The sequence below is a fragment of the Dasypus novemcinctus genome, chromosome X, assembly GCF_030445035.2.
Source record: "Dasypus novemcinctus isolate mDasNov1 chromosome X, mDasNov1.1.hap2, whole genome shotgun sequence".
Taxonomy (NCBI): Eukaryota; Metazoa; Chordata; class Mammalia; order Cingulata; family Dasypodidae; genus Dasypus; species Dasypus novemcinctus.
This window is the reverse complement of record NC_080704.1, coordinates 9,148,618-9,220,706: the sequence shown is the minus strand read 5'-3', so window position 1 is coordinate 9,220,706 and position 72,089 is coordinate 9,148,618.

Here is a 72,089-nt window from a genome sequence, read left to right as displayed (position 1 = left end):
CCTCTTTTTTTTTTTTTTTTTAAATATGTCTTCAAAGAAAATTTATGTCCCAGTAAAGTCACATATAGAATATAGGGAACTCCCATATACCCAATATCAAACCCTTTTTACCCTTTCCCAGCAATGGTCTTTTTACATGTGGATGTTATATTTGCTGCAACTGATGTACAGATACTGAAACATAGCTACTAACCATAGTTCCATTATGGTTTACATTTTAGACTGTACACTTTTATAAAGTTTTGGTTACATTGTGATTTACATTTGGTTTACATTTTAGACTGTATACCTTTATAAATTTTGGTGATATTTAAAATGGCTTGTATCCATCATTATAAGATCATGCAGAACACTTCCATTGCCCCCAGCTACCCCCTCTTCCAACTATTCTATTCCTCTCTTCCCCTCCTCTCAGGGCCCACAGTGACAACCAAGCTTCATTGCTTCAAGTACAGAATTCATAGATACTTGGAACAATACTGAGGCTTGAAACAGTAGACTATCCTCCCTCATTGGGAGCCATCCTTGCTCTTGAGAGACACCCACCCTTCTGTTTGAGAACATCAGGCCTCCCGAGGATGAGGGCATAATACCTTCCTGCTCATTGTATGGGTCTCTGCCCACTGATACAACACACTATGATATGATGAGCACACACAGATTGTACAAGGCATGGGACTGTATAACATAGTGAACCATGTGGTGGAAGATAGACTGTGGTTAACAGTGCAATTATAAGAGTGTTCTGTCATGAAGTATAACAAATGTACAATACTAATACATAGTGTTAATAATAGAGGGTGTAAAGAAAAAGTATACCAAGTTTATGCTATGAACCGTAGTTAGTGGTAACAGTTGGATCATGTACTTTCATACTCTATAACAAATGTTCCACAACAATGTAAGGTGTTCGTGGAGGGGTGATTATGGAAATTCTGCACATTATGCAGGATTGTTTTGAAGCTTACAACCCCTCTAATAATATATATACGCAATATATATGTAAAGAATATAATAATACACATATATATAATGAATAGTCCCGTACCTTAAGTGAAAAGCTTTTTTTCTATGTGACATTTTTACCTCTCTTTTTCCACATAAACAATTCTGGTTCTCAAGCACATTGGGCAGAATGGAACCAGAATATTCCATAATTAACTGTTTTATCCCACAGTATACACACAGCAGTCTCAAAATGCTAATACTAATGGCTGCTAATAATACAGTGACTGAAAATAATGATTTTGCTAGTCTTTATAAGGCATTATATGTTTAGTGCTCAGCAGCAGCTTTACTTGATGTCTCTTCAGTCATTTTACTTGTTTGGTGTTCATTCTCCTCAGGAAAGGCTCAAAGGAATAACATTCCCTCACTTCTCACTTGAGTTTGTACCCTTTGTACTGGAAGGTCAATTTTTCTGAATATAAAGGCCTTGGGTAATGTTTTTACTCCTTGACTATCTTAATAATATTACTCAATTTGCTACTGGAATAAAGCCTTGCTGTCCAAGTTGGATGATGGTCTAATTTTTTTTGCATTGTGTCATTTTATTTTTGCCTCTAAGCCCATGGGATACTTTTCTTTGTCTTTAAAGTTAAGTAATTTTGCTAAAAATGTCTTCATGTTGATTGTTCTGGATCAGTGTTCTCAGTGATGTAGGCTGTTCTTTCAATATATAATTTCAAATCTTTACTTTGGAAACTTTTGTGGGATTAGAGTTTTTAGTATTTCCCTGGTTTCAGTTTTCTCTAGAGCTTCCTGTTGTCAATAAGTTGGATCTTCTTTGCTTACTTAAATATTTGTCACTTTTTCTCAAATCTTTTTTCATCTCTTCAATTTTTTTTAAATTAAAATTTTTCCTTCTTTTCACCTTCAGTTTCCCTTAAGTCATCATATGTCAAATTTATTCTCTTTGAGATTTTTCTAGTTTATTTATCATTCCTGAAACTTTTATTTCTAATTTTCTTGTTCTGTCACCTTCACCTGACTTGTGAGTTTTTATTTCTGGTTTAGGTTCACTTTTACATTATATGCCATTTTTTTTAATGAGTGTCTTAGTTCTTTTGAAATAAGAAATTATAGTTTGCAAGGTATTTATGGGAATCTATTTTCTGCCATGCTCTCCTTGCCTGTAGGAATGTGATATATATATATGTACATTTTTTTTTTACAAGAACTTGTTTTTTAAAAGATTTATTCCCCCCCCCCCCCATTGTCTGCTCTCTTCTGTCCATTTGTTGTCTGTTCTTCTGTGTCCTCTTGCATTCTCAGCAGCACCAGGAATCTGTGTCTCTTTGTTGCATCATCTTGCTGCATCAGCTCTCTATGTGTGTGGCACCACTCCTGGGTGGGCTGCGGTTTTTCGTACGGCGTGGCTCAACTCAGGGCGTGCTCCTTGCACGGAGGCTCCATTATATGGGGGACACCCCTGCATGGCACCGCACTCCTTGCATGGAACAGTGCTGTGCGTGGGCCAGCTCACCACACAGGCCAGAAGGCCCTGGGTTCAAACTCTGGACCTCCTGTATGGTAGACGGATGCTCTATCTGTTGATAGAGCGGTTGATAACGTCTGCTTCTGTTATAAGAACTTTTAAACAGATTCAATTATGATGCTTTTTATTGCTTATTTTCATGTGAAATTAGTTTTCCTAAACTTTTAGAAGTAGCTATGTTCAGAAGAGCTTAACTTCACAGATCTCCCTATTCTGTTGTTTTCATGTAAATTTAAAAAATTTGTGTTTGTTGGACTTTTCTTTTCTTTGTCTCTCTTGTCCCTGTCCTCCATTTGAATTCCTATCCTGGGTAGGGCCCTGTCAGTTCCATGAGTGTGTGGGGTCCCGACTACCCCAGCCCCCTCAGACTCACACAGATGTTTTGGAGTGACATGTTAGTGAGAATCTTTCTCAGTGCCAGCTGCTTTTCTCAATCTCTTGTGCTCTGCTTGCTGATACAAATCTGTTGGCTCTTCTGTAGTGCTGTTTTACAGGTCTCCTAGGATCCCTGAAGCTTCCTCCCACACAGATAACTGCAGCTGCAAGCCTTGCATTTTGGGGTTTGTGGAACATACTTTGTCACCTGGTTTTGCCATGAATGTGCTTGCATTTCCTTTTAATTTGTCTCTTTGGTTGTAGTGTCCATTTTCATGTACGGATTTGGGGAGTTTGAGGAATTATGCCACTACTCATCAGAATCTGCTTGGGACATTATTATATGTTGCCAGTGCATGAATTTGATTAGCTCAGCTAGAGTTACCTCACAGTATGAGGTCACACCTTATTCCTTGACAGGTCTTGCCATCCATTTTTTACCTAGTAAAATTAGGCCCTGGATGTGGGCCGTTGTTAGGACGCAGGTAATAGCAGCCAGAACAGGGCGATGAGCTCAGCGTTTTAGAAATGAGTATGAAAGGAGGCAGTAGGGCCTATGATCCCTTAGGCATCAGAAAACCTTGCACCTGAAAAAACCAGCATTGAGCACTCTGCGTTGCACTGTCCTAGGAGCTTGCAATAAAAAAGATGCACACCTCAGGCCTTGTGCCCTCCTTGTGCTCTGAGTCTGAAGAGAACATAATTTGGAGTCACAGGATTCATTGATTTCAGCAAAGGGAGGAACACATTATTCATTCCTTTTCCAGATTGAAACTGGAAAATATCCCAGGGCCCTCAGCTAGGAACTTAATTAAATCCTTACTGGAGTTGCACTGAAAATGCTTCTTCATGTCATGAAAAAATGCAAGCTTTAAAGAGTTTATGACATGGAAATAACTTCCCGGTTTTTCATTTCCAGCAATCCCAAAGAGAAGTAAAGGTAAGGAAATGAACACTGTTGTCTACATCACAGCTACTTAAAACACCTTTAGCTCACCATTAGTTTAGACTATTGTTTTAGAAAATTAAATATACTTATGTGTGTGTATGTGTATGTACTGGGTGGGGGTCTTGGACTGCAGTCAGTGATTATCCTTAAGAAAATCTGGGAGAATAAGTAGCCACCTTCATAGGGATGTCTTTTTATGTAGATAGGAGATGAATTGAGCCTAATTTTGAATTTCAGCCCAGTGGATCTGCGTGCCTTCCTTTCCGAGACGACACAGTGGCTCCTATGTCTCCAGTTGTGCCAAACGGATGGTTGGGAGATGGGGGGCTTCAGTCAAGGTCTAGAAAGATATTTGGCATGGCCATCCAGAGCCCCTGCCCTTAGCTGCATAAGACTACACTGTTTAGAACAGATCTCTAGATCTGTTTAGAACAGATTTCATTGCCTTGTTTGGCAATGAAAAATGTTAATTTGGAGATTTTATAATTTTCAGGTGTTCTTGGTTAGGTAAGAGCTATTGCCTAACTTCTGGTGTTCTTCCATCTTTGTTCATATTTATCAAAGTAGATTAAAATGGGAACAAACAGCTGGAGGGCAGAAGAGGGATAAGGGAAGGAAACAAATTAAATTATTGGTGATATAGAAGCATAAAACCTTGGCAGGATCATTATTTTGGCTGGTTTAAGTGATATGTAGAAGGCTTAATCAAGAGACAGGTTTGTTTGAGGAATGACATTCTATCTGGATTATCCAATTAGCCAGGTCATATACCATCTGTTTTTGTGAAACTGGTTGCATTAAAAATCAGCTAGTCATTAAAAAAAAAATTCTTTAACCTTTTTTTAGGGGAACAAACATCAGGATCAAATATTTGAGAAGACAGCTTCTCTATAAAGTTATTCCTTTAGGCCTGGCAAACTGGGATGTGCTTTATAGAAATACCTTCAGTGCAGTAGTAATAAATAAAATAAGGAATACACAATGGAAATGCATACAGCCTTATTAATTAGAGATTTGCAGATTGTTCCCATAATCTTTTCAAATGAAACAAAAGACAAATGTAAGTGACATTTAGGTATGGAAAAAGTGGAAAGGGCTGATATGATTGACCAAATTCAATAAATTAACAAGCACAAACACTTTATAAGATTGTTCTGGAAATTTTGTACCTATTGAAATTAATGTGGTTTGTTTTCCTTTTATTTAGTTTTTAAATTTGCCCTGGATTTGTGAATTCCACAGGAATCTAGAAGTAGGAAATGAATGGATTCGTATTTCAAAGACTCATTACTTTAGGTGGCATGTTCTGGAACTAGGTTTTTGTTTGATGTTTTCTATTGAGGTGGAAACTGCATTCAGGTATCTTGAGCTATTTTTAAGGAAATGCAATTATAAAATCTAAGGCTGTGGGAAACATTACAGGAAAAGTCAAGATAGGGAGATGGTGAGATTAGAAATTAGTGTCTTCCACTCTTTCTGAAAGAACAATGTCAGCAAACTTTTTAAATTAATAACTTTTAAAAGGACGTTTTATTGGACACCTATCATGTACCAGGAGCTGTAATATGTTCCTGACATCTATTGATTTGTTCCCTCACTACCACTCTCAAATGAGGTACTCGAGAAAGTATTCTGGAAAGGGCAATGTCAAGGACATTGCCTGAGTTCAGAGTGTTTACGATGTTTTCAAAGCATAAAAGGTGGAATTAGGTGATGGTTTGTGCAATTATTGAGAATAACATACCACTGCTCTTAGAATTTTCTTTTGAATGAGGCCCAGCAACTCTTATCTTTAACTGCATTATTGCTTAGTTATGTTCAACCACTAATGGGTAATCCATTCCACTACCACACTTGAATATTACAGAATTCCTCTGCAATTACTCAGCACAAAGACTCTGGAGAACATGAGTTAAATGGAGAAATATTTTATAATGGCAGCAGAGTGAAGGAGGGGCAGTTTCTGAACAGTTATACTGAAATAAGCCTTTGAATTCTATGAATTAAGATACATGTGGCTCATATGCCTTCTTCTTTCTAGCACTGGGGAAGGTTGTAGAAACATCACATTTTCAAATACCACCAGGATAAATATATAGTTTTAAATTATTTCACTGTGATCTCACTGAGAATATTACTGGTCTCTGGGCAGTCTGCTAAAATACAGTTTAAAGTATGAGTGGTACAGTAAGACACTTTTGAAGCAGTAGGACAACATGTGACCTGGAAGTTTTCTGCCAGTTTGATTACAGAGTTTCATTACAATGCTTTTGCTAAAACGCCTCATTTTTGTTTCTGTTGAAGGGCTCCCATAAAGCTTTCTGTGAGAAGCCTAAAGCTGACTTGAAAAGTCGAAGTTAACTCATTGGCGATAATGATTATTTAAATGGAGCTTCATATTGGCACGTAGGAGCCTCCTCCCTGCTGTCTCAATCTGCCTGTTCTTTTCTCTCTGCCTTTGATCTGCTTAGAAAGCTTTGAAGCTGCAGTCATCTTTTGATTTTGATGCGCTGCTCTCAAGCCATTGTTTGGTTCCTTGGAAAAGGCAAAAAGGCTTATGTGCTTTCTGTGCCTGCTTTTCTTTTTGGAAAGTTTACATGAGTTGTTTTAATGCTGATCTCCTCTACAAATCTCACTTTGAAGGCATGGGGGCCCCCTGTGAAGCAGGGATTAATGGCTGTGTGAAAGAAATTGTGCCCCTTAGGGGTTTCGGCTCCATAGGTTTCCTCTCTCTCTCTCTTTCTCACTCTTCCAGCTTCCCTTCCTTTCTTTTTTTTTTTTTAAACCTCAGTAGAAAAAAAATGCACATCAACTTTTTTATTTCAAGATTTATTTTATTTATTCCACCCCCTGTCTGCTCTCTTGTATCCATTTGCTGTGTGTTCTCTGTCCTTTGCATTCTCAGCAGCACTGGGAATCTGTCTCTTTTTGTTGCGTCATCTTGCTGCGTCAGCTCTCTGTGTGTATGGCACCACTCTTAGGCAGGCTGTGCTTTTTTGCGCAGGGCGGCTCTCCTTGTGGGATGCACTCCTTCTATGTGGGGCTCCCTTATGTGGGGGGGGGCGCCCCTGCGTGGCATGGCACTCCTTGCATGTGGCAACATTGCGTGTGGGCCAGTTCACCACACAGGCCAGGAGGCCTTGGGTTTGAACCCTGGACCTCCAATATGGTAGGTGGATGCTCTATCAGTTGAGCCACGTCTGCTTCCCCAGATCAACTTTAAATCAATTATCATGATATCTTAGTATATTGAAGAGTGTCCCACTGAGGTAGAAAACAGCCCTGACCGAGGCTGGATTAAAACCAATTTTGAGGGGAAACGGACTTTGGCCCAGTGGTTAGGGCGTCCGTCTACCATATGGGAGGTCCGCGGTTCAAACCCCGGGCCTCCTTGACCCGTGTGGAGCTGGCCATGTGCAGTGCTGATGCGCGCAAGGAGTGCCGTGCCACGCAAGGGTGTCTCGCGCGTGGGGGAAGCCGCCCAGCGTGAAAAGAAAGTGCAGCCTGGAATGGCGCCGCCCACACTTCCCCTGCCGCTGACGACAACAGAAGCGGACAAAGAAACAAGAAGCAGCAAATAGACACCAAGAACAGACAACCAGGGGAGGGGGGGAAATTAAATAAATAATTAAATCTTTAAAAAAATAAAATAAAATAAAACCAATTTTGATAAAAGTGACAGAAATGGGGCTGCTGAAACCATTGGGTGCCTCGGCTCTTGAGAGGTAGGCAGTGTGAAGGAACACGTTACATTTTAGAGCAGTAGTTGTTATAACGTGTGTTGTTATCAAATAGTCACAGTGTTGTGCATCAAATCATCTCCTCCAACAATATGATTTTTCCTAACATCTAAAGCCCATAATGAGATAGTTCCATGGGGAGAATAAAGCCTGATAACACTGTTAGGCTTCAAGGAAGCTAATCTGTATACTCTAGCGCCTACATACTTTTTAAAAAATCATTCCATTCATTAGTCAATTGGTTGAGCATTAATGGAGAATCTTGTATGCCTAAGTAAGAACCAGCCTGTCCTCATGCTCTGGCCAGTTTAATGGTGGATATATGAGGAAGGAGCGTCTGGTTGATACCCACGATGGCGTAATTGGACTCTTGCTAATTAAAGCCATCTATTTCCTCTTTCCTGCAAGAAAGCTGTAAGAACTCCTCTATCTGTGAGAGAGGGCATCCCCAGTGTTAAGCCTCCAGGAGAGAAGTCACTTCTCTTCACATTAAGAAGGAGCTGAGGTAGTTTATATATGGGATTGTGGCTGAAAAGGGTAGTTGAGGGATGGAAATGTCATTTGAAAGCAAGCTAGAGAATAATCTAGGGACTGAATAACACAGTCAATCCAGAGGTGTATGAGAATTATGGTTAATAATACAATTGCAAGAATGTCCTGTGAATTAATATGGATGTATGTCATTATTGCAGGGTGGTGGGAATGTGAGGAAACATGGGAAAATACAATTACTGTAATCTATGGGCTATAGTTAACAGCAATGCTATAATATTCTTGCACCAGTGCCAAAGATGTACTATGTTAATAATTGAGGGTATGGGAAAAATATGCCAAATATTTGCTATGAATCATAGTTAGTGGTAATAGTCTGAGGATGATATCTCATAATCTGTAATAAATGTTTTCACAATGGTGTGGTGTGTTGGTGAAGGGGTGTTGTATGGGAATTGCACACATGTGCATTATTGTTTTATAAGTCCACAACTTCTGTAATAAAAATATGTTTTAAAAAAATTAAAAAGGAGCTAAGGTCAACTCTAGAGTGGGATTCTTTCCTCCTCTATGTGAGCAGATGAGTGGCAGGGTGTCTAGGAGATGGCTCTGTAGTGGGAGGTGGTCTTCTTGGGCCTTGCTCAAGCTGCAAACAGGGACCTTAGGGCATATAGATTCATGACTGTGAGCGTGCCTTTGCATTCCTCAGTTATAAGATGAGTGACTTTTGCAGACAAAGTCGCTGTTTGGGTTTGGACCTGCATCATGTACCTCTTTAACACGAACCCCAATCTCTCACCACTAGCTCCTTGGGTAAAGTGTTTTATGCAAATGCAAGCTTTGGCTAAGATGATTCAAACTATGTTGCCCCAAAAGCTTTTTGGACATATTTTTGGAAATTTGTCGTCTTTTTGTTTGCATAATTTTTCATAATTACAGTTAGAATAAATATAATGCAGTATTCCAAGACTATTAGTATTTAAGAACTAATTTAATAAAACAATGATAGCAACCACTTTCTAAAAAAAGCTGGATGTGACATAGGAGGAAAATTTTTCCGCCAAGAGGAAAATTGGTGGTCAGAAGGACTGAGCTGTGGCTGTAGCTCTGCCTCTAATGTTGAATTATTCTGGGAGAGGTGTATTTTTGCCTCTGCTTGCTTGTCTCCACGGGGTTACCAGCCTCTTCTGTTTCTTTCCTTACACAGCTGTTGGATGGAACAGGAAACAGTGTGTATGGATGCACTTTGGAAATAGTGTGACTGTAGAGAAGTGTGCTATGAAATAAAATTGGAGTTGAATTATTAATAGAGAAAATAGCAATTGCATGTTAGTTGCTAGAAATTGGAGATAGATTTTGGTGTTTCAGAAATGGAAAAAAACGTGGAGTCTATCCAGTCAAGTTCTTTCATTTCTCTAATGAGGAAGTATGACTTACGGTCCCTCTACTGGGCAGGGGCAGCACTGGAGCTAGAGGAGAGCTTGAGTGATGATCAGCACTCTTACCACATGTGGCCTTCTTCAGCCTTGTGGCTCCTGGAATTTCCATCCATAAAAGAACGTGTTTCTTGGTGGTGCCAATAAAGCTCAGAATAGCAAACATCTAAGTAGCCACCATTTTTCTCCCCTGAATTGACCTTTGTTTTGTATTTTTCTTTTTCTTTGACATAATTTCTAACTGTACTGCATGGGAGGCTAGGAAATTCAGTTTATCTGTGTCCTCAGAAAGGAGAGGAAATGGCCTTAGGGAACTGTCAGTCTTGACCACAGCAAAGCATGTGAATGGAGTGGTCAAGCAGTCATCTAGGAGCTCTTCTGTACTCCAGAGTCAGATAGTAATTAGTCAGCTCTTGTTTTAGAGTAAAGGAGGAAAAAATGGGGGTAGATTTGTGGCGAAGACATGATGGCAGTTGTTGATGTCACCCCGGGCAGGAGGGAGAGCCGCAAAGTCGTTCTTCCTGGCACCCCTGGAGAGGTAGATGGCTTGGCAGGGGCTGGGGAGGTCCACCTGCTTTTCTCCATTGCCCAGTCCACACACTCACACCTAAGGACGGAAGGACCAGGGTAGGGATATCTGATAGAGGCCCAAGGCTGAGATGAGGACTTCAAAGAAACCCTGACAGGCAGTTCTATCTCTGGGGGATGATGCTGAGAGCAGAGAATGTTTTCTTTTCAGATGGGGGCACGCATCCAGGTCAGAGACTCCTGCCTTGGGATTGTAGGAGATTTTTTTCCCTTAATTGAGCTCAGATATGAGACTCAAGCTGAGATTTAATTACCCTTTACCTTTCAAATTCCTTAAAATAGTAACTATTTGTAGAGTACAGGCACATTCTGGTAAGCACTAATAATTTTCTCCAAGTTAATACCCAGCGCAGACTTTCTTTGTAACTTTCCCATGTGCTATGCTTTTTCACTCTTGCAGCTATCTCTGCTGCATTTGTGACACTTCAGAAAAAAAATCTGTGTCCTGGACCAATATTTATAGTATAAGGGATTTTCGTCCCCTGCACTGTGGATTCTGATTCATGGATCACACTTTAATATACCTATTTTTAAATTTCAAATTCCTTGCTGCAATAGCATTTTAGGTACTTTGTTCATTTATATTTCTGCTGCTTTCTGTCTTCCTAGACCCCCTAACATGATGTTACTTGATTTTCACAGGTGAACTTGAAAAAGGTTATTACTTCTATAGCAAGAAAACCATTAGAGGTGTCTTCTCTTGGATAAAGGGAGTGTGTGCGTGTGCGCGTGCGCACGCACGTGTTGTAGTTCTACACGTGTGCCTGCATTTTGCCGATGTGACTAAGGGGCATAGGAGACATCAGAAAATCAATTCCTAGATGCCATGTCATAGCTTGTATTTGGAGAAGGAGGGTAGGCTGCATCCTTTCTAGAATGCAGTAACTCTAGAGTTCAGTGGATATCTCTAGGGTCTTGGCAAGGAAGTCTTTCGCTTTCCTGTTACTTTAGTTTCACCCCAGAAACTAATTATAATAAGAGTGTCTTTAGTGTGCTGCATAAGAGAACAAGGGCAAACAGGTGGCTTTCTTGTCAAGACCCTGTTCCCCAGCTGTTCCAGGGCAGGTCACATGGCCAAGTGACATGGACTCCTGCTAGTACCCAGGCAGTGTCAAGCAAAGATTGTTCACTTATGTTCCAAGCCTCCTCTATGAATGGATTCCATGTTGTATTCATGATGGACACAGCCATGCACACTTATGCCGGTCCAGGCATGAAGGGAAACAAAGACAGGACTGTGCCCAGAGTCATGGCAGGGATTTTTGTTGCCTCCTTATCATTACTACAAGGATGAATGACAGTCCAGAGCTTGGCCTGAGGAGCCCAGTCATCCATAGACTTCAACCTTGGAGCACACAAATTCAACTCCTTATGCCATAATCAAAGGTGTGGGAAGAGGAAGAAGAGTTTCCCATTCTCAGTTGCCGTCCATCACAATCTCAGGCTGTGTGTAGGAACATCTGGGGAGTAAGAGAAGTTCCTGGGAAAGAAGTGAGAGACCAAGTGTCCTGGGCCACATCACATGCCGCCCACTTGTAATTCATCCTTATTGTGAACACACTTGGCAGTATTTCAGATGTACTCTGGGGCCAAATGCATATCCTCAGCTACAGATATTTTTGCTCTTTTCACATATATATTGATTTGGTTCCAAACAGCATTCCAGTGATATTGTTATGGTAGTATTATGGTTGTTTTATTCATTAAAAACGTTAGGATGACTTTCAAATATTTATGAGGTCATTGGAATTGATGCCTCACAACTGAGGTGATTTGGACTGAAAACTGTATTTGAATGAGCATGTAATAGTTTCAAGGTGTAACCCATGAGTCATCATTGACTGAGCTCCTACTTCTGTTCCCCAGGAAAAGACCTGGAGACTAAGCTTTAAGTGGGAAGGTGGTCTCAGAAAACAGTGGGAGGTGGGTGGGAAAGTGAGAAGAGAAGGTAAGGCAGTCACAGAAGTGTATGTGATTAAGCCAGGTCCCACTCGGAAAAACTGGAGCTTACTGCACCATGGAAATTATAGGAGGGGAGGCCATATAAAATATGCTCCGCCATGGCACTCCACCTAGGGAGCTCTAGGATATTTCTACATCAACTTCCATCAGTCATGGAGACCTCTCTAGTCACTAGAGAGATGCCTCAGGTAATTAGAAGTCAGGCTCTTGGCATCTCATAGCAAGTCCAAGGGGATATAGATGAGGCACCAACAGCTTCCACTACCATTCACTGTAGTATGTCCCTGAATTTAGAGTTTAAAAGAAAAATAAAAACACCATAGAATAAGTACTAAATTCGGGAAGCAATTCTCTATGGTCTATTGTATTTCCACATGTCTTGTGTAAAATACAGAGAATGTCATTTTATTTCAGACTTTTCAGGAATGCTTATGCAGAGAACAAACTTGGATGGTAGAGGTCATATTTACCTCTGGATTAGAGGGTGGATTTGCTTTTTCCAGGATAATAAAAATGATGTCTCTCATCAGGGCAAAGTCCCGACAGGCTTACTAGCCATTAGGAAAGATTCCAGTTCCATAAGCTCTCATTTCCTCTCCTGTAGTGCAGCACACTGCAGATGCAGCTGACCTTGTCTAGTGGGAATTGAGGCTTGGGAACTGGGCACAAACGGTGATCCTCTGGCTGTTGTTCTGAGTGATAAAGTCCTTTTCCTCTGACCCAGGGGTCTCGTCTTTTCTGCCAGCCTCCACAGACCTGTGGCTGCCTAACATATTAGCTTGCAAGTTATGTAAAATCTCAGACCCTTTACAGTTCCTGACACTTGCATGCACCGTGCTCGAATGATCTCATTCAAGCCTCACAATATTATTAGTATCATCCACATTTTACACCTAAGGAAATGAGACTGAGGGAGATTAAACAATGTGCCCAAGGTCACTGAGCTGGTAAGTAAGGACGCCAACATCCACACGCGGAGTGCTAAGACTTCAACACTGTGTTCTCAGCCCAGCAGCCACTGAATATTACCTTTGTGAGGTAGGGCAGTGTGCAGGGAGGGAGCTGGGTGTTGTAGAGAAGTGAGGGCCATCCAGGATGTTGGGGAGGCCTTGGGAGGTCTTGGAGAAAGACCTCAACCTAGGGTAGAAGGTTCTTGACACAGTAGTGAGAAAGAATTCAAGGACTAGTCAGATAATAGCAAGGGTATTTAATGCAAAGTGAAAGTACACACTCAGCTTGTATGGGTTGTATCTGCTGGAGCTAAGGTGCTACTTAATGAGGCTGGGCTCCTTCCTTTCCCCACCATGTAAATGAGGACTTGTAATTTCTCAGTGGTTCTGCCTTACGCAAAAGAGGGAGTGAAGCTCCCAGTTTAGTGGGGACTGTCCAGGGGAAGGGTTGGCGAAGCGTGCAGTGGTTGGGTGATGGGTGGGTCTCCCCTCATCTGGTATCTTGTGGCACCAGGCCTTGGGCCGGTGCTTCTTCACAGTGGCTAGGGTCTAACTCATGGTGATTTTCCATTGGTCCTCCTCTGCCACTGAGTTGTCTCTTTCCTACTTCATCTATGGCTTGAAGGATTGTCTTAGGGAGGGAAGGATGAAGTGGGCCAGGGCACAGAGGGCTTCGAATGACAGTGCTTGACTTAGTAGGCACAGAGCAGTGGCAGGAATTATTTAGTGATGTTATATAACTTAAGAAATGCTGAAACTTAATCTTTTTTCCAAGTTGGCACAGCACAGAGTTCATTATCACTGCTTCTCAAACCAGGTCTTGAATGATGAATAAGCTCTGAGCAGACAGGAAGGTTGAAGGGAGGGCATTTCAGGTGAGGTAAACATTAGGAAGAACAAAATGGTTTGGTTCTTTCAGAGTTTGTAAATCTCTCTCTTCTCTCTCTTCATTCATCTCTCTCTCTTTGTAAAATCTTTAAAAAAACTGTAGTCTTATACTAAGAATTAAAACCAGTTTGAGTCCAACTGCTGGAAGGTCCACTCTTTTCCCTCTACAGGCTTATTTTTGCTGCATGTAGACGAAACAAGTATATATTTATCAGATGTTTACCAATGTTTTCCGTGGTGCTTTTTAAAACTTTAAATTTTTGAGCAGGCACAGAAGCTACATATTGAAGTTTTGGCAAGGAGGAACAGATACAAGTGTCAGGGTTGGGGATTGGGCCCTCGAATTCCAACCCTGTATCTGTGATCCCACCTTGCTTCCATCAGAAGAGAGCCCACTCAGACAGGGGATTGAGCGTTGGCCCAGTTTTTTTGAGCCAGTTGCCTGGGAAAGCGGAAACCTCGAGCAACTTTTGTTAGTCATACATTGGGTCTCACTTGGTCTCAGAACAAAGGAAGCAAGAGTGTTTGGGCATGGGTGGGGCGCATCCCTGCCCAAGGCCAGAGTGGAACTGTACCTGCGGCATGAGTTGTGTGGGAAGGAGGTGCTGTCAAAACATCCCTCCCTTACAATTTCTGGTGTTTCTTCAGTGCTAGCTCTCTTTGGGCAAGGGAAATGCCTCTGAGAGGAGAAGGGACTTTACACCTGGTGTACTTCCACTTCATTAGCTTCCTTTCCTCCTCATTCCTCAGTCAGCCCATGTGCTGAAGGGAGGGAAGTTTAACGGAGGCCTGAGACCCTGTGACCAGGGTGCAGGACAGGGTTCAGTTTGGCACTGGAGCATCTGGGATGGTGTTCACACTTCTTGGGACCATGCACTTTGGTGGGCTCTTTGTAGAGGTGAGCATGCTGGATTTTCTCAACAGACCCTCCAAAGACAGTGATCTTTCTCCCAGTGTGCAGATGACCAGTTGAGCTTGGAAAAGTTGTGACTTTCTCAAGGCACTCTGGACCCGCTTTTTCCCTGGAGTGGTGACTTTCCTAATATGGTAAGAGGAGCAGGAACACCTGAAAGGTGGGCAGTAAAAGCAGTGTCTGGCCTGGCCCTCGTCCTCTGTGAGGAAGGACACTTATTAAGCTTTATTCTAGGCGCCACGTGGGACTCTCTTACATCTCTACTCGTTTAATCCTCGTGACAAATCTCTGATGTGTTATTTCTATTTTCCTATGAGAAAACACAACTTCTGAGAGGGTAAATAATTTCTTTAAGGTCACAAAGCCAAAATGTGCTAGAAACTTGGATGAGAATGTAGATTTATGTGACTCAGGAAAAAACAATGTTGGCCAACTGAAGTGCCTAGAGCTGGGAACAGAAGGAGGAGGTTGGCAACAGAGGGATGGATGAAAAATTCAGTGATCAAAAAAATCAAAACAAAATTCAATGATCAGCTTAAAGAGCCATTAAAAAATGACAGAAGATGTGGCTATAAATAGAACTCTCAAATATAGCACATTGATTTTTGTGGTAAAGGGCAAACAGGCAAGCATTCTATTTATTTGTGTTGGAAGTTGTATAAAATACTAGAAACACATGCTGGAGCTATTTTCTCTCACTTGCTCTCTTGGAGGGCACATGTGGTAATGACATCATCAAGGTTTCAATGAATGTGACCCAAATATGCATGAAGCATCAGGGCTTCCAGGGACTGCCTGGAAGAGCTGCAACCTGGCCACAAGGCAGGGTGGTGCAGCAGGCAATGGAAAATTCCAGGCCACATGGAAAGTTGCGTATCTGGCACAAAGCATAGCACAACTGAAGAGCTTGGGCAACAGGCACTGTTGATTTGAGGAGGTGGGCAAGAATGGGGGCATAGAAAAACCACTGGTTAAGGTCTGAATCACCTTGTCTTTAAGGCTCTCGTTTCTTGGAGAACGAAACTACCAGAAGGAACAGGAATCTGCAATTTAACAAGCCCCATGAGCAATTCTTTGACACATGAAATTTTGAGAAACCTTGATGAGGCGAAATACACTGGTCATCTGGAAAGAGGTTTCAGTCTAATGTAGGTATGCCCAGCAAGGAACATAAAAGTACCACTTATTAAATAGTAAGGTTAGGTACTGAACTAGGCATTTGAGTTTTGTGTAATTTTCTAAACAAAACTGATGTGGTAAGAATAGCCATCTATATTCCACACACAAGGAGTCTGATGTCAAGCGGGTAAGTAGTAGGTCGCAAGATTACCCAGGTCTCCTGGAGGCAGGAAGGGAGAGAGAGTTGGCTGGCCAGAAACACCCAGTGTGGTGGGGGTGGGACAGGTTGAGGAGCCCTGGGTACTGGCCTGGGGCGGGGCACTGGCCTGGGACTCAACACTGGCAGCCCCTAGGAAGAAAGGGAAGAACACATCTTAGAGGAAATGGACTAGAGTCCAGCTGTTAAGATAATGTCTGAGAACAAAGGACTCAGCTACGACATTGGAATTTGTAATTTGTTTTAATCAAGCAGTGAGGCAGAATCCAGGTTGTAGAAAATACAGGTTCTGAGCAATAAAACTGATTTGTTGCTTTTCCCAAGCTACTAAATTAGTATTTGTGAAATTCCCCATTACTTTGGAGGTAGAAGAATAATTGCGAACCCATCGTGGCAAGTTTGAAAGCTTTAGCGGAGAAATAGGTGGAGAAGGTGTAGGAATTGGAAATGTGGGGACAATTAGCCAAGCCCCACTTCTTAAAGTGCTGTTACTGGGACTCTAAAAAGTAAGGAATTCTTCGGCTTTAGCTCTTCTTAATCACTTTTTAAAAATCAAGGGACCCCAAGGATATTCCTGTAGTGTTGATATGTAGGTGAAATGAAACTGACCTGTACAGGCCCACAGAATTTTAGCCTGAGTTACAATTCCCTTGGGTTAGCTTTCCCCAGAGATGGAGATTCACTCTCCTGAGAGTCTGGACATTCTTGGATCTAGAAATGATGATGTCTTTCAACTCCTGGATAAAGGGGCTAGACAGCTCCAACCCAAACTTAGCCCATCTGATGGGATTCAAGAACTCAATTCAAGTACAGTCATAGAAAGCCAAGGGCCCAAACAGAGAGAAGCCACAATCCTATGCGGACAATTTATTAGAGGCTGATAGTGATCTGGGAATAAGTCAGTCGCTGGGCATGGATAAGGAAATTCCATCTTTAATTCTTCAGTTGGCTAGAGAATTGTGCATAATTTTGCCTGTTTGTATATAATTATCAGTTGTCTCAAGGCTGGAGTCATTTTTCTCTTTTCTCCACAATTCCAGCCTTTTCCTTTGTTGTGTCAACATGTCACTGGATGGGTTGGAAAAAGAACCAATTTTCAGGTAGTTGTGTTTTCTCTGTGGCACTTTTTGATTGGTTGTTGGACATTGTGTGGATACTTGGTGGGGAATTATGAATTTAGCCATGATAAATTTAGATTGAAATGTAAGCTCCTATAAATCAAATGCCTCAAATACCTTATACCACTTGAGAATTCAGTACAGAATAGATAACTTTCTACAAAAGATGAAAACTGTTGGGTATATTTGTGATTAACACAAAGGCTTCAAGGCTCATGTTAAGAGGTACTTTTCTCTTTTATAAATGAAAATTAAAAGAGAAATATAATCAAGTATATTCAGTATTAATACTTAAAAGTGGTGATTCAAATAAATTGAAACGTAAATAAGGAAAATTCTCTGACATTTTCTGTAAAATTTATATTATAGATACACATGGGAAATGTATATAAGGGTCTTTTCTAGAATTTATCTGAATGTCGTGAATGGACATTTTTAGACTGTTTATTCACATTTATGACTGTATCATGGTATCTTAACCATGTCTCATGTTAAGTCATTTAATAATATTTTTTCAAGTATCTGTTGATTAATTGCTGTTGAGTGATCTCAAGCCACTGATTTCTTTATTTTATTTTAATTTATTTTTAACTTTTTAAAATTAAAGTTAATAGATCACAAAGAACGTTACATTATAAAACATAAGAGGTTTCCATATAATCCACTCCTCAACCCCCCATCGTTTTTGTAAATTGTATTTATTTGAAGATATATACATCACAAAAAATGTTACATTGAAAAACCTAAGAGGTTCCCATATACCTCCCATACCCCACCCCACTCCTCCCACACCAACAACCTCTCCCATCATTGTGGCACTCACATGGCACTCGGTGAACATATTTTGGAGCCCTGCTGCACCACAGGGATAATAGTTTACTCTGTAGTTCACACTCTCCCCCAGTACATTCAGTGCATTATGGCAGGATATATAAAGTCTAGCATCTGACCTTGCAATATCATTTAGGACAACTCAAGGGTCCCAAAAAATGCCCCCACATCACATCTCTTCTACCCTCTTCCTGCCCTCAGCAACTACTGTGGCCACTTTCTCCACCTCAATGCTACAATTTCTTCTCTTACTAGTCCTAGTAGTTTTATAGTAGAATATCAATAAGTCTACTCTAATCCATATTTTAGTCCTCCATTCTGTGGATCCTGGGATGGTGATGTCCATTTCACCTCTATATCAAGAGGGGACTTAGATTTCACACGGATGATGGATGCAATTCTCCTGCTTGTAGTTGTAGGCACTCTTGATTCCCTGGTGTGGTGGTTGACCATCTTTACCTCCCTGTTAGCTGACCTGGGTAAAGCCAATGAACCAGAGAGTAGGAGTCACCACTCTGCTGAAGCTCAGGGTCCCGCTAGCACATGGGCAGTCCAGAGATTTCAAGTACCCTGAGTATACACCATCCCTAGCGCCAACCACAGATTCAGTAAAAGTGACAGAAGAGGCATGTGTAGAAAGGTCAGATCTGAGTCCACCTCCATCATACTCAGGAGCACAAATTCCAAGTAGGGCCCTCTGACGTGGCACAGAACTCCCAAGTCCATCTGCCATGACCATATATATACCCTGTGGGTTTCTGTAGCCTTCAAGAGAACCAGTACCTGGGGTTGTATCTACTTTGTTTTTTTCTGGGGTCCTTCTGAGGTGTGTGTAAGTGAAACCCCTCTGATAACCTCCTGACTCTTTTTTGAAGACTCTTTTAGCCATATAAACTCATTTGTCTTTGCCATTTCCTCCTTTTAGTCAAGGTCAGAAAGCAGTTTTTAACACGTGATCCTACATGTAGGCTGAGATAGTCTGCTGATCTGAGCTGACCCTTTTGTTGAAGGTCTCTTTCTAGTTGCGTCACCAGTTAGTGATGGGTAGTAATTAAAGCCACTGATTTCTCATCCACCAGTTTGTCTTCCTTACAAAAAAAGACAAAATTTGATTCAAATCTAAAACCCAGCCAAATAATTCATGGAGTTTCTCAAATGGATTAAATATAGTTTGTTTTATCAATGAACATTTTTGGAATTAATTGGATTATAAAATTATTAAAAATTGGGAGTTTAAACCAACTACCAGTACTGTTGAAACTGATCAAAAATACATTCTTTCCTCCCGGTGCATCTTTAAAGCCAATTCTTGAGTTCACTGGAGTTTCAGAGTTTTATTGGTTTTGTAAGCATTGGAGCACAGTGGCCTCAGGGCCCCAAACTGCCTCCTGGATCTGCATAAATTCTAGTATTTTATAAGATCAGGATGCTAATGATTAGTTGGGGTAGAGTTTGCACAAGTTCTTGCATTAATAAACATTAAGAGGTTGAACCAGGATGGGGTGGGGGTGGGGGTGAGTTATAAGGGTGCAACCATGATCAGAGTTCAAGACATCAGGAGAGGGGGCTACCTAAAAGAGAGGTCAGCTACAAGGTTTTTCTTATGGGTATCAATCAGAGGAAGATGGAGTGGTCATTCCATCAATAGAAATGTTCATATATAAAGGTGAGAACTGGCGTCGTCATTGCAATGGCAGGTTTTAGTTGGAAATGGCCACATACAAAGGGGGAAGTCAGTCTGGCCACTTTCAGTAATTTCAGATATTAACCATTTGGCTAATTTAAAAGCATCTATATAATATTTCAGTAATCATAATTATGCTAATTCTTAATCTTTGGTTACTGTCAGTTAACAGATTTAATTTTTATCAAAGCAAACACTAATTTGAGTTTTCCCACACCCTACCCCCAGCTGCTGAGTTGTCTTAGTCAAAGGATGCACACTAATCATTTTGACCAAATTTGCTGACACCATTGAATTGAAATTTTCCCTTTGCTCACGTTACATAAATTTTTTTCAGCTCCTGCTCTGTGTCCCACGATGAACTAGGTAAGATGAGTAGTAAAATTATTCTAAATTTTTTTTAAAAATGTGGAATAATAGGACATTAATTGCCTCAGGGCTAAGCTACGTAAGGGATTGATCCTGTAGAGTTGACCTTTTTGATTAGAATATATTACCATTTAGTTGCATGGGGGTGGAGAAGCAAATGTGGTTTAAGCTGAATAGATAAGACTTGAGGGATAGAGGTGTTTCCATGAGATTTTCAAAGAGAGTATGTATCTGACTAACCCAGTGTTTTCTCAGCCAAAGGTGATTTTCCCCTCCAAGGGACACTTGGCAATGTCTGGAGACATGTTTGTTTGCCATAGTTTCATCTCATGGGTAGAGACCAGAAACACTGTTAAACACCCTCCAGTGGACAGGAAAGTACCTTCTTCTCCCAAAAGGATTATCCGGCACCAAATGTCCCCAGTGCTGAGGGTGAAAAGTCCTGGACGAGGTGGGAGGAACAGAAAAGTAAAAGTTCTAGGCATTGGAGAAAGTTGGAATCTGGAAGAAAAAGTGACGATATGGTCTGGTAGGGGGGCCCTGCATGGTTTTCTGGGAAGAATGTGGGAGAAATGGAAGGAAATCAGATCAGAGAGCAGATGGACCAATAGGAGAGGCATTTGAATTTATTATGCATGTTAATTTTGATTGTTTTTGGCAATATAATGGTCTAGAAAACTCCATAGTTAAAGAAAAACACCAAAATAGGATAAAGAATTAACAGACATCTTTTTAAAGGCGTGGCTGAGATAATAGGCAATGCCCAGTGCTCAAAACCAATAAGAATACAAACATGCAAAAGCATTGCTAGAGGAGGCAGGGGAGCTAATGAAGATAGCTGATGAGCATCTGCTGATGTGGGAATCTGGAGCTTTGCTTTAGTGAAGCCCCCTGGGGCCCTGTAATAAAGTCTGGGGTCGGCAAGGTGAGAAGCTGGAATGGGGACTCCTGTTAAGCCAGAACTGCTGAAGAGATTCTCAGTGGAAGGGTGAGCTTAAACAAATACACAAATAAATCACTTATCCCACAAAGAGACACTTTAAGAGCTAGACTTGATGCTGGGAGGAGGGAAAATAATTGTTCCTCGGAAATCATAACCATAAGCCAGCCCTTCTTTAGGGCCAGAACTTATACACTTTGTGAGCTGATAAACCAGAGCCAAGCCAAGAATTAAGTTCAAAATCATCTTGAATTGGTAGTGCCTCAGGCACCTGGCAGAAGCCAACTGCAAATTATCTTTGGAGTAATGCACTTTAAGCTCAGCTTCAGAGTCTTGTAAAGTACCAAGAAATATGAGCTCTCAATCAAGAACCACAAAACACCTATAATAAGGCACCTGGAGTGAGAGTCAGTAGAAGCCACAGATACTTCAGGTATTGGAATGATCAGACTATAAATTTAGTGAATTTAATGAATATAAAAGGGAATCAGTAAGGAGGGAGAGACCAATAGAAATGGCCAGGCAAATGTGGAAGATAACCAAATATGCTTTCTAGAAATGAAATTAAAAAAACAAAACAAAGTATTCCACACAGATTAGACACAGCTAAAGAGAGAATGAGTGAGCTAAAAGGCCTTGAAAAATCATTCAGGAAGCAGCTCAGAGAGATACATACATGGAAAAAAATGTCAGTGAGGTTAAGATACTGGAGAAAGAAATCCATTTATTTAGGGTTCCAGAAGAAGAAATGAAATGAGGGAAAGACATGTCAAACAAGGAACTGATATAACGTGGCTGATTGAATATGAGGATCAAAGAAGAGGGAAAACGGGAAATTCTGATGCTGAACGACTTTCTTTGCTGTTAACAAATGGGTATATTATGAAAGGGAGGATTTTCAATGGACCATGAAAAGTTTGATCTTGAGATGTTGAGTGTGAGATGAAGGTACTATAGAGAAATTTAGGGATAATGCTTTAGAGATAGCATATCAGAGTAGAGATTTGGGACACACAGAAGAGATTTGACTGGCTATGAAGAAGGGCCTTTTCTCTGAGGAAGTTAATATGAAGAGAAAGAGCAGGTGATCTAGGACTAAGTTTTAGAGGTCATCATTCTTGAGTTTTGGAAAGGAGAAAAAGCATCATGTAGCAGTGTGATAGAAGCTGAGAAAGGAGAGAACAAACGGTCCTGACCAAAAGGCTGAGTAGTTCTGAAGAAAAAATAACATTGAGACAGTTCCTTTGACTTGGTGACATGCTTTGGGTGAAATCAGATTGCAGAGATTCAAGGAGGAAGTGGGTAGACTGTTCAGAGAGTGGACAGCATGAAATTTTGCTCCTGGCACTAATAATTAAGACTGTGAAGACTCTGGTCTGGCCCTGTGGTTGAAAGTGTTTTCCGTCTGGTTGAGATTGCTGGACAGGCATTGAGATGTTCATATATGTGGAGTCATTTTTGCTCAGGACCCAACACCGTCTTCCAGTTAGCTGGCACACCCAAGCTTGGTTGCTGGCAGTTCAGTTCTCAGATGTCTGGATGAGGCAAGACATAGTGGAACAACTTTGCTTCAGGGACCTGTTGCCCATTTTAGCCCTGCCCTGGGTTTGACCCTTGGGTGAATCTACTGTTGTTCCAAGTTAGTTAAGTTGGATTTTAAATTTGGGCCTTTTTGGAGGTCAGGTGTGATGCAATGGGAAACTGATGCCATAATGCATGAGGAAAGATAGTCTGTTACAGGTCCCAGAGAGAGAGGAATGCCATGGGGGTTTGATGGAATGCACAGTTGGAAGGTGGGGGACACACAGGCAGAGCCAGAGGAACCTGTGGGTTTGTGCTTTTATCGTGGTCCAAGGGGTGGAGGTCAGTAGATTTTCTCGAGGTGTCAGTGATTGGTTAGTTTAAAGCAAATGCTCACAAGAAAGTGAAGGAACTGGGGTCCAAGGGTTGTGGGATGGTAAGCTTATCATTTGGGACCAGCTGTGGGTTCTAAGGAGGCCTGTGGGTGGTGTGGGCAGTGGCTACAGATGCAGCTTTGCAGCGTAGGGCTCTGGGGGAGTTGATGCCCCAGGGCTGGAAGCTGCTTATTAGCTGGCCAGAGCTCGGTATTGAGACAAGTGGCTTAGCCAAAGTAAGATGGATGCTGAGGCAGCACACAAAAAAGTTTGGTTGTTATGGTAACTGTGAGCTTCAGATTTGCTGTTCAAGCCCATGAGGAAGTCCAGCATATAGCCAAACATACAGGCTTTAGCTCCAGTTGGAATCCCAGCTCAGCAACTCACTCCAGACCTGTGCAGCCTTGGGTCAGTTATAAAACTTTCTGAACCCCATTTGCAATGGAAACAGACTGGTATGCGCACCCTCAGAATAGTGAGAGTTAGACATAAGGAAGGCGAAATACCTGGAACAGTTCCTGGCAATTAAAATTTGACTGACATGACTTCTACAACTCCACCAGTACAGCAAGCAGGGGCAGTGATTGATAAGTTATTATGCTTTCTGCATTTACAAATCTGAGCAAGTACTGTGTGGCTTCAGGAAAAAAAAAAATAGGAGTAGTTGAAAGGTGTGTATGTGTATGTATGTTTTCTCTTTTCTCTGGATTAAACTCTGTTCTTCAACCCACTTCTCAGTGTTGAACCCTGGGCCACAGGACTCCCAGAAGTGGTGAACGGCGCTTTTGTTAATTGGACAATGCATCCTTTAAACAATGACAAGAAGGCACTGGACAGACTGATGACTTCAGTGAAACCCTGAGATGACAATGAATTGTGGTCAGAAAGAGCTTGCGATTATTTCTTTCTCTCTGAAGGTTTTCATCTTACTGGATCATCAGATTGCAGCAATCAAATCACCTTTCCAAGATCAATTCATGTAATTGCTTGGAAAATTAAAAAAAAAAAAGATGCTAGTTACAAAGTGAACTAATTTATTCTTTAGAAAGGCCCTCTTTGTACTGCCTGCTAGGTGACACTGGGCATTGCTGGAGCAGGGTACATTCTGGACTGACAGCTTGGAACGTTTTCCAAGATGCTGTGGCTTACTGTGCCTTTTTAATCAGACAGTCATTTTTCTGACAAGTCATGCAAATTGGTGAAAGCAGGGCTGTGTGATGGATTCAGGAGGATTGCTTTGTCCTTCCGACAAACGGCAAACTTACTTTACAACTGGGAAATAAAAATAACCAGACAGAAAATAACCTATTCAGGGGGAAACTTTTTTTAAAAGCTGATGATAATATACATAAATGCCTTTTCTGTTTTCCCCTAGCATTTTTTAATAGCTTAACAAGGAAAAGGATGGACTCCGCCGGGTGTGGATGTAGTGCGATGACCTGACAGTGATACTTTATACTTGTTCAGCAGGCTGAGGTCCCAAGCTTCCTGAGTGATGGAGGGAGAGGTCTAAGAGTCAGGCTAATCCTGGTTCACCCACCCCAGGGCCACAGGCCTTCCTCTGTTACCAAATGTGCCTCACATTTTGCTGAGAGGATCACACAAAACCTTGTGGCTAAGAGTGCTTTCTAAATGATGGAAGATGGCGATGATGATGAAGATAGCAGTAATTGATTTTAACATGATGTGTGGCAGGGATCAGCAAACTACTGCCAGTAGGCCATTGCTGCCTGTTTTTATAAATAAAGTTTTATTGGGACACAGCCACTCCCACTCCTTTATGTATTGTATATTGCTGCTTTGAAGCAATAAGGGCAGAATTGAGTACTTGTGACAGAGTCTCTGTATCCTACAAAAGCTAAAATATTTATATGAGTTTTTTAAAAATTTGCTTTTTTATTTTTTCTTAAAAGATACTTAGATTACATAAATGTTGCATTAAAAATATAGGGATTGCCCATATGCCCCCTTTCCTACCCCTCCCACATTTCCTACATTAACAACATCTTTTATTAGTGTGGTACATTTGTTACAATTGATGAACACATTTTGGAGCATTGCCACTAAGTGTGGATTATAGTTTACATTGTATTTTACACTCCCTCCCATTTTTGTAAGTTGTTACAAGATATATAATGGCCTGTATCTGTCATTGCAGTGTCCTTCAGTACAATTCCCAAGTCCTGAAAATGCCCCCAGATTACATGTATTTTTCCCTCCCCTCAGAACCTCCAGTAGTCACTGCCGCCAAATCAATGATAGAAGTATTCCATTGCTAGAATCACAGTAAGTCTCTAATAGAATAATAGTAAGTCTGCTCTAGTCCATTGTTCATTTCCCAATCCTAAGGATTCTGGGATGGTGATTCCCATGGGGAAGATGGATGGGACTCTCTTGCTTGCAGTTGCAGACTCAGTTTGTTTCTTGAGATGGTTGTTGTCCATCAGTATCTCCTTGTTAGTTGTCCTGGGTGAGTCCAATGAATTGGAGGGTAGATGTTGCAAATCTGTTGAGATTCAGGGCCCAACTGGTATATGGACAGCCCAAAGATTTAAGTTTCTTGGACACCTCTCAACTCTAATACTAACTGTAAGTTCAAATAGAAAGGGCAGAAGAGTCATGTGTAGGGAAACCACCACTGTGAGTCCAACTCTATCATCCTGGGGCGCATTAACTCCAAAGTAGGGCCCACTGGCAGGGCGCCAAACTCCTGAGCTGTCTGCCCGGCCTCTAGTGTCTGGATGTCACCAGAGCCCTCTGGGGCCTTCCTATTTGAGGCACTATTTACTTTGACATTCAATGAGTTCCAGCTGAGACGTGCATAAGTGTAACCTCCGGAATGACCTTTTGACTCACTTTGAAGTCTCTTAGCCATATAAACTCATTTGTCTTTATCCTTTCCTGCTTTGGGCCAAGGTCTTTTTCCAGTTGCATTCCTAGTTGATGCTTGGTAGTGATCCCTCAGTGCCAGGGAGTCATGTCCCACACTGCGGGGAAGGTAATGCATTTATATGCTGTGTTCGGCTTTGAGAGAGACCACATTTGAGCAAGAAGGAGCCTCGCAGGAGGTAATTCTTAGGCACCCTATCGTATTAGGCTGTTTCAATTTCCCAAAAGTAAAGGTTCATAAGTACAGTCATTTCTATTCAGGTCCTGTCAGTGGTTCATCCTCCTTCACTGTCAGTGCCCTTGTACTCAGGGGATTCTTGCTGTCCCATTAGAGAATATGGCAGAGCTCCCCAGGATGAAAATTTGATACTCTTTTGGTTATTGTGTGAATTTCCACCTCCTGTGACAATGCCCCACGAACACTTGAACACATTCCTATGCCTTATAGGTATACCCCAGGTGAACCTACTCCCATGCATCCCACATCTATGACACCCAGTACCAGTGATGCTCCCCTGCCACAGTTGTAATCCTTCTATGATCCAAAACTTTTTCAAAATTGAAGCCAACAAAATAACTGAATGAAATTAATAGGAAAATGATATAATGATAGTTTTAAAAATAACAAAATATAATTTTTAAAAATTGAAATATAATAATGACAACATTTGCCAACCCTGATCTATAGGGGGCCAAATAATTGGATTTCACAGATAGGGAAAAAGTTCAGAGAAATTTATTTGTTCAGGGTTTTACAACTGATAAGTGGTGATAGATTTCTAACTTGGCCGTCTGGAAGTTCCTTTGTGTGTGTGTATGTGTTATTATGGTCTCCTTATGTGGGGAAAAAACACTGTTCATTCTCCGTCTACTCTTTTCTCTCTTACTGTCCAGTGGTGAACTAATTAACCAAATCCCCCACCAAATTAAGCAAACACTGGGTGCTACTGGAGAACTCTTCCTCTACAAGCACATTTTGGGGATTTCATGAATATCCACTATAGTAATCGGGATAGGGATTTTTTCCTATTTGAATCATGGCATATTCATGACTTAAAACCAAGTTATTGGAAAATTATAGATCAAAATAGCATTGATTGCATTGTTACCAATGAGTCCATCCAATAACCTTCAATAAACAAAATTGATAATGAAGCCAACTGTAATTTATATAAACATAAGATTAATAATGATGGAAACCATCCCCAACTCAATGTGATGCTCCTGACGCAGCAATAATGAACATCCTTACTATGGAAAAATGCCAACACTGCGGTGTTGCCAAGGGTTGTTTGGCAACCAGTATCTGAGTAGAAAACTGAATTATAGTTTCCTGTAAAATTAGGGAATATGCTAATTACAGCTTGGTAACTTAATAACTCATATAGTCAATTATCAGTCATAGCCCTTAGCCATATATTAAAAAATGAAAGTCTATGAATTTTTTAAAGTTTTTTTTATTTCTCTCCCCTTCCCCCTAGTTGTCTGCTCTCTTTGTTCATTTGTTTTGTGTTTTTCTGTGTCCACTTGGATTCTTGTCAGCGGCACTGGGAATCTGTGTCTCTTTTTGTTGCATCAGCTCTCCGTGTGTGCAGCGCCACTCCTGAGCAGGCTGCACTTTTTTTCACATAGGGCAGCTCTCCTTGCAGGGTGTATTCCTTGTGCACAGGGCTCCTCTGTGTGGGGAACACCCCTGCATGGCACGGCACTCCTTGCGTGTGTCAGCTCTGCATGTGGGCCAGCTCACTGCCCATCAGGAGGCCTTGGGTTTGAACGCTGGAACTCCCATATGGTAGATGGATGCTCTATCAGTTGAGCCAAATCTGCTTCCCAAAGTCTATGAATTTGTGCATCGTTTGCTCTTATGATGTTGAATTAATGGATCTTCCACAAGGAAGAAATTCAGTTAATATCAGTGGACTGTAAACAATACTTTGATAATACTCTCTGATTCCCATTTGTAAGGAGATTGACTTAGAATCCTTGAAAAGTTGTGCCAGTAAATTCCTCTTACTCCTCTGTCTAGCTGACATTTATTGAAATGTACCAGGGGCAAGGCATGGTACAATCCTAGCAGCACTTTCATTTGTACTTTGAACATATTGAGGCAGAGAGGGGTTAAGTACATGGCCAAGGTCACATAGCTGTTAAATATCTGAATCATGGGAAGCAGATTTGGTCCAATGGATAGGGCATCTGCCTACCACATGGGAGGTCCAAGGTTCAAACCCAGGGCCTCCTGACCCGTGTGGTGAGCTGGCCCATGTGCAGTGCTGATGCGTGCAAAGAGTGCCCCCTGCTTAGGGGAGCCCCACACGCAAGGAGTGCGCCCTGTAAGGAAAGCCACCTAGTGTTTGAAAAGTGCAGCCTGCCCAGGAATGGCACCACATACATGGAGAGCTGATGCAGCAAGATGACACAGTAAAACGAGACACAGATTCCAGGTGCTGCTGACAAGAATGGAAGCAGACACAGAAGAACACAGCAAATGGACACAGAGAGCAGACAACGGGGGGGGATGGGACGGGGAAGGGAAGAGAAATAAATATAAATCTTAAAAAAAAAGGAGAGGGGGCTACTGGGTGGTGCCTTTGAAGGGGCTTGGCCTTCAGAGAGAGAGAGCAGTTCCAATAACTAATCTATCTGAATCAGGATTTGAACCCAGCATTCCACTCAAGAGCCTGTGCTCTACGCAACTGGAATACTGGAACCCACAGAATCCATGGAGTCTTTGGACCCTGATATTGTAACCAGAATTTTGAGTGTATGGTTATTTATGAACTTGAATTTCTTTCCTATGTAAAGCATTTCATAGTTTACCTTGATTTACAAAGGGATTTATAGCCCTAAGAAGGTAAGGATCACTATGTATGGAATGTTTTACTTGAAGTTTTTTTTTGTGTGTGTTTTTTTAAAAGATTTATTTATTTATGTCTCCCCCTTTCTCTCCCCTGCCCCAGTTATCTGTTCTCTGTGTCTATTTGCTGCATGTTCTTTGTCTGCTTCTGTTGTTGTCAGTGGCATGGTAATCTGTGTTTCTTTTTTTGTTGTGTTATCTTGTTGTGGCAGCTCTCTGTGCGTGCAGTGCCATTCCTGGGCAGGCTGCACTTTGTTTTGTGCTGGGCGGCTCTCCTTACGGGGCTCACCCTTGTGTGTGGCCACCCCTGTGTGGCACAGCACTCCTTGCGCGCATCAGCACTGTGCGTGGGCCAGCTCCACATGGATCAAGGAGGCCCGGGGTTTGAACCACGGACCTCCCATGTGGTAGATGGATGCCCTAACCACTGGGCCAAGTCTGCTTCCCTTACTTGAAGTTTATGGAACAAGTGAATAAAACTAAACAAGGAGTAATTTGATGGATGATATCTTTCTAGATAGTCCAAATGTCAGAAGAAGGAACTTTGAAGGAGGCAAAAAGGGATATAGGGGAAGACCCATACTCTACCCAAGATTCCAGTTTTAAATAAAACAGAGCTTATATATATATATAAAACAAACTTTGAACAGTGAAATTTGGAGCTGGGTCTATTTTTCTATTCATTTAGCACTTGTAAATGAAAGGAAAATTGACACAGCTGAAACCCAGCTGAATTGTCAAGGAATGAAATTCTGAGCCATGGGTTTCACACCCTTCTCAGAGCTTCCTATTTTTCCTCAAGGTCGTTGTATTATGAATTTTATAATTATGAAGTCAGAAGCCACTGGATTCTTCTAGGTCCTTGGCTCTGTCGCATAAAAGAGTTCAAGAACATGCCAGTTTAGTTAGGCCAGTACAAACAGTTTATTGAGAAACGAGATAAGTACACACCCCAGGCATGGCTGTGGGCTACCTCCAGGCAAAGAGCACCTGGGGTTGGGGGGTTGCCTTTATTTTATGAAAGCTGTTCTTCACGCCTCCCCTTTCCTAATGTTGGGGAGGGGCCCCAGCTGTTTGTGTCCTCATTGGTTGCCATTCGGTCCCCACCTGTTAGCTCTCAGGGACTGATGATGAGGGCTTTTGTTTGGAGATATTGGGGACATAGGAGGCAGGTTTGGAGTTATCTGGGGCTTCATTTTGAGCCCAGGGTCTCAGCAGGGTCTTTCTGGCTTTGTCCTTTTTTTTTTTTTTCTTTTGGCTTTGTTCTTAGTAGCAGCCTTCCGTTACGTGGTTTCTGGGCTGGGTCTCACGGCCATGGTCGCTGCCTGGTCCTAGCTGTAACTCATTTTCCCTCTTTACCTATACTAAACTAAACTGCCTCAGTTATTCAAATTTCTTCTTAGAAAGAAAAATTTTAATCCTTTTTTTTTTTTGGCCATAGGTAATAACACAAATCCCTACTTGTCCTTGGAAGTGTGTTTTACTCTAAAAAAAAAAAAATTGAATCTTTGTTTTTAGAGATGGAAAGGACCATAGAGATAATTCAGTTCAATGCTCCCACATTTTAAACATTTAGTTAAAATTTTACTTACAGAAAAATCCATTCCTTGTGGTATAGAGTTCTGTGGGTTCTGCCCCACAGTCGCGCTTCTAACACCCCCCAAAATTTCCTCCATGCTTCCCCTTCATTGTTACCTTCTGGCAACTCATCCTCCATTCTCCTTTCCTCCAGCTTTCGCCCCTTGCATGATGTCATATAAATGGAGTGGTGCAGTATGCAGCCTTCTGAGGTTGGCTGCTTTCCCTCAGCTTTATGCCTTTGAGATCTCTAGGTGGCTAGATGTCTCAACAGTTTGTTCTTTTCCATGGAAAGTGTTCCGTTGTATGGGTGTACTGCAGTTGAAGGGCATTTGAGTTGTTACTGTTTTTGGAGACTATGAAAAAAATTGCTGTGAACGTTTGTGTACACGTTCTGGTGGGGTAAGTTTTTCTTTTTCTTGAATAAATGTCTAGAAATAGTATTGCTGGGTTTTATGGTGTTAACTGTATTAGAAATTGCCAGACTGTTTTCTAAAGTGGTCATACCATTTTGCATTTTGTGTGCCAGCAGCGTGTGAGCTCTTCTTGCTCCATATCTTCTCCAGCGTTCTGTATTGTCAGTTAAAAAAAATTTTTTTTTTAATTTGGTCGTTCTAATAGATGTGTAGTGGTTTTGTCTTTGTCTGATGGCTATTGATGTTGGCCATCTTCTTCTTTACATGCTTGTTTCCTTATGGTTGAGCTTGAAAATTCTTAATATATTCTGAATACAAGTCCAGATATGTGATTTGCAAATATTTTCTCCCAGTTGCTGTGGCCTGTTTTTTCTCTCTTAGTAGCAACACTCCCCTTTAAAATAGAAAATACTACAGCATGGATAGGTTTTGTTGAGTCTGCTTGTAACATTGGTTAAGTCCTTTAATTTATTATGTATGTCTGTTTCCTGTTCTAAAAAAAAAGTGTATGCAATGAGAATATTTGAGATTCTTTGCAGCCAGAATAGTCAAAAGATCTAAGAGACTGGCTCAAGTTCACTTAATTAGTGGCAGAAATGGGCTTAGAACTTAGGCTGCCTCCCACCTACCTGCCTTTGTTTTCAGTAGAATTATCCCCACTTTTAAATTATTTTATTAAGTCATACATTCACATTGTTCAACATTCAAAATGTATGAGAGGCTATACTGTGAAAAAAAATCTCCCTGTCACCTTGCACAAGGAATGCCTGTTGTTATTTCTCATGGTCTTTCTGGAGCTGTTTTAAATATGCATAAACACATTTATATACGTGTTGTTGTGTGCCTGTATTTTCTTTCTTTCTGTTTTAGGTGAATTATTAATATATACTCCACAGCTTCCTTTTTTCACTTCTCATAGAAATGCAAATCAAACCCACAATGGGATACAGCTTTGTCAATTATTATGTTTTGAGACTGAGAATATTTTCAAGGAACTGAAAACCATTTGTCTTTAACCTTTCTATAAATTCTGTTTATAGCTTTCCCTGTTTTTTCCCCCTTATTGGGTTCTCAACCTTATATTTATGATCTGCTTATTTATTAGAGAAATGAATGTGATTTGTTACAGTTTCCCCTTTATGATTATCTTTTGAGTTTGCTCATTTTATTTGCCCTGAAAAGTTCTGATTTTTATTTGGTTGAATTCATCAGTCTTTCATCACTTTTGGCATTGGATCGTATTGGAAGAAACTTCTCCAATTCAGTGTATAAAGTAGAATTTTATCCTATGGTTTCTTTAGTTTATCAGTTCCTTCTACATATTTAAATATATTTAAATATTTGATCTATTTGGAAGTTATCCTGGCATAAGCTGTGAGACATGAGTCCACAGAAGTTCCAGAAGGCAGTTCATTTGTTTCAACACTATTAAATAATCCATCTTTTCCCTGCTGATTTGAGTTGCCATCTATAACATACACTGAACTCCCATTTTGGGGGAGGGGGGAGAGGCAGGGAAAGATGTCTATTTTTAAATTTTCTGTTCTGTTCCGTTGATCTTTTTATGTGCCAATAAGATATTGTTAGATAGTAAGGTCTTACTTATGTTTTAATAAGCTATAGGCCTAATCTTCCTTCATTATTCTTTTAGTTTCTTCAGATTCTTTCCCCCAGCATTTTATTGTAAAATTTTCCAACCATTCAGAAGTATTGAAAGAATTTAATGGTGAACACCCATTTACCCACAGCATGGATTTTACCATTAACATTTTTATTTCACTACACTTGCTTTGCTTTAGCACCTGTCTATCCCTCTATCTATACATAAGCCATCTTGATTTTCGATGTATTCCAGAGTAGACTGGAGACATTAGTAATTAGTACACTTTTGCCTAAATATTTCAGCATGCGTATCATGAGAGTTTAATATTTGTTTATAGCATTTTAAAAATTGGTGGCTAAAATTGACAGACAACAAAATGCAGAAATCTTAAGTATACATTCAGAGTTTTGACAAATGACTACACTTGTGGAACCCAAACTTATCCTGAGATATGGAGTATGACCATCACCCCAGAAAATTCCCTCATTCTTCTCCACAGTCAGTCCCCACTCCTGCTCTCTAAGACGTTACCACTAGTCTTTTTCCACCATCAATTAGTCTTTTTAATGGTAGAGCTTCATCTAGTGTGCATTCTTTAGTGGATGGCTTCTTTTGCTAAGCATATTTTTGAGATTTATACATATTGTTGCATGTTTTGGTAGTTTGCTTTTTATTGATAAGATATATTCATACCATAAAATACTATTTATTTGTTTTATCCTTTCTCCTATTACTTGACACTTGGGCTGTTCGTAGGCTTTGGCTAGTATGTATAAAGCTAAAATGAATACTCTTACATAGTTGCTTTTTTTTTTTTTTTCGTTTTGAAGGGCCAAAAGGTAAATAACTTTTGAGTGGAATTACTGGGTCAGAGGGTAGGTTTTTAATTTAAGAAACTGTCAGATCTTTTTAAAAAGTGTAGGGGAGTGGTAGCTCAAGTGGTTGAGCTCCTGCTTCCCATGTATAACGTCCTGGGTTCAATCCCCAGAGCCTTTAAAAACGAAGGAAAAACCAACTCTCGTTGGGGAGCAGATGTAGCTCAGTGGTTGAGGGCCTGTTTTCTGTGTATAAGGTCCTGGGTTCAGTCCCTGATACCTCCTAAATAAAAAGTGATTGTACCACTTTGCACTTCTAGCAACATGTGGGGGAGAGTTCAGTTGCTCTGATTCTTCAACATCATTTGGTATTGTCAGTCTTTTAAATTTTCATCATTCTGGTAGGTGTATGATGGTATTGTAATGTGGATTTGCTTTGCAGTTTCCTGAGGGCTGATGAGGTTGAGTACTTTTTTGGGTGCTTATTAGCTACTTGAATATCTTTTAATATGAAGTTCTATTCAAATCTATTCCCATTTTTATTGAGTTATTTTCATTATTTCAGATTTTTGTTGGCTGTTCTTGTTTATCTGTTATTCCCTATTATGTTTAGTATTAATGGGCCTAATTCCTTAAAAAATTCTTTGGGAATATTACTGGAAATGTGTTAAAATATAGATTAATTTAGGGGTAATCATATTTTGATGTTGAGTCTTTATACTCAACAATTTGAGATGCCTTTTATTTTTTTTAAAGATTTATTTATTTCCCCTTCCCCCCCACCCACTCCGGGTGTCTGCTCTCTGTATCTGTTTGCTGCGTCTTCGTCTTTGTCCGCTTCTGTTGTTGTCAGTGGCACGGGAATCTGTGTTTATTTTTGTTGTGTCATCTTGTGTCAGCTCTCCATGTGGGTGGTGCCATTCTTAGGCAGGCTGCACTTTCTTTCATGCTGGGTGACTCTCCTTATGGGAGGCACTCCTTGCGCGTGGGGCTCCCCTACGCAGGGGACACCCCTGCGTGGCACGGCTCCCCTACGCGGGGGACACCCCTGCATGGCATGGCACTCCTTGCGCGCATCAGCACCTGCGCATGGGCCAGCTCCACACGGGTCAAGGAGGCCCGGGGTTTGAACCGCGGATCTCCCATGTGGTAGACGGTTGCCCTAACCACTGGGCCAAGTCTGCTTTCCAAGATGCCTTTTATATATTGAAATAATCATTCATTAATGTTCATGGAAAGTACAAGAAATTCATTATCTTTTACTTATTTTTCTATAATCAGAGACTTTGCAGGGCAGCTTGCATATCATAGTAACATGGTCAGAGTTCCATTACAACTGAAATTAGGGTGAGCTTGGGAAAGCTTTACTCTTTCCATGTTTGTGATGGACTTTGAGCATAGATTTCAGCCACGCATTGATCATGATTGTGTATACATCTTCAGTATTCAATTACTTTACTGGAGACAGGTTTGGGAAGACTCAAAGCACCGTATTTTGTGTTTTCCTTCATGGAATTAACATATGTCTCTGTTGAAAACGGAGAGATTTTTCTTTTTCTTTCAGGTATGGATAGTAGTTTCTTAATAATACTCTAAATCATGTTTTAAAGTCATTCCAAAGAAATAGGATTGGAGTAATAGAGAGAAGTCTTCAGTCTAGACTTACAAAGAGCCAGGACCTAGGAAATATGTTGAGTGAGATTTGAAGTTTATCAGGAAAAAAAAAAAAAAATCCCCCCCCCCCACTTTAATCACCATAACATTTTTTAAGAAAGGATTTTAATAGAATGCCTTCAAGAAGCCCTCATTATAATGTAAACACATCTAGAGTGTGACCTTTTAAACTTATATGGGCCATTTCAACTTAGTGGGCATTAGGTTGACCTGCCAAGGGTCTGGGTTAATAGGAGTTGAGCACCCAGGGTGTAAGCAAGGGGGCATGACTCTGAGGGACAGAAAGGGTAGACTAACTATAACCACCCACACATTGCCCTCACCACACCAGGCACATTTGACCATGGTAGAAAATAGGATTTCCTTTTAACTCAAGACTGCCCATGGCTTCTAGGCTAGCCCAGGCTTTGGTACCAACTAATCTGTCTATCAGGGCAGAAAGAAAGAGGGTCAGAGAAGTTGGGGAGGAAATGAAGGTTTAAGAAATGAAATGTGCCTGAAGTAGATCAGAGAATGGAGCAGGGCAGGAGATAAACAATGACTGATGGGCTATTAAATCACATCAAACCCTCTTTACCAATATGGATCCTGTCTCCTCTGCGTAGGCACAATCCTTCATCTCCTCTTTTCTCTCTCATTCTAAGACAGTTGCTAACTTTGTAGCATTGACTATCTCCCCTCAGTGCAAGTCTGCACAGTTCTAGTTCCAGGACAAAGTCATGCCATGTTGGGATGAACGCAAGGCTAGGAGATAAAGAATTGACATGTCGGTCCAGCTCCAACATGAAGTGGCCAAGAACCTCAGAAAAGCCACTTGACTTTCTGTAGAGTGGAGATCAATATGCATCCCTATCTAGCTTAGATGGTTATAGCGGGGCTATACGGGTATAGGGAATGTTAGGTAATATGGTATAGATATTAAGCTGACCCCCATATTTATAGCTCACTTCTCAGAATCTTCATTCCAGCTTTAATAGCAACTTGTCATCACAAAGTTAATGGCCCCACAACATTCATAATTATATCTATGTATGCTCCCTCTTCCACTCTCTCAAACTCAAAATGACAGTCCTCTTTCTTCTTTCTTCCTGATTTGGCTGGCTGTCTTCTCTTCCACGCTCACAGCTACCACCTGGGTAGTCTATCACTTCACATTTGAGCTAATACACATTCTCCTGTCATTTCTTCCCTCTTGAATCCATCTCACATACAGGCCAAAAATGCTGTATTCCTCACATCTCTCTTTTTCCGTAGCATTCCCTGGCTCCTTGTTGCCTATAAAATAAAGTTCTTATCCTTGTTTTAAAGATCTGTCAAAAAGAAATTTGCCTTAATGTGTCACTCTTCCCAACATGAGAGCGGAATCTGAGCTGGGTTCTGCTTATCCCTCCTGGAAACCCTTCAACAATATGTCCCTTTGTTGGTCTAAATTCAACTCTCATTTCCATGCCCAAGTCATACCCTTCCATGATTCTAATTTTGACTCTGACCTCTCATTTGGAATATCACCATTCATTGTCTTGAATTATTATTTGAAATTTTCTTGTTTGTCCTGTCTTTTTTAGTGGATTCTTAAGAAAGAACCTATAGCTTTTGCTGTACTCCGTGACTCTGTCTCTGTTGTAGTATGTGTAGAGGTTTGCAAGTCTGATGAATGATCAGTTTAACAACTTGTTTAATATTTCTGATTCGCTCCGACTCATTCTTTTTAATAAGCAAGATACTGTGCCCATCCCTTCCTCAGAATATTTGCCTGTAGTTGAAAGTCCCTGTTTACCATTTAGTTTTTTGATCTGTTATTTCTGGAACGTTCTTGCTAGTCAATCAATTCCTAGCCATTTGAAAACAAAAGAAAATACATTTCCACGACTTTTCCATACATTTTTTCATCTCAGCCCAGTTTTGTAATTGACACAAATAGGGTAAGTTCCTCTTGTAGCTCATGTTTATCTGATCTGATTAAATAAACTTGTCATTTATATTCACTTTAGATGAATATAGTACTGAAAATTACTTTGAGATAGCCACATATTGACATGTCAGTTACACGGTATGGCAGTTTGAGATTATTTATGAATCCCCAAAAGAGAAGGATTGTGTTTGTAAATTAATCTGTCTTCTGGGTGTTATACCTTTTGGTTGTATTTAATTCAAAGGATTTATGTTTGCTCGATCCAGTCGATTTGGGGCATGACTCAATTTGAGTCCCTGTCCCCTTGGTGGGCCTATATAAATGGACACTAACTCAAGAAGACACACAGGAAGAGAGATAACTGTCATATTTTGATCCTGGGACCAGGGAGAGATGAGCCATTTGCCTGATAGTTTGCAGCTGATAGAGAAAGCCTGGAAAGACTCAAGCCCTATGCCAAGAGAGGACTGGAAGCCCGGAGGGAAAGGAGACACCAGGCAGACGTCAGTGACCATCTTGTTAACACATCAGTGTGTTAACTGACTTTCATGAAGAAGTGTGGGAAACTGCTTACCTGTTCCTTATTGTAAATGTTACACCTGTTCTGTTGTAGATGTTGCAGTTGTTCCCTATTATAGATGATGTTGCAGTTCTGACAGCAAACAGCTACTTGGTAGTTTGCAATAAATATGAGGTGGAAACTAGGGTAGAGGCTCTCAGTTCCAGAAGCTGTGAGTCCCCTGGTCCTATATCTCCTCTCTTGTGTGTGTGTCTCTCTCTGACCTTTATTTCATAAAGTTCTGCATTGGTTTCCCTTCAAGCCAGCGTGTTGTGAACTGATTGCAGCAACTGGTGCCTAACATGGAGCACAAAGGAAAGAAGGATTGCAGCAACTGGCGGCTGAACAGGGAACCGAAGGGAAGAAGGAACACTCTGAGTGAAACTAAAGTTAGTATAATGGCACAGAGCCCCGAGTGGTTTGGAACACCTTCGACGTCCTCGAGGGTTTGCTTGTATTTCGCCAGGAGACAGAGAACGTCCTGTGTGGGTACCAGCGCGTGGGATAAAGCTATACCATGAACGCCAAGAGATGACAAAAGTTCCTGGGGAACCAGAACCTCCAGTCATGCAGATGGGAGACGGACACTGAAAACTACATGACTGGGTCTCATTCCAAAGACTAGAATGGCTTTACATCAAAGTATCTAACCACAGAACTTGTTTAAGCATGGCATCATAAAGCAAGTATGACTTGGGGACAGAAAGGAAATAAGGAAAGTGAGAGGAGGTAAACTGGAAAAGAAATGCTGAATGAAAAAAGGAAGCAATGAAGAAATTCTAGATTAATAGATTTGGCACTGCTTTTGTGTTCGTTTGTTCAATGTCAGTGTGTGTTGTAATTACACACTGTGTGATTGTTTACAAGAAAAAGAGATAGGAAAGAAAAAGGAAGGAAAAAAGAAAAAAGGAAAGGAAGGAAAAAAGAAAAAGAGGAAGGATAAAATGAAAGATGTAAAAGTTAAGAGAATATTGAAAAGGTAAAAAGTTTGTGGGAATGCTAACTGAAATGTAATAAGGTGTATTTTGTCTTAAAATGGTTAGTTTTATAAAATCAGAAATGGCAGACCTAGTAAGGATAAAATGAAAGATGTAAAAGTTAAGCAAATATTGAAAAAGGTAAAAAGTTTGTGGGAATGCTAACTGAAATGTTATAAAGTGTATTATGTCCTAAAATAAAATTAGAAATGGAGATATGTGGGACAGAACTAGTATGCATATAGCAATTGTAAAAGTATTGTGGTAGCATTCGGTGAGATAATGTGTTTTGTAAAAGTAAATGAACCTAAATGAATAGAAAAAGTGCAAAAACTGTGTGAAAAGATCAACAATGGACTTGTATAGTTCTTCAAGGCTTTCTGCCCTGGCCTGATGGCAATGAATCTGGCTGCATAGAAGAAACCTATGGCAGTGACCCTACTAAGAAACATCACAGACAATGGTATTTTAAGGGCCTAGAATAGGCAAACAATTGGGACAAGCTGTAAGGTCCCTGCTACTCTATTAAATTATTAAATGTCGTTTGGTTGGGTAAGACAAAACTATACTGTTGTGATTGATAAAGTACAGTGTTTTCTCATGTTAATAGAATTCTTAATATTGTTGGAATACTAAAAATCTTTAACCCTCACTGAGATGTGTTAATTGGGAAAGGTCCTTAATGAAGTAGGAGAACCTCCAACAGGCTGCTTTAAAAAATAAAAAAAAAAAAAGAGGGAGAAGGTGGATATTGACTTAGCCTGTGAATTGGATGTGGTCCCAGGTCCAGTGAAGATGCTAAGAGCAGTATACAAACTGGGAAAAAATGAGATCATTTTTGATCAAGTACTGGCTTATATAGCCTTGCCGGTTGGGAATATTAAGCCCACAAGAAATGAAAGTCTATTCATTAAATGTCTGCTAGTTGGAAGCCTTATTGTTTGTTGTTACAGTTATGGATTATGTATAAAATTCTTGAATACTAATCAGAACTTTAATAATGAAATGTATTGTGTAGTTAAGTGATTTGATGAACTAAGTGATATATAAATGTACATCGATGTAATTCTCTTGTTTTAAGTTTGAACAATCCTGGGACCAAATGTAATGAGAAAAAAATTTAATGAGTATTGTTCGAACCTAAAAGTGAAAATATCATGCAGGAAGCTTTGTTAATCAGTGAAACGTCATTTGCGTAGACTTTGCAAAAACAAAAAGGGGGAAATGTGGGAAACTGGCTTACCTGTTCTATTGTAGATGTTGCAGTTGTTCCCTATTATAGATGATGTTGCAGTTCTGACAGCAAACAGCTACTTGGTAGTTTGCAATAAATATGAGGTGGAAACTAGGGTAGAGGCTCTCAGTTCCAGAAGCTGTGAGTCCCCTGGTCCTATCTTTATCTCCTCTCTTGTGTGTGTCTCTCTCTCTGACCTTTATTTCATAAAGTTCTACATTGCTTTCCCTTCAAGCCAACCTATTGTGAGCTGATTGCAGCAAAGAAGCAACATGAGTTGGACTCTTTAGGGCCTTGTAATTGTGAGCTTTTACCCTAATTAAATACCCTTTATAAAAGCCAACAGATTTTTGTTACTTTGCATCAGCACCCCTTTGGCAGGCTAATACACATGGATAGAGATAGCATGTCATCAGGGAGAGAGGAGCAACCTCAACCCCAGGATTGTCTAAATAAGAAGTCAATGCAAGCCACATAATGCAATTTTAACTCTTGTAGCCTTATTAAAAAAAATTAAAAAGCAAGAGATTAACGTAATTTTAATAATATATTTTAATTAACCCAGTAATATCCCAAATATTTCCTATCTAATGAGGTTTCATTTCTATATCTAATCACTGTAAAATACTGATACGTTGTACTTTGTTCAGACTAAGGCTTTGAAGTGCATCTCCATTTGGACTCACTGTATTTCAAGGGCTTATATAACTACAGGTGTCTAGCATGTGAACAGCACAGTTATAGAAGTTACGTATAATTTTCTATTAGGCCAGGACTTTTCAGTCTTGGCACTATTGATGCTTTGGTCCAGATAATTCCTTGTTGTGGGGACTGTCCTGTACATTGTAAGATGTTCAGCAGCATCCCTGGACTCTACCAAGTAGATGCCAGTTGCAGCCATCCCTTTCACTGTTTCAGCTAGTGAGGCTGCACCATCCAGAATGTCTCAGATTTGTGTGGTGGATAGGCAGAATCACCTTGGGTGAGAACTGCAGCTGCAAGGAATAGTCATAGACATCACGATGTTTTCTTTTTCCTTTTTTTTTTTTTTTTAGCATTTATTATTTTATTGTATTTTTTTGAAGATGCATAGATCACAAAAAATGTTACATTAAAAAATATAAGAGGTTCCCACATCCCCCACATCCCACCCACCCCACTCCTCCCATATCAACAACCTCCTTCATCATTGCGGCACATCCATTGCATTTGGTGAATACATTTTGGAGCACTGCTGCACCACATGGATAATAGTTTACATTGTAGTTGACACTCTCCCCCAGTCCATTCAGTGGGTTATGGCAGGATATATAATGTCCTGCATCTGTCCCTGCAATATCATTTAGGACAACTCCCAAGTCCCGAAAATGCCCCCACATCACATCTCTTCTTCCCTCTCCCTGCCCTCAGCAACTCCCATGACCACTTATGATGTTTTAAGTTGTGCTTGTTAGGGTCATTGAGGATTACTCCTGGGCTCTTGGCAGAGAGTTTTCTAGATATTTAAATGAGTGTAGGGAAACGGACTTTGGCCCAGTGGTTGGGGCGTCCGTCTACCACATGGGAGGTCCGCGGTTCGGACCCCGGGCCTCCTTGACCCGTGTGGGGCTGGCCATGCGCAGTGCTGATGCGCGCAGGGGGTGCCGTGCCACGCAGGGGTGTCCCCCGCGTGGGGGAGCCCCATGCGCAGGGAGTGCGCCCGTGAGGAGGGCCGCCCAGCGTGAAAAGAGAGAGCAGCCTGCCGAGGAATGGCACCGCCCACACTTCCCGTGCCGCTGACGACAACAGAAGCGGACAAAGAAACAAGACGCAGCGGATGGACACCGGGAACAGGCAACCGGGGGAGGGGAATTAAATAAATAAATAAATCTTTTTAAAAAAAATTATAAATGAGTGTATGGAGAGGGTTAATAGACATTTTCATTCCAGTGATTCTTCTGTGGCTCTGCGCTCTGAAGAAACCATTTGGTAGTGATGAATTAGTTATTGATTAGAAGGCACAGTGGATTTGTGAATCTTCTTGTCAGCCTCTTCAAAGTGTCTTGGATTATCCGATTTAACATCTAAGTATATACTTTAAAAGAACTTGCTGCTGAATGCTCTCACTGAGAATCACTGTCATTGTGAATTTATTAATGTTTATTAAGTTGATCATAATGCATTGGGAAAATGGATTCATGCTGCTGAAAAGAAACAGGATCATTGGTTTAGTTTTGAATAATGTATTTATGATGAAGTGCTTATTTATAGCAGTGATGCTAAATAGACAAGTCTTTCCAAAGTAGTCTAGAAACCTGTCAGTTTGAATGAGAAGATCATAATTTCACAAAAGAAATCTGGAAGATGTAAAATGTATTATATTAACAGGCAGCCCATTATTTGCTACGAGGAATTATTTAAGAATGAGCATTCAGTCATCCATGGAGCATTTTTTCTAGAGGTTTTGTTAAGAGCAAGCTTGAGGAGGAAAGTTATTAGCTTGAATAGAAACCGGAAGTTCCAATTTGGAACAGTTTGTCACCCCATGTAATGAGAATATTTTTGATATTGAAAATATAGCCTGACTCATAGAGGGCTCAAACTATACCTTCTCATGTATTTTTGGTCCAAATCGGTTATTCTTGTGCCAGGGAAAATTTCATTTAACACCAGATTAAATCGCCAGATTAATGGGGCAGGTTTCTCAGATTGAATCAGAGCATGTGTGTTTGATTTCAACTTGTAGTTCCCTATAAGGAAGTTTTGATTTATTTTTATTTAAGTATAATAAGAAAAAGGTGGGGAAAATGAAAATGTCAGTAGATAGGGAATTTTTATGTGGTAGGGCCAGGATTAATGTTTCATAAAGGAGACCAACTGTATCCAAATCACTCAGTCAGCAGATAGTTACTGAGTGTTAGTGGGTACCAGGCACTGAGAAAAGTTCTGGGGAAGCAAAAGCGAGTAAAAAAAATGTACTTTATCCTCACAGATATTATCATGGGAGGAGAGAGAGACAAACAGGTAATCAAAACCTGGCAGAGGTGCCATGTTGGGAAAAGCATAGGGGACATGAGTCCTTATGGGAGCACATGGGGTTGTCAGCTTGCTTGGATTCTGGTGTCTAGAGATGCTTCTAGGATACAACAGTGTAGAAGCTTGAGTGTGAGTAGGCCGGAGATGGAGGTGGGATTATGGCATGGGAGGTAAGGAAGGTGTGGGTGGTTATCCAAGGCAAATGCTAGTGCATGTAAAGGCCCACAGGTTAAAGAGAATGTGATATTTTGGCGAAATCAAATTTAGTTCTGTAATTAGCTAGTGGAAACAATCTGGGAGCCAGTGCGTGTGAGTTGTTACAGATTAGATTATTTTCTGGATATATGCACTCTTCTTTACTTTCATGGGGCAACATACTTCCCTGCTCTGTTGATGTCAGACTTGGCCATGTGACTGCCTTTGGCCAGTGGGATGTCAGAGGACATGATATAGAGAGATTTCCAGCTTGTCAAGGTACCTAGCCAAAACTGGCAGAGCGACCCAGCCAGCCAGTAGTATTAGGAGATAATAAAGGCTTATTGTTGCATTCTGTTGAAATTTTGTGGTTGGTTGGTGCACAGCAGCAGCTGACCGAGCCACTAAAATAGCAGAATGCTGATCTGTACGTCAGCCAATCACTTGGTTATTTATATTTTCCATTCACACACTAAATTCTGGCTTGTGCAGGTAGGGTGTTTAATATCAGGTCTACATAACCAAATATTGTTCTGAAGTTGAATGAATAATATGTTGATAAAAAGGGAAAATGAGTTGGTAATGCATAATGCAGTGGGATTGAAAGGTTATAATTTGTGTGACCACAGATAATTGTGTTAGAATGCAAAATGAGACATTTCATTTATTCATTCACTCATTCATTCAACATTTATTGACAAAAGAGTACCTTATGCCCAATGCTATTGGGAACTAGGAAAAAAGCAGTGGGCTGACATGCTTCTGTCTTCATGAAGATTATAGAAGGGGACACGGGTTGGTTGTGAGAATTGTGTAAGCAGAGAATAAGTGAAATCTCTGAATAAAAGCTCATTGACTCGGACTCCTTGCTCCCTCCCTCTTGTCCCCACCCCCCATGGGTCCCTACCCACATGCGTTACAGGAATGACCAATTGTCATGTATTTGCAGATGCCCCAAATTAAATTCTCATGCCTAGACGTATGCTGAGACTATAAAAATAGTTCCCAATGGAAGCTGGTTAAACACCTTTCTTGGAGAATTTCAGCAAAGTATCTGAAAATAATCTTGGGGAAAAGTTTTAAGTTTATTCCTGCCACGTAGGGGTTGGAGAGCAGAACCAAGCGACGCCACCATCCCCAACTTTATTTTGTTAGTCTTTGTAAAAGTACTATCTATGGGTAATATTTTGATTTTCATTTTTAATTCAGCTGGCTCTAAATTTGAGGCCATTAGTGCCTTCTTTTAATGTGTATTCCAGGGAAATGGACTTGGCCCAGTGGTTAGGGCGTCCGTCTACCACATGGGAGGTCCGCGGTTCAAACCCGGGGCCTCTTTGACCTGTGTGGAGCTGGCCCACGTGCAGTGCTGATGCGCGCAAGGAGTGCCGTGCCATGCAGGGGTGTCCCCCACGTAGGGGAGCCCCACGCGCAAAGAGTGCACCCCGTAAGGAGAGCTGCCCAGCGCGAGAGAAAGTGCAGCCTGTCCAGGAATGGCGCCGCCCACACTTCCTGTGCTGTGTGGCTGACGACAACAGAAGCGGACAAAGAAACAAGATGCAGCAAATAAACACAGAGAACAGACAACGGGGGGTGGGGGTGGGATTAAATAAATAAATAAATCTTAAAAATGTGTATTCCATTGTGACAGCTAGTCTGCACTAAGAAATAAGCTAAAATAATCATTTTCTAAAAATATCCTCTGAGTAAATTGTTTTTGGAATTTCAGACACAGACATTCTTCCCTCTGAAAAGTTTAGCGAGCTGAGTATTTTTGTACACCCGTTCTCGGTCACAGTTGTCATCACCACAGTGACAACCATCTGTGTCAACCTGCTTATTCTTTCCCATTTTGTTCAAGGGAAGGGAAAATAAATGGGCAAAACTGACTTGTGCCAGGAAAGGAAAAGATACGTGTAATAGAGGTATAGGTCTTAAAGAACGAGCCATGACACACAAGCCACTCTTCTTCTTATGTGGCCTGTAAGCATTTGCATTAATAATAGGTGCACAGGAAACACTAAGAAACCCATTTAAAATAAAATTCTTCTTTATCACCACCATTAATGGGACAAAATGACAGTCACTTCTTGATTCCCTGAGAAGGGTACAGAAGCCTCTCCATGGCATTTCTGCCAAAAGTCATAGCCTGAATCTAATCACAAGGAGGAATCCCACATGCCCAAATTGGGAGCATTTTACAAAACGACGAGCTTGTACTCTTTACAAATGTCCATCTTGTTAAAGGTAATAAAAGGAGACCCCAAAACAAAATGCAGTGTGGTTCAGGGTGTCCTGAATCAGGGGGATAGATTTCCATAGAGAATATTGTTGAGAAAATTGATGAAATCAGAAGAGGAACTGAATATTCAGATAATAGTCATATGTCAAAATTTAGTTTCTTCAAATGGATAATTGTGCTGTTCCTGGGAAACGTACTCTGAAATACTTAGGGGTAAAGGGGTGATGTTGGCAATTTACTTTCAAATGGATGATTCAGAAAAACACATACACACTGACAAGAAAAGCAGCACAATGTTATGAATTGGTGAAGCTGGTAAATGTGAGTATTTTCATGGCCTCTTGTAATTTTCTGTGCGTTATAAAATATTTCAGATTAAAGGGTGAAGAATTCTTTAACAAAAATTCTTTTCATGTTTTATTTTTTTCCAAATTCTCAATTTATTCACTTTTTTAAAACATTACATTAAAAAAATATGAGGTCCCCATTCGCCCCCACCGCCCCCACCCCCCCCCCCCCCACAGTAACCCTCTCCCCCCCAATAACACTCTCCCCCATCATCATGTCACATCCATTGCGTCTGGTGAGTACATCTCCGGGCATCGCTGCACCCCATGTCCCGTGTTCCACACCATAGCCCACACTTTCCCACGTTCCATCCAGTGGGCCATGGGAGGACATACAACATCTGGCATTTGTCCCTGGGGCACCACCCAGGACAACTCTACAAGTCCCGAGAATGCCTCCATATCTCTTCTCTTCCTCCCCTTCCCTACACCCAGCAGCCACCATCTTTTTTTTTTTTTTTTTTTTTTTTTAATTTTTTTATTTTTTATTGACTTTGTAATAATATTACAGCAGCCACCATCTTTTCATGTTTTAAAAGGCTATGGTGGCACAAGTTATTAAATCTTTTTTTCCCCAGTCTGAATTGTAATCAAGATGAACTTTAATTCTCTTGCTGTGATTTTCTTTTTGAAAGTGACCCCCAAAAAAGACCATTCTTAACCCAATAGATAACTGCATAGCCTTAGCTCATTACTTGGAGTAAGCCATGTTTAAGAAATATTTTGGGGAAGCAGACATGGCTCAACTGATAGAGCATCTGTCTACCATATGGAGGGTCCAGGGTTCGATTCCCAGGGCCTTCTGACCCATGTGGTAAGCTGGCCCATGCACAAGGAATGCCGTGCTACGCCACACAGGGGCGTCCCTGCATAGGGGAGCCCCATGCACAAGAAGGGCACCCCACAAGGAGAACTGCCCGTGTGAAAGAAAAAGCTCAGCCTACCCAGGAGTGGTACCGCACAGACAGAGAGCTGATGCAGCCAGATGATACAACAAAAAAGAGATGCAGTTTGCCAGTGATGCTGGATAATGCAAGTGGATGCAGAAGAACACACAGCGAATGGACACAGACAATAAGACAATGGGGGTAAAAGGGAGGGAAAATAAATATTTTAAAAATTATAAATTTTGTTTGGATTTACCCAATTTACCCAAAAAACAGCCTTTTAAAAATAATTTTAAAGTTTAAAAAAATCAAATGATGAAAATAATAGCTAATGTTAATCTTTTAAAAGTTGATTGCCAGGTGTGGATGTGGCTCAAGCAATTGGGTGGCCGCCTCTCATATGGGAGGTCCTGGGTTTGGTTCCCTGTGCCTCCTAAAGAAGATGAACAGATGGCACAACTAGCAAGACACCACAACCAAGCAGTTGCTGCAACCAGCAGATGCCACAACCAGTAGGGAGCTGAAGTGGCTCAAGTGGTTGGGCAGTTGCCTCCCACCTGGGAGGTCCCGGGTTTGGTTCCTAGTGCCTCCTAAAGAAGAAGAGTAGACAATGAGACGACAGATGAGGGAGCCATATGGGGGGTGGCGGAAGGAATAAATAAAAAGTATATATATAAAAACTTCATAGATGAGATAACTTATTTTTTCATTTTATTTTTTAAGATTTTATTTATTTATTTATTTCTCTCCCCTTACCCTCCCCCCCCGCCCAGTTGTCTGTTCTCTGTGTCCATTTGCTGTGTGTTCTTCTGTCACAGCTTTTATCCTTATCAGTGGCGCTGACAATCTGTGTTTCTTTTTGTTGTGTCATCTTGTTATGTCAGCTCTGTGGTTTGCGCTATTCTTGGGCAGGCTGCACTTTTTCCACACTGGGCGGCTCTCCTTAGGGGCGCACCCCTTGCGCGTGGTTCTTGCCTATGCGGGGGACACCCCTGTGTGGCATGGCACTCCTTGCACGCATCGGCACTACGCATGGACCAGCTCCACACGGGTCAGGAGGCCCGGAGTTTGAACTGCGGACCTCCCATGTGATGGGCAGGTGCCCTATCCATTGGGCCAAGTCCGCTTCCTGAGATACCTTATTTTAAAAAGTCAATTGCCAGGTTCAACCAGAATAGTGGTTGCGTTGGTGTCTACGTATGTGGCATTCCTGGCATTGCTGAGGACCTCAGCAAATGAATGAGTCACCTTCCTGTCTTCACTTGACCTTCTTTCCATTAGGTTTGCTCTTTTTGTTGATACGGCTGCATTTAAAAAATGTTTGGCTGAATGAACTATTATTCAATTGAGAAACTTGTAAATTAAATATAACTGGGTTTCCTGAGGTGGTATTTATAAGAAAGAGATCAAATACATCTTTAGAAGTGAAAGAGAACTTTTAAGATTTTTAAAACAAATCCATAAATAATTTCTTCTTTGTCCTCATTCTTGAAAATTTAAAAACTTACCTATATTGGGAAGGAAAATATACAAGGGACAAACATTTTAAAGGAAGGGCTAATTGAGTGAGAGTATTCTTCACAAAATAGGGAAAAATAAAACTTGTTATTCTTGATGCCAGAAAGTCTCAAAGGTAAATGTTTTGTTGACCTCCAAGAAAGCTAATGTTCAGCAAGTTTGTGCCAGAACAGTTTTCTTGCTTTTTAAAATGTTGAAACAGTTCAGGATGAGGTGGTACAGAAACACTACTCCCAGCTCTCCAGGGCCTTTTCTCTCCCCATGGATTCAAAAGACCTCCCTAAAATCCAGCACCTGAAGAGTTTAGAGCCGTACATAATGGGACATCTAAGACCATTTGATATCCAATCTAACTGGATGGTACCCTGAGTTAAATACTTGTAATAAGACCTCTGCATCCAGGTATGTTGCTGTTCACTTCAAGAAATGAGGCAAGATGGAAGATTAGACTTTTAGAAGGGAACAATCAAGTTAGGGGATTTAGTCTAAATGTTTTAATGACACAGGTCTTCAAGAACCTTTTTTTCTGTGGGACCAGCCTGGGAAAATGAATCATTACTAGCCAGTAGAAGCAGATTCTCTGTGGCTTTAGATGGCAGAACCAAGGTTTCCTTTAGGTGAGTTGGGAGAGAACGTTATGAATGGGGACAAGAAAAGCAGCTGCAGGTGCTAGGAGCTGAGAGCTGGCCTGGCACAGCCGGGTTTTGGTGTTCTCCAGTTGAACAGAGGCTATTTCACAGAACACCAACTTCAGACAAGGTCTCCCTGTCATCATGATGGTCAAGTAAAAACAAGACCACTTTGTAATCATGTCTGAACACAGACCAACACAAGATGTTTTTCAAACCATGAAAATGTGCAAATGCCCCCTATCCTGGTTAGTCAGAGTGACTGTGGTTTCTTGAATAATTGCAATTTTAGCCTTGCTTCCTGCCTTCTAGATAATATTTATGAAGACACCCAATGATATAATTACTCCTGCTTTCTGACAACATCCAATCCAAAGCAAAGTCCCAATTCTTAGAATCCTCTTCAAATCAGGTAACACAAGCCCATGTTCTATCGTGAGGCTCTTCCTCTTCCTGAGATGTCTGTGGTTCCCCCAAAGTGTGTGTTTTCCATTGCTGAAATGATTCAGTAAACTCAACTACAGTTATCTATAAGTGTTTTATAGTTATCTACAAGATATTTTTCTGATGATTTTGATTGGAGGGAACTGACATTTTATCATGGTTCTGTAATGTCCTCAAAAACACTTTCTGAGGCTTTTAAAACAGCTATAAATTGTCTTTGTCAACCAGCATGTAACTGAGAGATTCTTAAGGTAGTGTCCTCTGGCCTCTGAGAATCAGAAAAAGAAAGTCCACTCACCACTGACTTAGGTGGCCTAGAGGATGTGGGCATTTGCTGATCGATCTAGGCTTATATTCCAAGTTAGTTGTAAGAAAGTTAAGTAGTGTATGGATCGTTTCCCTGCCTCTTCATTATTTACATTATTTTAGCCAGTAAATAATGGTGGAAATTAGATATGTAAGAAATAAGTTTTGATTCCTAATGAACTTTATAAAAACAAATATTAAATATAATTAAAAAGTAGAAATTAGTTTTGACATTCTGTTAGGTCCAGGTTTGCAAACATAATCATCCTTGCACTGTTTGTGAAAGTGTAGGTGTGCTAATAAAACTGAGGAGAAATAACATTTCAGGTTTACAGGTGTTCCTCAAAGGTTACCTGGTTTCTGTTCCACCCATCATGCACTAGAAAAGGTGCTGAAGCCCCTGTGTATGTGGGAGTGGCTGGTTGGATGTCAGGCTTTCGAAGTCAACCTGGGAGTCCCCAGGGCTAACATTTTGATACTAAGGTAACTGCCAGAATTCTTCCAAAGTTGTTTGTTCAGTTTCGTTGTAGTAGAACCCGTTCTGTTACCTAGGGATAAAAGGCCTGACTACATCCTTTTCTGCCTGCAGTGCTTGTGTGTGTGAGTGTATTTGTGTGCGTATACATGTTTACATGTGAGACTATGGTTCTGCTGCTGTTCTGTCCACAGACCGATGCTGAAGCCCAGTGTTTTCTGTGAACTCCTTCTCTCCAGTCCTCTCTTGAATGGTAGTGTTCCAGTGCAGTCTTCCTCCTGTGCTCTGCATTCCAGGTTGCTTGTTTCCTGTAGTATCTTGCCTTCGGCAAATATTCTAGGTTGTTGTCTCTTTTGTTCTGCAAAATAAATAATTCTTCATTTGCTCTTGGCCTTTAGAGCAGTGGCTCTTGACCAGGGATGAAGGTTCCCAGGGAGCATTTGACAGTATCTGGGTTCATTTTTGGTTGTCACAAGTAGGGAGTGGTGCTGTTGGCATCTCGTGGGTGGAGACCAGTGGTGATGCTCGTCATGTTACCATGCACAGGTCAGCTCCCACCACAGAGAATCATCCAGCCCCTAAAACTAATGGTGCTAAGGTGAAGAAATCATCATCTAGAATTCTGTTGACATGGCACATCTGCAAACTAAGCTTCACCCCATAAAATTTTTGTTGTCATGGGATTATTTTAATTGCTCACTTACCATTAATTTAATGTTTTATGGGGGAAAGGATATAAAAATGTGTGCTAATTCTGCTCTCTTGGACTGGAAACCTGTAAGCTCTATCACTGACTATTCCTGTTTATCTTTCTATAAAGAGATTTTAAGTTCTGCAAGATTATAAATAATCAAATTATTTTATAAATTTATTTTATGAATTCTTATTTTTCTGCTTCCTACTTTCATTCCCATTCTTCTGCCTCACATATAATAAGGTGAGGATTTTTGCATTTATGTTAGTATGGACGACTACACTGGTAAATTTGATCAATAGAAAACTCAGTGAAGATTCATCACAGCAAAAGAATATTCATAAAAATGTCCATATACTAGGCAGAAATATACTGATTCCAAACAACATTTTTGCATGGTTTTTTCCCTTCAGGTCCACAAAGAAACTTAGACATTATTTGAAGGTATTTGTAATTATAGAGGTATTTGACCTCCAGATTCCTTTTCTCCTTTTTTAAAAAAATGTAACTGTCAGAGCATGCTCTTTCATTCCCTTTATTGCACAGAGACAAACTTATCCCCCATTTTGTATGTGAATCTTCACTGGATAACCAGAGAGCACAGTGGACTGCTGAGAGCGTCCTTGTCATTGGTGCTGAGAGGGAATTTCCCTCTGTGGGACATCTGTTCCATGTCTCTCTGGCATTTGGCGAGATAACATAATAAGATGGCAGGAGGCAGAAAAAACATGCCGCAATAAAAATGTCCTAAGAAGACACTTAGTTCTATTTATTGCTTCACAGAACATGGCTGAAGGCAAGAAGAAAAGTTAAAATTAGTGCCGACATACAAGGTCAGAGCAGGACAGCAAGAGTGGTTTGGTTTCTTCTTTAAATTTGGTTCTGTGCTGTGTGAGGCAGTAACTAGAACCGTGAGCAGAGGCGTTCAGGCGAAGGGGTGCGTTCCTAAAGGTCGGTTATGCTCTTTTTGCTTCCAGGTTGCAGAACCAAGGGCCCAACCCCAGTCAATTGCATCTTGTCACAGTTGTCAGGTAATTCCAGATGTTTCAGCACAAATTCATCCTTGGTACTAGAAAAACAGAGCAGGCATGCCCTCCAATCGAAGGTCCCCCCCTCCCACAAGTTCTAAATTAAAATGAGTCATCATAATTAAAATGTTTAGAAACCACAGATATGTTTTAATAAGTCGGTTGGGGTCCCTTGACAAAAGCAGAGACAGTTGTCAAGAGGAATGCTTTGGTTGAGTGCTTTGGGAAAAAAACCTGCCAGCTCTTCAGAGGGAAACTTTGTTGCCTTGGTCGTAACGTGGTGTGCAAGAATGGATAGCAGCAGAGCACCTTCATTTTAAAATTTTCTGATGTTATCTGTGATTTTTCTAGAGTTATATTTTAAAAATATTTTTAAAAAAGATTTATTTATTTTTCTTCCTTTCCCCCACCTCAGTTGTCTGTTCCATGTCTATTCACTGCGTGTTCTTCTTTGTCTGCTTCTGTTGTTGTCAGTGGAACGGGAATCTGTGTTTCTTTTTGTTGCGTCATCTTGCTGTGTCAGCTCTCCGTGTGTGTGGCACCATTCCTGGGCAGGCTGCACTTTCTTTTGCGCTGGGCGGCTCTCCTTACAGGGCGCACTCATTGCACGTGGGGCTCCCCTACACGAAGACACCCCTGTATGGCTTGGCACTCCTTGCGCGCTGTGCATGGGCCAGCTCCACACGGGTCAAAGAGGCCCAGGGTTGGAACCGCGGACCTCCCATGTGGTAGACGGACGCCCTAACCACTGGGCCAAGTCCGCTTTCCTTTCTAGAGTTATCATTCAAAGAAACCTCTTTCCTTCTCAAAATACCTTGACCTAGAAATAGAAATGGGAGATGGACATGAAGACTATTTTGGCTTTGATTTCTTAGCGAAATGAGCCCGAGATAGAAGATTATCATGTAGGATCCCTTCATGGGACTGGAGGTAGAGACAAGAGGCAGGCAGGCAGGCAGGCAGGCAGGCAGGCAGGGACTGACAATTCAAGAAGGGTTTGTCATCCTGGCCACACCACTGGACAGCTGGCTCCTTCATTCAGGGATACTCTGCGAAGTCATGGAAATGCTGTTCAGGGCCATACACTTGAGGCAGGGAGAAGCATTTGTTCAGTGGGTCGCTGACCCTCCTGCCCAAATATTTGCCCTCCTGGGGCAAGCACTTCCCTGCACCTCCGGGCTGCACATGTGTGGACAGTGTACAGAGTCCCACGGAGTCCCAGACCATGACCCCACAAGGAGCCCTCAGAGAGAAGGCGAGACACGCATGGCTTGGTTTGGAGAGGAAGGGCCTTCAGGGTGCAGCTGTGGGGGGCCCATCCCAGCCTGTGGGAACTGGGTGTGCAGCAGGGGCTGACATAGGGGACAGGTGAGACTGCGTAGCTCTGAAGCAGTTCCTGAGAGGTGTCCTCCACAAAGACGCAGGCACTCAGGGGGATTAGAAGTTTTCAGAGTTTGGAAAGGTATAGGGTGGGCATAAGCCATTGATCAGTGGGGCCTGAGAATCACACCGTATTCAAACATGTTCAGATTTCTGCAGTGAAACATATGGATATGCACCTTAACTGGGGCAAATAAAGACCACTAATTGCTTCTCTCATTTTGTTTTATGTTTTTTCCACCATTTACGTTTTGGTATCCAATTTAAGAACAAACTTTTCAGAATTGCTATTTGTAGGTAAGGACTGTGGATCTGTATAGCAAATACCTCTATACCCAGCTGACATAATTAACAAATGTCAGTGATTCAACATACTTACAAAAGCTTACCAAATTCTAGTCCATTTCGCCATCCTGTTTCTCCGATCTAGTATTACCCTGGAGATTGTGTGAGTTACCTTTGGCATTTTATACCTAGGTATGTATCTCCAGACATCCTGTGTTTTACAGAAATGATAGATCTATTCTTTCAGTATTACTTAGGTTCACCTAAAATACAGTATTGAAATTTACCGATATGGCTATGTGTCATGTTAATCTGTTTATTTTAAATGTCATATAAACATTCCAAAATTTTATTTACACATTTGTGAAGAACTGTGCTGATATTTTATCCAACCCCCCTGCTAAGCAGCTGGACTGCCACTTTTCCTGCCTGCTAACAGAAGACATGAAACCCCTGGGTCAGAGGCTAAGGACTTTATTACTCAAGTATGGCTCCATGAGCAGTGTGGACTTTGTTTGCACCCACTTTCCTTGCCCATCAAGTTGTATGGGGATGACCAAGGTTCAGGTGTGTGCTGCACATAGTGGGTCTGCACTGCAGCTGAAGAACCATAAACTTAGGAACCCCAAATCTTCTGTAATGGGCAGTAAGCAAACCTGCCTGAACTTTGCTCCAGGGGAGGCAGTCTATCTTTCAAGACTGTTCACTCCACAAACACCCTTAAAAATACAGAGAAAAAGCTTTCAGTGCCTCTGCTGGCAAGATGTGCACGCAGGTGAACAGAACTACGGAGAACTGCCTCCCGTCCAAATAATGTTATTGGCGGACTTTTAGTTTGTTTTCAATTTTCCCCATTTCAGAAAGTGTTTTCCTTGCCAAATTTCTCTGTGATATATACCCAGGAATGGGGGTTTAGAGCCCTATGTGTACATATATCCAACTTCTTTAGATGTTGCTGGATTATCCTCCAGAGTAGTTGTAGCATTTGGTATTTCTACTGATAGCATACTTAAAGTTCATTTCTTCACCCTGGTCAACATTTGTCTTCCAGATTTTTAAGCTTGTGCCTGTTTGGTTAGCATGAAAAAGAATTTCATTGCTTTAAATTTCATTCTCTGATTGTTGTTTTAGGCATACGTTTTCATATCCTTTTCCCATTTTTTTCCCTATGATGAATTATAGGCATTCTTTGTATCCTTTTTTTTTTAGTTTTATTTTTCACATTTAGGACTTTAACCTTGTCTAATGCTTTTTAATGCAGTTGGAATTTATTTCTGTGCCTGGGGTAAGGTAAGAACCTAATTTTATCTTTTCTTGTTTTCCCCACATTATTTTTAAGGAGATACTGGCGATTGAGCCCAGGACCTTGTACTTGGGAAGCAGGTGCTTAGCCTCTTGAGCTACATCTACTCCTTAACAGTCCTTTTAATAAAGCTCCTGGTATAACTGAGTTTCTCCTTTAAAGCTGTTTATCCCTGTAGTACTTTTTCACTGTTCTAATTACTAAGTTCTTAAATAAGCATTGGGCATGTCCAACCTCCTTTTCAAATTGTTTCCAAAAGGATATACCTAGCTCTTTTTCCTTCCTTAGAATTTTAGTATCAATTTATTAGTTTTCATTAAAACTCTGCTGGGGTTTTGTGAACTGAATTTAGAAATTAATCTGGGAGAATGACTGCTTTACAATATTGAATTATCTTGCTAACACATCATATACAATTTTTTAGTCCTATTAACAAATGTTATTGGGGTTCTAAATTTTATTTTCTCAATTAACCCATAGCAAAATTGACTTAATGTGTACAGTTCTATTAATTTTTAACACATGTGTCAGTTCATATAAGTACCACAGCATGTCAAGCTTCAAAGCAATACCAACATCCCCCAGACTCCCTGATGTTTTATCCCTTTGCAGTCTCATCCTTCCCCGACTCCTGACTCCTGCAACCACGAGCTGTTTTCATCACTTTAATTTTGCTTTGGAGATTGTCACACAAATGGAATCATATAGTATGTAACCATTTGAGACTGATTTTTCACTCAGCATAATGCCTTTGAGAGTCATCTAAGTTGTGTTTCTCAAGAGTTTATTCCTTTATATCACTGAGAGGTATTACATGATATGGATGTGCGACATTTTGTTGATGCACTCACAAGTTGAAAGACATTGTATTTTTACCATGGAGTTACATATACATGCACATATGGAGGTTTCATTTCTCAGGGGTAAATACTTAAGAATGGCATTATGGGGAGCGGATATAGTTCAAGTGGTTGAGTTCCTGCTTTCCATGTGTGGGGTCCCAGGTTCATTCCCTGGTACCTCCTAAAAACAAAACAAAGAAATGAAAAAACCAACTTTCATTGGGGAGCGGATATAACTCAGTGGTCGAACACTTGCTTCCCACATACAAGATCCTGGGTTCATTCCCTGCTACCTCCTCAAAAAAAAAAAAAGAATGGCATTGCTTGATTGTCTTTTATAGCCATGTGATTTTCACCATATGTATGTTTTACCTCCTTTATTACATTTAGTATTGGGTAACTTTTTGTTTCTACTGTGAATGGATTGTTAAAAGTTTTTTTCTATTGGATTATTGCTGGTATATGGGAACTTTGTTGATGTTTGTCTATTGACTATATCCAAAAATCTTGCCAAATCTTTTATTAGTCCCAATAGTTGGTCTGTAGATTCAGTGAGAATTTTTATGATTTGTCATTCATATTGTGTACAAATTACAAAAATGTTTTGTCTAACGTTAATATACATATTTTATGTATGTGTATATGCATGTGTGTATACACATGCAGTTTTTAAAAAAGCATCTTAGTTCACTTTCTAAGATTTCCAGAAAAGCCTTGGATAGAAAAGGTAAGAGCAGTTATCCCTATTTTATTTCTTCTTGAGTCAGGCAGGTTTGTCACGACCATGCTTCTGGATATGTACCTTTCCCTTAGCTCTCCTTCCTGCTCTGATTGAAGTCCCCTCTGTTGAGGAGGGGGAAGTAGGGCCTCTCTGCTCTGCTTGCTGCTCTCGTCTTGGAGTGTAGCTTTTGGGGTTGGAGGGCCAAGTCTCCTCTCAGCCCTACTGGCTTGGGCAGGCACTGGCTCCCACTTTTTGTCATTGTCAGCTGCTGTCCATGGCCCTGGCACAGTAGACCAGGTGGGAGTTACTGATCTCACACTGACGTGAAGGTAGAAATGGCTCTGGTGTGTGATATTCTGCCTCTTTTCTGGTTACAGCAGCTCGTCTAAAAGTCAGTGTGGGAGCCTCTCACTGACTTTTAAGCTTGTCAGTGTTTTCAGATGCTTTTGATGTTGTAAGTTCATCAGTTGTTTTCAGTGAGAGTGTTGAATCTAACCTCTGTGAGCAGAAACCGAAACTTTGCCATTCAGTAATAAAGTTTTGGGTTTTTTTTAAAGATTTATTTTATTTATTTCCCCCACTCACTCATTTGCATTTGCTGTGCCTGTTTGTCTTCCTTGTTTCCATAGGAGAAACGGGGAACCAAACCTAGGACCTCTGATGTGGGAGGGAGGTACTTATTTGCTTGAGCCACCTTTGCTCCCTGCTTTATTTGTCTCTCATTAAATTTTCCGTGTCTCTTGTTGCGTCAGCTTACTGCGCCTGGCCCTTGCGCCAGCTCACTCTCCTCTTTAGGAGGCACTGGAAACCAAACCAGGGACCTCCCATGTGGTGGGTGGGAGCCCAATCGCTTGAGTCACATCTGCTTCCCTCGAGTTTCTTATTCAAAGGAACATATGTATGTTTATGTGTGTGTATGCATTTCTAAAATTCTGTATAGTTTTTTCCTAAATATATCTTTTTAAAAAGTATCTTATTGTATTATACTTTCTCTTCTTCCTCTTTTTTCTTTAATCCTTTTAATAAGCTTATTTTATTGTCTTTTTTAGATAGTGTAATTATTTACAGTCTTTGGGCCACTGATTCTCCTCTTCTTTTATGCTGTGCTCTCTTTCATTTTAGCTCATCTTCAAAAGGTTTTAAAAAATATTTTAATGGTTGTCCTGTGTGTCTTTTCTGGACTGCAAAAGTATCCTTTGGACCAGAAATGTATTTGCTTCCGCTGGACCCTCTTGCATTTTTATGTTAATTTCTTGGTGTTTTGGGTTCCAAACCAAGAGATTAATAATTATGGACCCCCATACTCTCACATAGTACAAGCCCTTGATTTTCTGTGTCTTTTGCAATGACTCATTTTCACCTGCACGGCCCTAGGCCCTGGGGAGATGGCAAACCTGCTGGTACTTTCACAGGTTGGTGGATAGGTTTCTTCTCATCTCTTCCCATCTAGGGTCCGGCTTTACCTACACAAGTAGTTCCAGCTTTGACACCTTATCAGACTTCAAGGCCATGTCTCATGTCTTCTTATGAACATTAAAACCACAGTCCACAGAACCTGTAATGCAACTCAGAATCTACATGTGTCTCCTAAAGACTCCAGCTTTGATAACTTCTTCATGCCTGGCACTTCATTGGTCCCCCCTACTAATCTGGGGGGTGGGATCTATAGCTATATTTGGATTGTCTCTTTGTCTTCTGTATCTATCTCTATCATCTTTATCATCTTGTAGCAGTTTCATTTGGTTAAGAATTCCAAAAATAGATATTGGATTATGTTTGTAATCTGGTCTGTACCTGGGCATGATTGAGTTATGATTGGGCCTTTGATTGGGCCATGTCATCAGGGCGTTGAGTCCCCACCCCTTAGTGGTAGGGGACTCACAGATAAAAGGTATGGCAAAGGACAGAATTGGGGGCTCTTAATGTTCAAGTTTTGATGTTGGAATTTGATGCTGACGCCTTAAGCTGGAACCCCAGGAAGTAAGCGCACAGAGGAAAGAGAAGCCAGCCCCAGGAAGCGAGGACCCCAGGAAGACCGAACACTTGCAAACATCGGCAGCCATCTTGCTCCAACACGTGGAAACAGACTTTGGTGAGGGAAGTAACTTAGGCTTTATGGCCTGGTATCTGTAAGCTCCTACCCCAAATAAATATCCTTCGTAAAAACCAACCAGTTTCTGGTATTTTGCATCAGCACCCCTTTGGCTGACTAATATACATGTCTATCTTTTTCTATCTCTATCTCTATCTCATCTCTCATCTCTCCTCTCTCCTCTCTTCTCTCTAAATCTCCAGTGTTGCAATACTTTTGTAAAAAGAGTTCTGAGTCAGCTCGCTGTACCATATTACTTAAAGTTCCTTTTGGTTTGCCAAATGAATCTATAGCTGTTTCAGTGTCTGTAGTAGCTTCCTAGGGCTGCCGTAACAAAGAACCCCAAACTAGGTGGCCTAAACAACAGAAATGTATTGCCTCACTGTTCTGGAGGCCAGCAGTCTAAAATCAAGGTGAAGGCAGAGCCGTGTTTTCCCTGAAACCTTGCCTCTTCCAATGTTTGCTGGTGATCCCTGGTGTTCCTTGGCTTGTAGCTACAGAACTGCAGTCTCTGCCTCTGTCATCACATGGACTTCAGCCCTGTGTCTTTCTCTATACGTGACCTCCTATCTTACAAGGATACCAACCATATTGAATTTCGTGCTCACCCTGCTCTAATATGATTTTGTTATAATTCCATCTGTAATGACCCTTTTTCCAAATGGGGTGACATTCTGAAGTACCGGGGATTAAGACTTCAACATACCTTTTGTGGGGAGACAATTCAACTCATACAATGACTCTGGCTGTATCATAGATAAGGATATCAATGGAAAGGTAGCTTTCCACTCTTTCTTCCAAATCCTTTGGAAAGAGAGATGGGACTTGAATAAATACCAAGGTTTATATCAGTGTCTGCTTAGGTAACATGGATAATTAGTGCCAATTTGGTGCCAAATAGACTTTTTGGTTAAGGAAAATGAAATTCTTACTTAACTTCAGAAGCTTTGAAAAGCTCGCTCTTAGGAATTCCTCTGAGAGAGGAAGGTGGGCTACTTTGATTGTTAATAAGTTTCTTTATTTGCAAATACAGTCATTGCTACAGCTTACATCTTTCGAAAATGGGCTCCACTTGCATCTTTGGTTTCTAAGCCCTGCTATGGATTTAGTTCTTTTTATGCTTGGAATTAGTTAAATTTTTGGATCTGGAAGCACAACCCTTTCAGTTATTTTTGAAATATATTTTTATTTTGGATTTCTTTCTGTTTTTCTTTAAAATGACGTCTTTGTCTTCAAAACCATTTGGTTTTGGATATCCTATTGATTTCACTGGGTTCCGGGCTAGCACTTTCTTTAAAAGAATGAGTCATCAAGTCTTCATCATAGAGCCATTTGGCAAGATTGTAATATATATATCTCCCAATTAATAGTGATTTGCCTAGTTATGTAATTAACAGATGGACATTTATAGACTATGGTTAGAAAATAATAGACTTCACACCAACTACTTTAGTCATGGACTCAATGCCTTGAATATTTGACATCTATATCTATATATATATATATATATAGGTGTTCATACTTAACCTCTGCAATTATATTTGTACTTCTATTTACATATCACCTTATACAGATATCTCCATAAGTGCAATGTTTCCACATCTATCTGTGCTGCAACCAAATGATTTCTATTAGAGGGTATTTTTTGTTAATCTTAGAACTAACATGGGGAATCTGTTTACCTTACCCTTCTTCTGTAAAACAATTCTCTTGGTGGACCCATCTGCCCGCTCACCAAGTTGGTCTCCAACCCCTATATCACAGGAGGATTCTGAGGGTGCACCGAGGCCCTCTGCCCTTTGCCTGGTGCATATCTAGGCTTTGGAATTGCCAGCCATTATTATTTCATTATTATCGTTCATCTCTCCCCCTTTTGCTTCCTCACCCTCCTCCTACTCTTCGTTTTCCTTCTTCAGAGTTCTGTTTTAACAATGAATCCTGGTACGGTGCCTGTCACAAAATAGGAATGAATGCATGAGTGAATAAAGACTCTGAAATATGTTTCTTCTCTTTTTAAGGAACAAGGAGAGGACGAAAGTTTCTCAATAAGTCTTCTGTCACTTGATTTACATCCAGTTCCTTTTCATAATGCCTGGGTTGGTGGTAGCCAGTGCACATTCTGTGAGGCTAACAGTAAGAGGAGTAATAGAGTTATGGTAGCAACAAGAGGAATTCACTCAAACTTTGTTAGCCCTAGACTGGGAGGGAGCTAGTAAAGCATGTACAGAGAAGCCGTGTCTCCTGGAGGGTCACGTACAAACTAACGGAGTGTGCACAAGTATCTTCGCTATTCCTGTCAGGAGCTCCACGGTACATCCATGCTTCCTAAACTCTCTGCAGTTTAGGAGGTGAAGGTTCAGACCTTAGTAGCTCAAATATCCCATGAAGTGGGATATTTAGTGGTGGTTATTGTCTTTCTTTTTGTTTTGTGTTTTGCTTTCTAAACCAAGTCATGACTTGCCATGCTGGAGCCATAAAATTTGAACTGGTCTATATCCTGTTCAATGAGATGAGTCTGCATACTTGGGTGTTGTGGCAATGTCAGATTCCCACGATGCTTTCTAAACATTTACTTTTGCTTTCTATATCTGCCTCATCATGGACCATGAATGGACAGTTGGTGGGCCACAGGTTTGCAAACTAGACTTTTTGAGTAGCAGTGTAATAATTAACATAATCATCAGCTCAATCCTGGCCATGGTCTTACCTGTTTGAATACTGTGAATTAAAACACTGATTCATTCAGCCACTCATACAATGAACGTTTTACTGACATTCGCCAATATCTTATCAATGTTGCACACACTTGGGGCACAAGGTGAACAATTCTGACAAAATCCCTCCTTTTGAAGCCCTCCACTGTCAAACCCTATGAGAGAGGAGTTAACAGAGTATATGCAAAGGCCAAGGTGAGACTGAACAGGGTGACATCATTCAATTCAGCAAACATATATGGAGGGTACACTCTGTGCTAAGCATCATGGGCTCCAACAAGCTGCTGCTGCTTCTATGTCCTCTGCTCTCAGAGAGTTTAGTCTGTGTTGGGATTAATGGAAGGAAGAGTGTGGGCAGACCCATACTTTATTCTCACAGGGAAGGCACATTGGACAAGTTATAAGTACTGAGAGCCATGGGTATGTAGAGGATTGATTGCTTCTGCCAGGACAATTGAAGGAAGCCTTCATGGGATATTTCAGCTTATTCTAAAGAACCACCAAGATGGGTTCTCAGGTCAAGAAGCCAGATGAAGCTGGAGGAAGGGGAGAAGAGAATCCAAATCAGAGGGAAGAATGTAAGTAAAAGCAAAGAGATGGCAAGTGTGTGGTACAATTTGGAAACGGTGAAAATCCATAGAATTTGGGTAAAGGGCAGTAGGATGTTGGGGGGTGGGTAGGATAGGCTGGTATCTTGACTTCAGAGTTGATGGGTATTGACAAAACTTTACTCTGTTCTCTAATCCAGAACAGCCACAGATGGTTCTTGAGCAGAAAGACAAGGGCTCAAATTCCAGGGCTATTGGGTCCTCTGAGAGGATGGTGAGAGTTGGAAAGAAGGCAGGGGAGTGAGAACGGAAAGGCAGTGACAAGTGTAATGGGCAGTGAGTATGGAGACCTGGTGGGACTCTAGCAAGGAAGGAATTGAAGTTTTTCCTGTTACAATAACCTGAGCAATCAGGAAGATGTCAATGTCTTCTCAAGAATACAACTAGAGGGACATGTTCTGGGAAAGGGACTTTTTGCCTCGAAGTGAGTACCATTTGGCAGTTGGGAATGGGTCAAGCTCAGATTTTAGAGAACGTGCTGTCATACGACTGCAGGAAGGAAGGAGTGTGCTAACCAGCTGGCGGCTGGAAACATCACAGCCCAATTCCTCAGCACAACAAAATCATGGGAGTCTGTTGATACATGACCACAACCGAAGGTCCCCTCCCAAGAACAGCAGGTGGGGAAGAGGTTCATGACAGGGTAGACTCCCAGGTAGGTAGGAGGAGACTTGGACGTGTTCACATGAGGCCAGCAGGAGCATGTCCTTCTGGTGCCGGTCTCCTTAGCCTACCCACACCTTTGCCAAGAGTCACCTCCTCCATCAGACTCTGTGTTTACTCCTTGAACGTGCCATCTGTCTCCCACCAGGACCCTGGCTCAAACCCCAGCCCGCTTGACTCTGAGTCCAGCTTGCTTCACAGGACACCACAATGGAATACCTACCTTTCAAGCTGTCCAAGGAGCAGAATAGACTAAACGGTGAGGAAAGACCAGTTATAAAGAGGAAAAGCAGGAGGGTATGGTGGTGTAGATTCCGGTTGAAAAGATCTATCCTGTGAGTCTGTGATTTTTTAGAATAAGTGTCTACAAATATTATGAGCAAGTCCTTATGTAGTCCCACCTGGGTCTCAGGCACAGTTGTATTGTAGGCAGTTTCCATGTTTTAACTCCTTAATGCCCCATGAGCTAGGGACTGTCACTATGTCCGTGTAACCTAGGGGGAACTGAAGACCAGAGTGCCTATGTAGCTTGCACCAGGCCACACAGCTAGTAAGTGATAGTGTGGGAATTTTCATCTCCACTTAATTACTATGCTGTATCATCGCTCAATTTAAGCAACATTAAACTTCCCAGAAGAAAATGGCTAAAATTAATTGGGTGTAGCTTTTGTTATTGTTTTTTTGTTCTTTTTGATCAGAACAGGAACTAGGGAATGGTAGGTCAGGGGAGGACAGAACAGGAAGTTTAAGGTGGGAACATCCTCAGAGGATTCCTGTAGAAGATGAGTTTGTCGTCTCTGGTTGGCACTCAGTCAGGGTTAGGCAGTGTCTTTGCAAGTAGAACAGGGCTTTGACCACCTACAGATCAAGGCCTGGAGAGTTTAACGGGGCAGGTGGTTTTTATTGACCTGCGGGGACTTCATTCCTGAGGAATGGCCACATTCCTCCTCTACTTCTCAGAGCTGAGCCTGGCGGGATCCAGAAGTGGCAAGGTGAGATGTTCACACTGAACCTGAGAACTGTCCGTCAGGAGAACCAAAGGTTGCCCGAATTCCACATTCTGTTATTATTCCCACCTGGAAGACATTTGTGGCAACTGTGAGTGTAATATGAGAAGTAGCAGACTGAGGTTTGGGTGAAGGGAAATGGGGGTGGACGGTCTTGTGCATTTCATCTGGAGCCACATGATGAACAATTAGCAAGGAATTGGGTTACTTTACCTTTGAGGGTGGAACTGAAGGTAGGTAGAACCTGGAACGGGTTCTTCGTTTGCTTGGTGTGAAAGGAGGTATACATTAAAGCAACATGGGAAAGAAGAGAGCATAAACTCCCCTACAGATTTTCCACAATAGTCAGTATGTAATAGATTTGCAGAGCCCAGATGAAATTCTGCTTTAACTTTGCTAAGGATTTCTTTCTACCCTGATGTCCTTGTTTGCCATCCCTGGGCATTTGACACACAGCCCATGAATCAGGGAATTTGGGCTCTCCAGCGGCCCTCTATCCCCTAAGAGTGGTTCTGAGAGCCAAATCAGTACTTGAGTATGTGTGTGTGTGTGCTTATAAAAAGAGCCTGTTTGTTGTTCTACTTTTATAAGCACACACTACCAAACTATAAGCAAAAGATCTATGAAATAGTGAAAGTCAATTCCAAAAAAACAACAATCATATAATCTATATATATGTATGTGAATACATATCCATTTTTATTTAAGAAATTTGCATCTAAACTGAATTGAAATTGATGGCATTGTAGAGTTTGGGTGATTTTATAAGTGAAAGTCCTTGAAAACATCAACTATGAAAAATAAACTAATATAATTATCTTTCAAAATGTATTTTATAGCTTCGACAGCTTTCTAAAATTGTATTCCATATTAGAACCACATCAAACAAGCTGTATTAAAATATATCTGAGCTAAAAAGTATAAATCAGTTTGTAAAGCACTTGAAGGTATAGGTATTTGGGAGAGGAATGTAAACTATTTCCCTTGAAATTAGCTTACGATGACCTTGGCTGGCCTTCAAACATATTAGCCTAGAAAAGATTTCTTGATATTTCTCTCTTGTTATTAACCTCTTAGTGTTTTCTGTCAGTATTCATTTTCTATTATATCAGCCTTTATTTATCTGCAAGAACATTTTCCCCTAAATTTCATTTCACCCAAGGATGATAAAGAAGAACCTTGGATGAGATGAAGCTCATCTTGAGTTACTGCCTCCAAAAACTGTGGAAACACTTTTGCTTTGCTACCAAATGTCTAGTAATAAGTTCAGGACTTTAAAAACTGTAATAACTTTCTCAGGGTAAGAAAAGTAATAAATCTAGTGCAAATCAGTGTAAAGTTACTGAGCAAGGTACTCTTGATGAGACCAAAGAGATGGATGATAAAGTAGCTACAGTGGCTGAATTTAAATGGTATTTGGGGAACTAAAACTTGATATATTTTAAAAGCCCAAGTTTTTAGCACTTTGCATTAAAAAAATCATCAGTCTTCTTGATTCTGAAAACAGTACCTGTAGAGTAGTGAATAATAAAACATAAATCCAGTATTACAACATAGCAAATGAATAGAAAGCTAAATTAGTATCAGTTGGAAAGGGTATATTTAAATGTGTGAAAAAGTACAATGCAATGTAATATGCTAAGTGATTTGAAAGAAAAATTTCTAATAGGTCAACTACATGTAAAAGATATTATATGGTTTTGGTGCTCAGTGAAGCAACTTCTGCCCTAGAAATTTGCAGTCAGGGGTAGAAATAGGGAGTGATTAGAGGCTGGTTTTGTGTTTTATAGAAAATACCACAGCTTGAAGGGTAGACATTCACATTGTTTGCATGTTGAAGAGGGAAAGGAATGTTTGAGGTGAGGAAAACATTGCGATTCAAAGCCTGGAGACAAGAATGGTATGAATAACCCAATATGAAACATTACTCTGGAAAGGTTTTGCCAGGCTCTTTTCTAGAAGCTTAAAAGTAGCTGGCAAAGAAGAGAATGGAGGGACTCTTTTTTGAAGTGTGTTGGTTATGTATTGCTGTGTAACAAATTATCCCCAAACTTAGGGCCTTTATGTCCTAGTTTCTTTGTCAGGAATCTGAGGGCATCTTAGCTGGGTTCTGTGCCTCAGGATCTGTCTCAGGTTACAATTAGGATGCCTCCTGAGGGAGCCCATATGGCTCAAGTGGTTGAGCGCCTGCTTCCCATATAGGAGGTCCCAGGCTCAGTTTTGGTGCTTCTGAAAAGAAAAACAAAAACCAATAACAAGCAAAACAAATGATGAAAGCAACTCAGGGATGTGACGTGACTCAGTGGTTGAGCTCTGGCTTCCCACATACAAGGTCCCAGGTCCAATTCCCAGCCCCTGGTAACTCAAAACAAAAACAAAAAGCCGCCTGATGCTGCAGCCAACTCCAGGCTTATGGGGAAGGACCTGCTTGCAAGCTTACTCATGTGGTTATTGTCAGCATTCATTTTCTTGCAGGCTTTCAGACCAAGGGCTTCAGTTCCTTGCTGGTCATTAGCCAGAGGCTGTCCTCAGGTTTTGCCACAAAAGCTTCTCCATAGTGTATCTTACACAATGGCTGCTGGCCTCATCAGAGTGAGCAAACAGGAAGGGCCAGAGGGAGAACAAGCAAGATGGAAGTCATGTATTTTTAAATAAGTTTTATTGACATATAATGTGCATTTCAAAAAATTCATTTAAGGTGTACAACTCAGTACAACCGAGTACCCGAATGTACTCGGATACATTCACAGATCTGTGCAACCATCACACCATCAATTTTAGAACATTTTCTTCAGACTGAAAGAAACCTCATGGTCTTTAGCCATCACCATCCAAGCCCCCTACCTTCCAGTCCTCGGCAGTCACCTTACTTTCTATCTCTACAGATTTGTCACAGTCTTTCCATAACCTGTTCTCACAAATGATTTGCTATCATTCTTCTCATGATTGATTCTTTTTTTTTTTTTAAAGATTTAATTCTCTCCCCTTCCCCCTGCCCCAGTTGTCTGCTCTCTGTGTCCACTTGCTGTGTGTTCTTCTGTGACCACTTCTATCCTTATCAGCAGCACCGGGAATCTGTGTTTCTTTTTGTTGCATCATCTTGTTGTGTCAGCTCTCCGTGTGCAGTGCCATTTTTGGGCAGGCTGCACTGGGCGGCTCTCCTTACAGGGTGTACTCCTTGTACATGGGGGCTCCCCTACAGAGGAGACACCCCTGCGTGGCACGGCACTCCTTGCATGCATCAGCACTGTGCGTGGGCCAGCTCCACACGAGTCAAGGAGGCCCGGCGTTTGAACCACGGCCCTCCCACGTGGTAGGTGGATGCCCTATCCATTGGGCTAAATCTGCTTCCTGTGTTTGATTCTTTAAAAGCAACTTGTTGGGTCCAGCCACAGGCAGAGGGAGAGGATTCTCCTAGGAGGCAGGATGACTGTGAGGCATTTCAGAAGCACCTGCAATGTGAGGGAGCGAGGGATGGATCAGGGAGTCTTGAGTAGACTTAATATCCTTGTTTCTCAGATAAGGACCCCGGAAGACTTGAAGGGGGCAGAAGCCCAAAGAGCCAAGCCTCTCCCTGAGGACCTGTTAAGAGGCTACAGCAGTCTCCTCTCATTGGATGTGTGCCTACCAGGGCAGAAGACTGCAGGGCTGGAAGGATTCCCTGGGCGTCTCCCTGAGGCTCATGAAACTCTGTTGTGAGGTGTGAGCAAGGCAGTTTGAAACCAGATTTGGCAAGACACAGAAGGCAGCTGATTCTTCTGCATGCACCCACCTCATCGGATGTCTTCCTTCTGAGTGTGTTGTCCAGGACAACCTGGAGAGGCCAGGCCACCAGAACTGAATTCTTGGCTCAGGAGTCTGTGTCCAGAGAATCCACTTTCACTCATAGCTGTTGGAATAGAGACCTTGCTCGTTAAATGGGACAGCCTGACGCTGGTGGTTTGGTTTATTCCTGAGTGTTTCCAGGATCTAGCTTCATGACAGTCTGTGGGAAACCACTGTCCTCTCTTAGATATTCAAAACACACACTAGCATCTTGAAGACTCATAGTAAAGTAACTTCATTTGACTATGTATTTTCCACACAGATTTGGCCAAGAGCCCATTGCCCCATTTCCAATCTATTAATATTGAAGGGAAATAGTTAGAACATTTGTGTGGGGGGAGAGCGATATAATTTCTGTTGACCTGGGCTCTTTGTTAGCTTTTGTTATTCCTGGATGGAGACAACTTAGAACTATTGGTGTGTTTGTCACATGGAAGCTAGAGTCCTCATTATGCACTTACTCAGGTGGGCTTTCAGCCCCTGTAGAGTTTATATTTATCTCTGTTAATATTCTTGAGATAAAGGCAATACATAATACTGATGCTCAGTGGAGTCAACTGTTACCCATACACAAAGCCCACCAAGCCTGTAAGGATAAAGTTGAATATTTGGTGTATGATTCATTCCATGAACCACTGTTCCCAAAGTAGGTAACATTTCAAAATATTCTAATACTGAGCAGGCCAGCACTGAGTGCAGAGTCTTTGTCGCACTGCAAATTGCCATTCTTCAGATTACTAACTATCCTTTAACTGATTCTCTTCTGGGATTAGAAATTAAAATATAAAGCCGCCTAGTAGGTACCTTACTTGAGATAATATTCCTTCATTCCCCACCCCGGAGGAGATCTCTGTGAATTATTGTATGGCCAATAGGGACCAGGACCATATTTTCAATATTTTCGCCATTTACCAACTGGTGGCTCTAATCAAAAAAGGAATGGGTTAGACTAATAGAAATTGCTTCACTGACTTTGTACTACTCCTGGTAATAACGCTTTTTAGGCACTCACAAGATCTGCCTGATATATTTTAAGGTTTGGGGAAGAATCAATACCTAATTCATCAATCTGTGATTTCCAGAATCTACTTCATCTATTTTTTTTTTTTTTTTTAAGAATTGGGTCAACTGCAGAGTTTTTGGAAACTTGACTATATCCCAGGTCTATTAAGGAGGATCTTGCAGTTCCTTATTGGCTTCCTTCCTTAAAATCTGATGGACCTACAGTGTTGAACAAATTCAACATGTTGGAGATGATTTTATAACTACCACCCATGACTCTTGTCATCTTAACCAAGTTATATTTCTATTTCCAGCTCTGGTCCAGAGAATTCTGAGATGGCCTCCAGGACGGTGCTGTTGTGTACTCGCCTTAATGCCTTCCCACTGAGCAAGGGTGGGACCTGGGAATCGACTTTCCTGCTCTTGATGAGGTTCTGTTCTGTGTTACCACCCCTATGATAAGCTTATGCTAGATTAGACTCCTTAGAAGCAGCCGGGAGAAAGGCTTACTGCTGGCTTTGAAGGAGCAGGTGGCCTTGTGGTGCGAGGGCCCTGTGACTGGAACTGAGGGCTCCTCCAGGAACTGAGAGCCACCCCAGCTGACAGCAGTGAGAAAATGGGGACCTCGGCACGTTGCCGGCAGCTGGATCCCGCCAGCAACTGTGACCGGGACCAACCCCTTTTTTTTTTTTAAAAGATTTATTTATTTATTTAATTAATTCCCCTCCCCTCCCCCGGTTGTCTGTTTTCTGTGTCTTTTTGCTGCGTCTTGTTTCTTTGTCCCCTTCTGTTGTCGTCAGCCGCACGGGAAGTGTGGGCGGCGCCATTCCTCGGCAGGCTGCTCCCTCCTTCGCGCTGGGCGGCTCTCCTTATGGGTGCACTCCTTGCACGTGGGGCTCCCCTACGCGGGGGACACCCCTGCGTGGCACAGCACTCCTTGCGCGCATCAGCACTGCGCATGGGCCAGCTCCACACGGGTCAAGGAGGCCCGGGGCTTGAACCGCGGACCTCCCATGTGGTAGACGGACACCCTAACCACTGGGCCAAAGTCTGTTTCCCGGGACCAACCCCTTGATTGCAGCCCTGTGAGATCTTGCCGGGACCCAGGTACTGCAGGCCTGGATTCCCAGGAGATAGCACATGGGTGTTGTTTCAAGGCACTCAGTTTGTGGGAATTTGTTACAGTGCAATAGAAAAGTCATACGCCAGCTGAAAAACACTCCTAGTAGCAGGCGTTTCCTCGCTCATGCTCGCTAGCTTTAGGTTGTCGACGTCATGCCAGGATCTGTTCCTCCTGGTCCCACTTCTGCCCACATGAAACCAGGCCTTTTCCCATTGATTTGGGTCGGCTTCAGAAACCTTAGTTCTTTGTGGCTTTATTTTTCAGGGACTTCTTCTTTTACCTTTTCTTCACATTCCTTTAAAATGGAAACTCAAAGAGTTTTGTCTGGAATCAGTGGGAGTATCACTTTCTTTTCATTAGGATCATTTGCCATAACTGTCAGGATTTCTTTTTTTTTTTTTTTTAAGATTTATTTATACCCCCACCCCCGTTGTCTTTCTCTGTGTCCACTTGCATTCTTGTCATGCGGTACTGGGAAACTGTCACTTTTGTTTGTTGCGTCATCTTGCTGCATCAGCTCTCCGTGTGTGTGGCGCCACCCCTGAGTGTGCTGCACTTTTTTCACACAGGGCAGCTCTCCTTGCGGGGCACACTCCTTGTGCATGGGGCACCCCTATGTGGGGAACACCCCTGCGTGTCACGGCACTCCTTGTGCTCAGCAGCACTGTGTGTGGGCCAGCTCACCACACGAGTCAGGAGGTCCTGGGTATCAGACCCTGGACCCTCCATATGGTAGGCAGATGCTTATCAGTTGAGCCACAACCACTTCCCCACGGTTTCGTTTTGAAAGTCTCAGAGGCTGCTATGCCATCTTTCTTCCCTGTATTTGCACATATTACACTGTCTGAGAATTGGTCTACTTGCTGCAGTTTATTAGTAGCCCTGCATGGAAGTAAGTAGCAGCAGTGCATGCTCCCCCACCACACCCACACAGCGTACTGGCTTCCTGGGGGTGATCAGGAATGGCAAAGGTAAAGTAAAAGGACATTTTCCAAGGAAAATCACACCAGGCAGGGAAGTGGAGACTGCGACCACACATGGAAAGGTACCTTCTGCTGAATGTCCATCTTTTGTTCTTGAAAAATTAAAGATCAATGTGAAAATGCCAGTGATGGGGGAGTGTGGTAAAATACAACCAAAACGTTGCATTGATTAATGCGAGTGCTCTCTGCAGTTTGGTACTGAAGCTGAATAGGCCTCCTGGGAAAACATTCACCAGGAGCACAGCTGCTGCATGTGGCTGTGCTGTGCTCATTTTCTTAGGGAGGTGGATTTGAAATATGCCCTCCACAAGGGCAGCAAGTCCCCTTGGTAGAGGAACTGGGAAGGACAGCTTCTTGCTTTTGAGTAAGAAAGCAGTTTCCATCTCAAAGAAGAGGAATGCTCTAAAAGGGAGGAACACCACACAAAAGACCTGGATGTGACAGTGAGTCATCAAAATACACTGTGGAGGTGGTGGGGATGCCCCAAGAGTACTTGGAAATGGATTGCAGAAAGAAGAAACTCCTTAAGGGGGCTGTTGGATGGCGCAAAGCTGTCCCCATGGAGTGCGCATCTGAGCACTGGAGTCTGCCGACGTCCACCGTCCCCCAAGGAGTGTGCCCAGCACCACCCAGGACCGCACACGGGCTTCTGGCCAGCAGCCCAGGAACGGTGTCCTGCTTGAGACCTTGCTGAGAGCCCACAGCTCCAGTGCAGAGCTCGAAGCAGATTTGACTTAGAGGAGAGCAACACTTCCCAAGGCGCGCCCCACAAAACCTGCAGCCGCACAGGGGATCCCTGGGCAGGCAGCTCAAGGCCCCCAGTGCATGTCAGGGGGAAGTCCCAGCAAGTGTTCTTTCTAGCTCAGAGTCTTAGAGTTTCTTTTATGGCACATACATAATGTGTAACTTTTATTTATGAGATACTCTTTTTTTGTGGGGAGTTGTTTTTCTCATTAGAATGTAATATCCATTGGGGTCAGATTCTACCTTGTGTCCCCTGTACCTGCCCCAGTTCTTGGCTCAATAGCTCTTCCTTAAACATGTGTTTAATACATGAGTCGAGGACCCTTGGTTGTTAAACAAGGTTTTCTCAGCTTAGTTCTGAAATTCTTCCCTCTTTCCTTCCAACTTCTTCACTTGCTAACTTCCCCAGTCAAATGCGCCCTGGTACGGCTTGCCCCTGTCCTTGGGTTCCTTGGCCCACATCTCTGCCTCCCAAAACATGGGCATCTCCCACCTGGTGTCGGCTCTTCCGGTTTCCCCTGACTTCCAGCTTCTTCTTGTGTGGCCTTCTCTGACTCCTGCCTACTGATTGTTCTCTTTCTGAAGTCTCCAGTAATATGCGTTGCTTCACCCTGATTCACTTGGCCACACCTGAAATAAAAATCACGCAAGTTCACACCCACAGGAACACGGGGTAAGATGTCTTTCAGTCAGCCTACCATAGTTGCTAACTTCCTTCCTTCTCTTGTTTTCTATCAATGTAAAAATCCTGTGTTGGACTTGGCATTCCCTGGAAAAAGTTGATGATGGTTAACCCTCTAGAAATAAAAAACAACAAAACTTTGTCTAGAGTTTAGCATAGATCGAGGCAACGGAATCAGTTTATACCTTGCTATTCTAAGAAATTTAGTTTCAGGGGAGTCATGCTTTATTTCGTAAAAAAGCACAAGGACTGCGATTCATTTTTTTCTTAACTCAGTTGCTGATACTTGATTTCTGATTTCTGATGAAACCCCTTGTTATCTGTTGCACTGTGTTAAAGCAAATTGCTTTTATTTGTATTTTTTACATACACACACATTAGGGCTGCTTTTAAATGTACCCTCTGTAATGGAGTTTTATTCTGTATAAATGATAACTGATTAATTGCAAAATTTCCCAACAAGATAATCATAAAGGAGTAAAGAAAGCTGTGCATATTCTTAAATTTTGAGGAATATAAGCAATATATACTATTACTTTCAATTACGTCAATGAAAAATAGCTCTACAACATTAGATTCAGGGATGATTTTGGTCAGCTTCAATGCTATCATATTAAAAAGAAATCAGTGATATGAAAACGGCACAGGCATATCATGATAAATACTTTAGCCCTTTTAGTAGTTGAAAGACACAATCTGGAGAGGGTTCCTAGGAAAGCAGGAGAAAGAATGAAATAAATCCAAGGACTGACATGTGGTGGCAGATCAAAAAGATAGAGTCAGTGTGTTTTGGTGGAGCTGCAACTGAGAATGACATGATAACAATCTATAATTATGTGAAAGGCAGCACCTGGGAGAGAC